A 71,492-nucleotide genomic window follows, 5' to 3' on the forward strand; every position below is an offset into this window, starting at 1 on the left:
TGAACGAGGTTTTGGGTACCTTGTTCCAAAACATGAAAGAGAGAGAGAGAGAGAGAAAGAGGAGAGGGTCAAGAACTAGTCAACTTAGCAAGATGAAGACTTCTTAACACTATCAGAATAACACTCTCCAAAAAAAACTAAAACTGGGAACGTGATTACTACACACCACCAACCCGACCAGTTTTGCTACCATCCATGGGTTTGTCTGATCTAAACTTTTAGGCAGCAAGCTATCGTCATTAGTTGTGCAACAACCGAGCCTTCTCACCGCCCGCAGCATCTCGTGATTATCACCATCATCCCCATTGGTGTCTCGGACGTAACCCCTTAACCTTAGAAGTGAAGTGACGCACCACCGGCGTTAGGTGTCCAACGGCCGCTTCTCATCACCGTCATGTCTCTCTTTCTCCCTCTCAACTTCTTCGGGTGACAATTTACATTTCTAAATAGATATTCTTACATTCATTTATTTGGTCGCATCCAACCAATTTTTTAAAAAACAAGTTGAACCTAAAATGATCAATAACATCACGAAATGAATTCATAATTCAATTTTTCCTGCTTAACATTTGCCATTTGTCACATGTTTCTTACATGCATATGTTTCAAGGTATAACATAGCATAGCTCATGAGGCTAGGGCTGGTTGCGTAAGCATGTGAAGAAAGGATGTCTGTAGTTCGATTTTCATAGGCGATACCTAAATTCAAGAGTGTACCATTGTGATCACTAATACCGATGTAATACAAAAACAGAGAGATAGGAGGAATGAGGGGAGGGGCCGTGGGTCTCTTTTTGGGATGGTAGATTGTTAACCTCACCCGAAACTCTACACACATATAAATTATGGGATTCATTAGTAGATTGGCTTTTAATTTCCAGAATTATAGTTCTATCAAGTGGTCTTTTTGATGACCCAAATGCCAATGACGAAAAAGCCATAACATTTGCACCGTCAAGAAAAACTTTTTTTTGTTAATTAAAAGAACACAAGTAAATAGTTGGCATGTTAACGTCGATGTTAAGACATTTAGGCCACCATATCGGGTCAAAAAGGCAAAAAACTCTAATCTTGTACATCAATCTGCATGTCACGCATAGGGGACACCTTAATCTTTGTGATGACATGTTTTCATTTTCCAAGGGCATTTTTGTCATTTCAATAAGCTGAACACTTTCGTTACATTCAGGGCCTGAATACTCAATCCCTCGCAGCAAATAGAAGAGGTTCAGTTAAACGCAGTTCCCTGAGCCGAATCTTCTATTGTCAACAATGATTACTTGTAAGACGCTTGATTTGAACACTTCAGGTTAAGTTGGGACTTTGAACAGTGTAGGACCAGACCAACATTGTAGATTAGAAATGAGAGGTGATGTGCCTAGGATTAACATCTTTCAGCTTAGCTTGTTCTGTTTCTATGCCCATATTTTGCAACAACCTGACTCGATCTATACACTACAAAAAACTGAGGAATGAACAACAGTCAGAAAATGTCGGTAAAACTTTATCATGCATCGGTAAAGGTTTTTCGACGTCTCTCTCGATCGTTGGTGAAGAAAGTGTCGTAAAAACCAGCACTGACATTCCAGCGCTGCGCGTAGATGTAGACTGCATGCCGCGCAATAGACAACTAGACAAGTACTATTTCCATCTCCGTTTGAAAATGAGAACCCGCCCTAATCAGTCACCCTTAAGCATTGCATAATATGGGCTCCTTTCATATAAACCAGCGGTATTTTACATGCCGAAGCCAAGCTGGGCCAGCTTGAGGTCAACTCGAGTCTTAAAAGATGTTTCAAACTCGAGTCGAGCTGGACTTCTTAAACCTGACTCGTTCTATGAGAGAGCGCATGTAGCTCAAGCTTTGCTAAGCAATGCGTTAATAAATTTTTTTTGTTTTAGAAGGCAATGCCAGTTAAAGACCTTTTAAAAGAGCCAAAGAAGGAACCAGCCACAACAACACTGTCCTATATGTGATGATATTGTGAAAGACCTTTGAGGTATCCATTTTTACCGAGTGTACCCGAGCCAAAGTGGAGAAATTTATTTTTTACTTGAACTCAGCTCATTTAACAAGTAGCTCTGCTTGATCTAAACCTTAATCAACTGCTTGTGTTATCATTGCTTACTTGCTCCCATACACGTCTTAAGCAAAAAAAAGGGGTTGGAAATTTCACAAATATAAGTTTCTAACTTTTTTTGTCATTAATTACAGCAGAAGATAAGCCAATAGACCAAGTTTGCTTCTCCTCTGGCTGAGGCTCCCTCACCTGCCCCTTTCAGCCTTTCTCTACCATGCCCTTTCCTCTACCCTAACCCTTCCTTCATCAACCCATGCTAATACCACTTTAGTCCTTGGATGCTCATGTCCAAGGCAGAGCCAGAAATTTTCTATGAGTGAAACCAAATTATAATTTCAAAATTTTAATAGAGCTGAAATATATTTTTTCAAAATTTTTATATCGGATAAATGTAATTTTCTAAAATTTACATGTAAATCTTTTTTTTTATTTTGAGCAGGGGCGAGAGGTTGCGCAAGGTAAGGGGCATCGGCCGGCCCGACATCTAAAACTCGGCCCCAGGTCCAGCCCGATTATATTAAAAAAATATTATAAAAGAATACATAAAAGTAATTAATGGTAATAAAATATTATAAGTATATATAAAAATTAATAAAAAATTAAAACAATCATTATTGGGCTCGATCCAGGCTTATCGGGTCGGCCCGGGTCACGTTTTTCTAGACCTGGGCCCAGGCCCCTGTCGGGCCAGGTACCAGGTACTCGGCGGCAACCCGGCCCGGTGCCCAGGCTTAGTGCAAGGCCCCTGCTGGCCTCCCTTGGCTCTGCCCTACTCATGTCACTTCAGTGGCTGACGTTGGTTCTCGCCCAATGCCCGTATTAGTGTTGGTCTAAGAAAAAATGAGGGGAGAGGGGATTTCTTCTTGTGTCTCCTCACCTACTGCATGTTGATCATGTAGCCCAGCTAGTAAGGTCATTTGAATGTTCTTTCACTGATTTTTCATGTTGATTCAATGGTGGAGACAATAAAAGTGAACCAGATGGCGAGCTTCCTTCAAGCGCCAAACTGAAGAAGAGGAAACCAATTAACGTGGAAGTTGGCGGTGGAGGATGACTATATTGTTGATGAGAACCAAGATCTGATGGACGAATAATTTCTTGTAAGAACTCTCCATAATAGTTAAGATGTTGTTAATGAAGAAGTGCATATTCTTGGCAATGTCTAGAAAGTTAGTTAAACCTTCATATACCACAATTTGATGGAAATTGTTTGGGTCCTTAATTTATGTACGGTGAAGATTAAATTTGAAAAGAATCGAAATTTAGTTGTATTTTTAAGGGACTGAAATGGCCTCTTAATGGAAGAAAAATATGAGTTTCCTTAAATGAGATTCTTGCCTCCTTTGAGGGGGTTTTCAGTCTCGTAAAAATACAAATAGGCTTTTATGTTTTCCAACTTAATCATCAGTGTATAATCTTCTTAAAAATCAATTCCCCCCCCCCCCCAACCACACACACACACACACACATATATATATATAGCAACAGTAGTATTTATAACATTCGCGGGTGCAGCTAACTCCCCATAAGGTAACTGTATGATTCTCTAAGGTAAAAGAGCACCTGACCAGTTAGAAACAAAAATAAATAGGAACAGAGTTCCAATAAAAGAAACCCAAGGACCATGTTCTTCTTCTCCAATTTGAGTTTTGCTCATGTCTCGAATGAATTCAAGAACATATTCAAAAAAATTCTGACCGTCGGTCGGGATAGCTTATGGATTCCGAACAGCCATAGCGGCTGAACCTAATAAGATAGCAATTACGACCCAGGAAGTTATAAGTACTTGGGCATGCACTTGGAAACCCCCTATTTGCCAATAGAAATGTTGGCCTACTTCCACACCGGATATCTCGTATAACCCCTTTAGTGTGTTGATGGAACATGGTAAAACATTCATATTACCCTTTGACAAAAATGGAACTTAAGAAGGAATTATTTTGATTCAACCATTTATACTAATTTATCTTAACCATATATTTCAGATATTAATTAATGAATTAATCACGTAATATATCCCCGGCAATGAAAATTTCTTTTTTCACATTCAGGAATAGTAAGAATAACTGATTCAATGAATCTCTGGGTTTCCGGAAGCAAAGTAATTAACTTATCTTATTATTAATCAACAACTTCTTCTACAGCTAGAACGTCCATGACAAATAGATGATACTAATTTGTTAAGAATCAATTGGATTGAAGCTATAGCGTCATCGTTGGCTGGAATTGGAATATCTGTGAGATCTGGATCACAATTTGTATCGATTAAACAAATAGTTGGAATACCCAAAGTGACACATTCTCGAAGGGTTGTATATTCTTCTTGCTGATCAATGATGATTACAATATTGGGTAACCCTGTCATATATTTGAAACCGCCCAGATATGTTTGAAAGTGAGATAATTGTCTCTTTAATATTGCTGCATCCCGTTTCGGGAGACGACTGAGTTGCCCCATCTCGTCTCTCACTCTCAAGTCCTTGAACTTCTGAAGCCTCATTTTCGTAGTGGACCAATTCATTGATATACCACCGAGCTATTTTTTATTGACATAATGACACCGAGCCCTTATTGCAGCTGATGCTACCGAATCAGCTGCCTTATCTTTCGTACCAACTATTAGGAAGTGTTTTCCTCCACTTGCTGTGTCAAAAACTAAATCACAGGCTTCTGATAAAAAACGAGCAGTTCTCGTAAGATTTGTAATATGAATACCTTTACGCTTTGTAGAGATGTAAGGTGTCATTATAGGATTCCATTTTCTAGTACCATGACCAAAATGAACCCCCGCTTCCATCATCTCTTCCAAATTGATGTTCCAATATCTTCTTGTCATTTATCCCCACACTTCCTCTAAAAAAAGAGACGAGTTACCTTGGAATAAATAATTGTTCCAATGGATCCTTCTGCCGCGGGTTAACCGTTGATGCACGGTCCAAGCTTCATTATGAATTCCTTTACCCTTGGTTTCGATATTCTCTTTATTAACAAATGACCATTATATTAGCTTAGCTAATAATGAATCCACTCCTATGAACGATTGGATTAGATCCCATAGCATAGGATGGTTGTTCTTATGTATTATGGAAACTCTTTGGCTTTGGGATGCAAGAACAAAATAATTCTCTGTGGTGGAACAGAATATCTCTCATTCCCCGCCCCCCCTCTCGAAAAAATTCTTCTTTTGTATTTCAAAAGGAATGCTGTTGTATTCCCTTTGAATGAATGGTTTGAATCCGGTACCAACGGGTATCATCCCCCCAAAACAACATTCTCTTTCAGACCTTTCAACCAAGCAATACAACCCCGGAGAGCGGCTTTTGCTAAAACTCGAGCGGTTTCTTGTAAACTAGCTTCTGATATGAAACTTTGAGTATTCAGAGATGCTCTCGTTACTCCCAACAAGACGGCTCTGTAACAAATAGCCTCTTCCAAAGCACGACCTGCTTGTTTTGCTCACAACAATCCGATTACTTCCCCGGGTGAAAAAAAAAATAGACATTCCATCTTCTGAAACCAACACTTTTGATGTTATTTGTCGTACAATAATCTCTATATGCTTTTTATGAATTTGTACCCCCTGGGATCGATAAATCTTTTGGATCTTATTAACCAAAGAAATACGACTTTGTGCTATGGTGAGTTCAGCACCAATCAGAAATCCCCAAGGAATCCCAAGAATTCCAACCTTCAACCCTTTTTTCTAGGTTCATCGATATTGAATCAATTGAACCAACATCTAACACTTGTTCAACCTTTGGAAGTCCATGAGTTATATCACCAGATCTCGATTTTTCATATATAAATGTAACTAATGTATCTCCTTCGTAAAAGATTTCTCCATAATCACCATGAACGGTTGCTCCTCGGGTTGCCAAATAGGGTTTAGCTGATCTTATTATGAAAGAGTCAAGATAAACCATTATAGCTTGACCAGATCTTATGTGTGTTCCGTGTTTGGATAGACATACATTTTCACAAATAAACTGTTTGAGGCTTTTATATATATATATATATATATATATATATATATATATATATATATATATATATATATATATATATATATATATATATATATATACCCCTTGCGATCAAGGTAATTGATCACTTAACCAACTCGCCCATAAGTCCCTGAAATGTGCTCACAATCTTCACTATGAAAATAAATTCAAAATGAAGTATTACATCTGTTATCCAAACGATAGCACATAACACAAGCAATATGTCCCTAAATCGACTTAGAAAATAGTAATAGACAAAGAGTCTAGACAATTTAGCGTGTGCTAGACAAAGAAAGACACACTATATGGCCTAGTCATGCCACATGGTAAACAATACTTCTAACATACTACATGGAAGCTAGGTAAGAGATATTAAGATATTTATTTATTGAATTCTACATGGGGAATGGATGCAAAAAGCACTTCATATAAATTAATTGGAGATGCACTTTCGCAGCTGACATGAAATAGATTCAAGCATATGCAATTTGACATCTTCTTGTTATAACATTTAGTGGCACTTCAAATAGTACCACTGCCCTTAAAATCTTTAATTTTGAAAACATGAAGCCTAACTTTGATTTTACTATCCACAAAGATTTAATAAACCTCTATCATTTGACAAAAACGTGCTCCTTAAGAATGGTATCACAAGGTAGAACACTAGCTCTAATGTTCCATGAAAATCTGCTGTAACGGGCATATTATAAAGCACTCATGTAAAGTGTTGCAGCTGCCAAATGGCTCGTAAACTCATTATTTCACTCTCTCATGGAACTGAATGAAGACGAAATTATTTTTGTTCTCCCAATGGGAGCGAACCTATGGGGCATCTATGTGGTTCATATGGACGGACCTGGGTCCAGCTACCGACAAAAGGTTGTTCGCAGGCCCATTTAGACAAGTGCCTGCAGTAGCCCATTTCAGGAATTTTTTTCTTTTAAGTGGGTAGCTAGGATTTGTATCTGGATCCATTAGAGCTAGTAATCCATTTGAAATAAGCTGGGTTGCTTTTGTGTGAAGTGTAGCAAGTCTATTTTAGAGAGGAGTTGGTGTAATGGATAGAGTGGGAATTGGTAAGTAGTCAGTAGTATATGTTTTAAATTATCGGGGCATGAACTTTTTATACCGCAAGTTGAAGTATAATGGGGTGTCACCAAAAGCAGCCTTAGTATCTATGGAGGATGAGGAAATGGTGGAGGCTTACGCTCTCGTCTTGAAGGGTAGAATGAAATAATTCTTAATCACCCCAAGAAAGGTAGCACGCCCTGGCTCATCTGGTGAGAGAGAAAGCAGTTTAGCCATGTAGTCGGGTACTGAGATGAACCAAATCTATCCAACATGTTACTCGCACGTTCGGACACCTCAAGTAAGACGCAGCATCTTCTAATTGGCCCTTGTTCTGCATTTGGTTACCAGGTCAAAAGCTACATGTGGAGGTTTGGGCCCTTAGAATTGAAAAATGTATTCCAGTTACCTAACTATCTAAATCTAAATCCATTGAGAATCTAAATTCGATTTGATATTTTAATTGGATCATGTTAATTTTTTTTTTACTGATTTTTTTTTTTTTTTAGTCTGTGGAATCTCCGATCCAAACCGGAATTTTTCTCTACATACGTCAACATGTGGCTCGTTCTCAGGTTTATCGAAGCGCGAGTCAAGTTTGAAAACGTTAACCACCGGCTCTTAATTTGTTGGACCGAACAAAGGTTTTGTTTGATTTGGATCTCGCAATAGTGAAGGAGATTAAAAGAGGGGCATCACGCACACGCCACCCATCAGGAGCGTCCCGTGAGCAGCTTTTATGCCAAACCGATGGAGAAACCAACCCGTGGGTCCCACTTCTTCTTCTCATGAAACCCCCACCTTCTCCAGCTTTGTCCCTAGCAAGAGACTAATCTCCTATGCAGGTCATGTAATATGTGGATGAAAACCAGTTCTTATAAAACTAGGTTTCTTAAAAATCAAAAAACTAGTTTGCATTGATATTTAAACATCCCCAAAATGGAGATTGGGAGGCAAAACATCTGTTTTGCTTTTGAAACACAGTTTTGGGGATGCTGGGCATTGGGCCGAGTTGGGCCAACCAAAAGCTCAACAAAGTTTGGCTCGGTATCGAGCTGGTACGAAGCCATTGTTGGGGACCCAAGCCCGGCCCACTTAGTTATCAAGTTGGTTCTAACCATCAAAGTTATACATGTTGGGTTGGTACGAAGCCATTGTTGGGGACCGAAGCCCGGCCCACTTAGTTATCAAGTTGGTTTCGACCATCAAAGTTATACATGTTGGGTACTCGGTTTGATATCCATCCATATTTGAAACCTTTAAAATTTCATATTTTAATATCTTAAAAACCCTTACCGAACTCAGAGCTTCTAAGAATGTTTTTTCTAAGGGTGCTATTAGTGACCCATGAAAGGTATCTAAGGGAGTCATATGAGATGCACCAAATATTTTTAAGGAAGTCGATTGCTTGTGTATATGCCAATGAATATATATATAGGGCTAATTAAAAAAATGTGGAGAGTGACTTTTAAGTATGTGTGTGTGGAGGGGGGGGGTCGAGTTGGGCCCCCAATATCTAACTTGAGCCAGTCCAGCCCGGCGAATTTTTTTAATCGGGGCAGCTCAAGAGTTAAAAAATAAGCCCAAACCCAACCTATCATGGGCCGAGTACCCCATTACCCATTGGGTACCGGGGCCGTTGCCCACCCTTGCGAACACACCCTTATTTTTGTGTGAAAAATAAAAAATGGGAAAGTAGGTCCAAGGAGGTGGTGTTAATGACTTGCGTTAAGCAGACAGATGTTAAATTTTACGGGCACCCTTTTTTTGGAACAATATTAAGTGTCCTAGGTCCTCGATGCAAATGTATGTGAGCTAGGGTTCTTTCTTTTCAAGACATTATTGGGAATGTGGGTATGAGTAAGGGAGCAAGTATGTAATCAATCTATCCTGATTTTGGTGCAGATACATGAAATACTGAAACTTTTTTTACCAAATGGCCCATAAATCTCATGTTTTGTATCTTTGGTTTTGTGTTTTTAGAAACATGCCAAACCAAGGGAGCATGACAGCATATATTATATATAGTTCCATGGAACGTCTTAGTGAGGTAGTAGTAAGTATGGATATCCTTTGTTTGAGATTCTTCGTTTGATAAAAATCACGACACAGTCTCTGAAACGCGAACGGCACAAAATTCCACCTACCATTCAACCCCAAGCAATTTTATTTAATATATTCCAATCAGAAACCAACTGGAAAGATGCCCCATGTGACTATTGTTTACAGCGGCTAATTACAGCTAGGGTACAAGTAACTAGCTTTCAATTAATAATAATAATGTTAAACTTCACGTCACGAATTATGGTTTGAAACATGTTGTCTTGCATGACAAAACTTTTAGTAATAAGAATAATAATAAAGAAAAACTTGATTTAGAAGTAAAAATTAGTCTTACCTGGAAACCCTAGCATGAGACAGGTTTGTCAGGCAAAAGCCCACTTTCAATGTCATCCAAACGGTGTTTCGAAGCAAACCAAGCTGTCAGCCAAACGGCCCGTTAAAATTTTCCGTTGCGAGTCAAGTGGCGTACAGATCTAGATGCCTTTTCTTCGGTATTTACTATTCCCCACGCCGCTCGGAAAGCATTTATTGGAAAAATCTTGGAGTAACCGTCAGGAAACATGCTTCTCCTCGGCCAATTTTGTACTTTTTCTTTTTTGCTACTTTACCTAACCTCTCTCTCGTTGGAGTATGATTTACCTAACGGATCTAAACCCAACTTGTTTCTACCGGCAAGTGACTTCAAAGTGCAGTGGCATATATATATATATATATATATATGTTGTAAATATATATTTATATATTAAACTGACATATTTTAAATATTTTTTATTACAATGAAGTGGGAGACACAAGCACAGACGCCAGATCAGCCAAAGCCGGCCATGACCAGCTCTAACGAGATGAGAGCCCCACCCTCTCGAACCCGCCGTGGTCGACTGACTTCACTCCTTCCTTGAAGTCAAAGCGAGTTGCAGAACAGATTGTGGCGCATCCAATGTTAAGGTTTAAATTATTTTATAAAATAAAAAAAAAATGAAAAACGACAACATTGAGGATAAAAGAAAAAGGGTACCAGAATGTGATTGGTTTCCTAATATTAGATTCCTTGGACAAGGGCGAAATACCCGCATGGATACAATAAAAATCTTTAAATAAATGTAAACATCCAAACTCCCCAATGATAGATGACAACTTTTCTTTCTTCCTTTCTTTCTTTTTTTTTCATTTTAATTGCAAGCGATTGATAGGATCAAGTACTCCCATTCTCGATCCCCCATGAGGATATTGACCAACCGCTCCCAGCACTCCCGAGGATCAAGGACCAGTTAAAAGGAAAAACTCATATTATTATTCATCTTATTCCCCAGCATGTGTCTTAGACTGTTTGGTAACAGTTGTGATTGTTTCAAATTTTTTAATCAGATTTATAAAATAATAGTAAAACATCTAACACTTTATTTATTTGGTTGAAAGGAAAAGAAGAAAAAGAAATAGAAATAGAAAACCTTTCTTTCCTTTGGATGGCTAGATGAGGGTCCAGATAAGGATGTACATGAGCCAAGTTGCTCGAGCCAAGCTGGCAAAATTGACCTCTCAGCTTGAGTCTCAAAACTCACAGCTCAAGTTGAGCTCCAGTTCACTAACTTGAGCTCGGCTCAAACTTGGCCGCAGTAAACTGAGCCAAATTTCAGTTCGAGTTTAGCCAGGCCATTTACTCAAAAATATCTTTATTTGAAAGTGAAAACAGGGGACTCCAACTTTGTGCCAGTCATAAGGTGTGCCTAACATCCTTTTTTTTCATAATTACCGTGAGTATAACCATGTGCTCAAACGAGTTTAATCAAGCCAAGCTTTACTTATCTCGACCTCAACTCATTTGTTGGAGCGAGTGAACTCGAGCCGGGCTTAGTCAAACATGACCAAGTTTAACCGGAGTTGGTTTGACTCATTAAACATCCCAAGGTTCAGATCTATAAAAAGCCCTGTTGGTGTTGAGATTGACCACTAAAATTATTTTAGTGGTCGACTCTTACAACCTTCCCATATGGTTATGGTGGCCTTATTTTTACTTTTTTTGGAAAAGTTATTTTTTTTTTTTACTTTTCATATTTGTCCATGTAGTAAGGGTCGGCCCGGGCCCGAAAACCTGGGCCTAAGCTCGACCCGATTAATTTTAAAAATATTTTTTAATATAAAATAATATATAATTATAATTACTTATTACTAATATAAATATTATATAAAAATTAATAAATAAATTATCAGACTAGATTCGGGCTTCTCGGGCTCACACGGGCCGGCCCGATAACGAGTCAGGCCGGCCTAGGTACCTTTTTTCTGGGCGGCGTCGGCTCGGCTCGGGTACATGATACTCAGCGGCTGCCCAGCCTAGCCTCGTTGGAGGAGGCGTTTGCCTTTCTAACAATAAGGTTATTTTTGTCATTTGGGTACCAAGCATTGAGTTTAATGTTGAAAACTGCCACGGATTTTTGACATTTGGGCACCCAAGCAAGCATTGAGTTTTAATGTTGAAGCCTCGAGCAATAAATCTGCCCTCACCAGACATATGGGCTCCCCCACTGGACTGACATTAATGCCCCACAGTAAGTTGTGTGTGCTGTTAGCTGCACGCGCTTAAGGAAAAAAAAAGACGACATTTTGGTAATTATTGAAAAAAGAATGTCTTTTTCAATCATTTTACTTTTTTTGTTTCTTTTTTTGTCCTCAACAAAATTTATTTTTCCAATAACCGGAGGCATGTTCCTTCGATTTGAGTCGGCCTTCTTCATTTTTGGATTACATATCCAGGTTTACAATAACCCAAGTTGTTGGTGCTGCCTACTCGACTTAAATCAGCCGATCTCTTGCCCTAACGCCACTCATTACTGGTGAAGATGTCGCCAAGAACATGAAGTGTTCCACAGGAAAGTTTCTTGTTTATGTACTTCACCTCTCTTTCTGGAACGCCTACTGCAACAACTTGATCAGTACAAGTGGTAAGATCAGAGCCAGCCAGCGGCGGAGCTATAGCTGGCATGGGCAATTGCCCACATTAACCCACAAAATTTACTTTATTTATATAGTGAAAATGTTATTAATTTTCAAATTTTTTTTTTTACATATGAATGCCCCTTCAATTTTGAAATTTAAATTTAGAGGGCCCCTCATATATAAATTTCTGTCTCCGCCACTAACCCCAGCCATGATCTAATCTACTCCGTCCCTCCATCCCTATAATTAACATGCTCCTATTAAATGCTTTTTGAACACGCAGTTTGTTATCTCCTTATCAGCTGCTCTCATCTACCTGTTGTCTCTAGTACGCGATGGTGAAGCGCATAAACGGCATTATTGGTGCCCTTTAATGTGACAATGGATGTCCGTTCATGGAACCACGGTTTCTATTTTATAAATCAAATCGGTGCACTTCAATTAATTCCAATCACAAGCTGCTATGGTATTCACGATCTTGCAACCTGATTTTAGAATTAGCAAAAAGGAAAACGATAATGCATTTTTCTTTTAAATAACATCAGTAGTGTCGAGGGACGGAGCCAAGGTAGGGTCCACATGGGCCCTGGCCCCACCTCAAAAAAATAAAAATTTACATGTAAATTTTTAAAAAATCAATTCTTCTATATAAAAACTTTAAAAAATGATATTTCGGCTTTAGTTAAAACTTAAAAACTTTAATTCGACCCCCCTCACGAAAAATTTCTGACTCCGCCCCTAGTAGCGCCCTTGAATTTTCTCTACTTTAATCCTATGCATGCAAATGAATATATATATCTCAAGTACGAGCCTCTTAGATGTTACATACCAGACCGCGAAGCTGATATCTTTTACCGCGAAACATAAAATTTCCCAGTTTAATTATCCTGCACTGTATTGAATTTCTTTTGACCTTCAACAGCTTTTCTTTAAGAGAGAGGAAAGAGAAATCAGGAGGACTTGTCTTTAAGACATTCCTTGCTGGGTGGATGGGGCTCATGTTTGAGGAGGCATCATCAGTTGGGTGCAACTAACGGCATTTCAGCTACAGATGGGAAGAGAAACTTTTCTTGAAGGCCAATCTCCCAGCTAAGGGATGTAGCAGTTGCCGGTGATGCACGAAGTAAAAGTATGCAATTATTTTGCCTTGTCTAAGGTCTGCCTTGAGTTTTTTCAGCTTTAAATTGTCTAAAGCTCAAGAAAGGAGGTGGTGATACGGAACCTGAAGCCGTTGCTTTTCCAAGAACGCTTTTCAATTGAATAATCACCCAGCAGAAGCCATTACTTTGCCGGACCCATATGCTTTCCTTTTAGTTTCTTTCCTTTGGGAGAAGGAAGCAACAAAAAAGGTGATCTAACTCAGATCTGAAATGAACTACAATATCTTTTAGTGTTTCACAAGGTAGCATGATGTTCTCTCTCTCCTTCCTCTCTCTCTCTCTCTCTCTCTCCCTCCCTCTCTCTCTCTCTCTAGCCCTTCTTTAACTATCTTGTTCCCATAAGTAACCACCTTTAAATGGGTTTCTCAGTACCACTTTGTATGAACTAGAAACATGAGCACGTGAGGCTTCAATTGAGGGATGTCTTTAATTAATAAGGAGTTGTACTTGAAAGTTTTACCTTTCTTAATTGAATCCAATGGATCTTTTTTTAGTTATGTATGCATACCCAGATTTGTACTTTGACTAATACAAGAAGCTAATCCAGCACTTTCTGGTACATTAATAGCTTGCATTTTTCTTCCAATTGTCTGTATCGGACCCTTTAATAGCTTGTATTCTCATCGAATTGTCCATACCCAGCCAAATCCAACTGGACCAGATCAAAGTATATCCAATTCAATGGCGCTCTATGTTTCGTAGGAATATAGCAGTTTTGGCATCCATTAATGACACCAAAGGACTTCATACTAAGCTTATAACATTTGTCACTTGTAAGGAAGCTTAACTGTTGCCTTAGTAAGAACCCATGAACTGAGTTTTCTCCTCGAAAATTTGGCTGTTACTATGCAACATGAGATGCTTTTCTAGGAGTGAATGCAGAAAGATGTTGAGAGTGGCCAATGATCATAGATAAGAGCACCAGTAGTACAAGTGATCCTGTGAGTAACAAGAAGACCCTTAATTTCATTGTTGGTGCTTGTACTTCATCAAACAAAAAGGGACAATTAGTGCCGAATAAGTTGGGTGTACCACCTTAGTGCATACAACAAATATGCACCAAAGGTGTTTTGGGACATTTTTGCCATTCTTGACAAAGAAATGGACATTTTAGTAATTTCTTTTCTACCTTCCATTGTTTTCTCCTTATAGAGGAGTTTACTTGCTATAGTGCTGATTAATTTCACTGCTGGTGCCTATACTTCGTCAAACAAAAAGGGACAACAAGTGTCGAATGAGTTGCATGTATCACCCTAGTGCACACAACAAATATGCACCAATAGAGTTTTGGGACATTTTCACCATTCTTGACAAAGAAATTGACATTTTAATAATTTCTTTGCTACCTTCCATTGTTAAATGTTGCTTGCATCCAGCTGCATGTTATTAGAAGTGTTAATAACTAGGCATGTGTCATGTTATAAGTGGATAGCTATAGCTAATCTATAGTCAACTTTTAGGTTGACCAAGCACATGTCATGTGTGAATGTTTTTTATATATCTTTTTTCATCAATGGTGCAGCCTAAGGACTTTGAAATCTTTCAAAGACAATTAGCAACCGATCTCACTAAGACAAAGAGGTCTTTCCCTCTTTTATTTCTGAGGGACCCTTTGACAAGTTAGACTCGGGCGAATCTAAAGCCAAATGACCATTGGAGGGCAAGTACTAGGCTATGAAAGCTCACCATACAGTTGTATATAGAAGCCACAAACAAACATGGCTGCCAACCTTGGTTGCCCACATTTATAGAGCGAACGACTTTACTCCAAACTGAACTCCTCAAAATGAGGACCATTGCATATGACCTTTTGTTTGCATGAAGGGCCCTAGAGGTCTCCCACAAGACATTTTTGGAGAACAACACTCTCTAGCGATATCAATAGCTAATATACTTAATGGTTGGTGGTACGCATCCGGATTGACACTAAGTTGATGCACAATTTCATAAGCTATGTGTTGCAAGGAAACAGATGTGGCATGATTTTGAAGTTGTCATGGCCAAAGCGCTATCATGAGTTATGAAGAAGATAGGCAAATAGGAAACTTCATGGCTCAAGATTGTGGTTGATATCTTTATTCTTTCCATAAGAGAACAAATTTGTAGTGGGCATGCTCTAATTCAAAAAGTTCGGTGAAGTCAACAACTTCGACAACATAACTATGAGGTTCACTAGAGGGGCAGCACTAGCATATTACACGAACTAGATCGAGAAGCCACTAAACGGGCTGAGTACATCATGTTTCGATTCTATTGATGGCCTTCTTTTTGTGGCTAAAGCAAGCATCATGAACTAGAGTGAATGAGGAAGAGCAGAAAGCAATATGTGGAATGAGCTAGAAATTTTAGGAACTTCTAACAGAAAATAAGGATGTGTTTGGGATCTAACAAGCTTAACACCAAACTAAACATTTCTACCATTGAATACTCATTGAACTCAGAGCCAAACCTCACAACATAAAACCTTATCTACATGCTTAGATGTTGGAACACAAGAAAGAGAAGTAACAGTTGGAAATACTATAAGTTGGGTAATGTGCCTAAACCATAGCCCTTATTCTTCACTAGTCCTGTTGATGAAAAAAAAACCTTGTCATTTATCATGTCTAGATTATTGTTCAATAGACATAGTTCCCACTAAACATAAATACCAAATTTTTGCTACCAAATAGTTGTTCAACGAACAGTTGGGCTTGGATCTTTCTCTCAGCTGAATTTATGCTAAGCATACCATCAGATCTAAGTTGTGGTGGATGACATTTCTAAGATTGCTTTTGGAATCATAATGAGTGGTACGAATTCAAAGTACTGCCATTCAAATTGGGCAACGCATCAACCAATGTTTAGGACTCGATGATCAAAATGTCCAAACCTCAGCTACTTGAGATCATGTTGATATTCTTGGTTGACATCTCAGTGTAACTGTTGTTCTTAGAACATAGGGCCAACCTAACCTTGCTATTTTCTATCCTTCACACCCATTGACTCTTTGCTAATTAAGAAAATGTGCTTTTGTGATAGATACAATGACGCATCTTGAACACATAGTATTAAAGGAAGGGTTTGCCTCTACCTCTAAAGCATTATTGACTTGTCACTTAATGACTAATAAAGCAACTCAAAATGAGTAGTTCTAGAGGGGAGGCATAACCTCAAAGAGGCTGATTTAAATTAATGCTTCTAGCTAGGAAGAGAGAGCAATTCTCACAATGGAAGGTTATCCTATGGCCTTTTTCAACAAGGCTATGTCAAGGACCTTCTAGTCTTTGTCAACTTATTAGTAGTTGTTCTTACCATGCTTAACTTGTAGACCTATATTATTGGCCATGTTTTCTTCTATAGAGTAACCATCATATCTTGGGTATTTGTGGAGCAGTGGGACTATGCCCATGTGCAACATTGGAATGAGCAAGTTAATTACATGGTACAACTTTGATATTGAATACCAACTTAGTGATGAGTGCACTATTTAGCAAACAAAAGGAAACAATGGGTTCTCCTACTCTCACCTCAAAATTCAAAATTGTTGAACAAATGCAAAAATAGCATGCTTAATGATGAAACATGCATTATATTATGCAATAGTTACAAGTGTTTCATAAGTACCCAAATTATACTTATTGGAAGTGCTACTATAACATCAAAGAAGTCTTTGTCTCTCGAAGGATTGTTGTTCAATTAAATATATCCTTCAACAGTGTTGGGTCATACCAAAGGATGGACACTTCAACAATTTCCAAACTTATAAGAACATTTGGCAGTCTTTTAATAGAATAAAAATAAAGTGCCAAGTGGAGACCTTTAAGCAAAATAGTGAGGAAGAACAAAAAACAAGCATAAGTCCATGCACACACCTAGGCACTACAATCACTATCTACTTTGAAGATGGTTAAGCAAGATGTGACCATAGATTTTGCCAAGAGAATGCCAAAAGTAAAATGGAATGAGACAAGCATTGTAGTTGTGGAGTACTAGTTCATTAATTGTTGTCATTTTGTGGTTCTCAAGTACCCTACGATGTTGAGGACACTACTAAGGTTTAGTCAACAAATTGCGTAGGTTCTCTAGTAATTTGTGAGAAATGGAGACTATAGCCCATAAGCTCTTTCTAGGTTGTATCTAAACAATGTCAAATTCTATAATAGCCTTTGGTTGCTTGTTCACATGTTTTCTATGTTGAAGGCAATGAATGATCTGCAAAGGTCTCAATATCATTTCATGTATTTGGCCTAGTTTTGTCACTAAGTGAGAATCTATTATTTATAACTTATAATTTAAGAAATGATTTTCACGCCAACATCTTTATTGAGAATATCTTTTAGAAATACATATATCAACAACATTGATTGACCATTTTTTTTCAATGTTAGCAATTAGCGTCAAATCGATATATATATATATATATATATATATATATATATATATATATATATATATATATATATATATATATAGAGAGAGAGAGAGAGAGAGAGAGAGAGAAAGGGAGAGAGAAAACAAGAACAAGAAACATACTCACAAAGACTTTTAATATGGTATGGCTTTTACCTAACATCTAATTATTCTTTAGTTTTGACTATTGCAGGTTTCATTATATGGAATGAGCTTCTACATTTGGATGGATACACTTCTTATACATTAACATATTTTTAGAAATAAATTTAGCAAGAGTATCTTTTGGCAATTACATGTACAACATTAAAAATATCTTGTACATGTTTAGGAAGCTTATCGCATGCTTATCTTTTATCTCAACTCAACCTCTAAAGCAAATATCCCTCGTAAAGAGATTAAGTTTGGCAACATGGTAGACTGTTGTCCTAGAAAGCTTTAGTTAGGATATCCTTGAATTGTTAACTGAGTATAATAAACTTAACTTGAATTTCTAACTCTCTCTCAAATGAAGTGAAAATCAATTTTTATATGTTTGGTTCGAACTTGAAAAAATGATTAGTAGTAGGATAAGTAGCTTCAAGAATATTGCACTTGATTTTTAAAGCAGAGTACACATGGATACCTTTTTTTTTAGAACTTGTTGTAGCTAATTAATTTTAGCTACCATTTCTACCATAGCATTATATTCATCTTCATATTTGACTTACCAACAATGCATTCATTGTTTGGAGGAATGCCAAGACATTAAACTTGCCCCTAAAATTGATATACCATCCCAATCAACATCGTATCACCATATAACTTGAACTCACTTTTGGTAATGTGTAGACCAAGATCAAGAGTTTTCTTGAGGTAGCAACAAATATGTTTGACATAGCTCTAATGCTCTTAGTAACTTCCCACTTTGAGAAGTTTAGTATTGTGTTAAAGATTGTAAGATATTTTAAGTACTTATAAGGGAGATTGTCAAAGTGGTTAGTTGTACTAGTTCCTAGTTATTTTCAGTACTGAAACTAAAACTTATAGGGGGCAAGTTGGGATCTATCGGACTAGGGGCCCAAGTCCAGTGTGGAAGTGGGTCAGGCCGTTTTAGTGGTATAAGAGCACGAGACCTGAGACCTTACATGCAGACGCATATGCCTTAAGGGGGAGGATTATAATGTCCCATTTTGAGAAGTTTAATCTCGTATTAAAGATTGTGAGAGATTTTTAAGGGCTTATAAAAGAGGTTGTTAAATTGAATAATTGTTATGGTTCTTAGCATTTTTTGGACTTGAATAGAAATTGGTTGGGGGTGGGTTGGGATCCATAACACTAGGGGTCCGAGTTTGCTGTGGAAGTGCAGTGAGATTGTGTATAAAATTGACAAGCTTTATTTACTACATTTGCAATTGAAGTCCTCCTAGAATGCTTTCATAAGTAAAAGAGCACTTAAATAATTGTTTGTTGTGTATTGATATGCTAGAATTAGCCACTGTACGAGTAACAATGGATTTAGTGTTCTTTATGAAGAAGCTCTTTGATATACTTAGATTGAAACAAAATCAAGTTATTTTCTATAGCATCAATCTCAACCCCTAGAAAAATAATAAATGTCACTTATGTTCTTGATAGAGAACTTGGTTGCAAAGGTCGTTTTTGACATGAGAATTGGAGCTTTTTGTCACTAAAATGTCATCAATATAAAAAAAACAAAGTCAACCATATTAATTCAAAATTAATAGGGAACAGTTAGGTTTAGAATTCCAAAATTCAAATTTCTCCATAAATTTTAACTAGTCATGCCAAGCACGTGGAGCCTATTGCAGACCATACAGTGTTTTCTTTTATTTACACTCACATTATAGGACATGCAGATCTTGAAGCCATGAGGTTGCACCATGAACACGAGTCCTTGAAGAGTTTCATAAACAAACACATTATTGACTTTATGTTGATGTACTACCCATCCACGAGTTATTGCAATAAAAAATACATGGTGGTTAAAAGTGTGTTTAACTAAAAGGTAATAAGTTTAAAAGTGGTAGACTCATTGTTGACTATACCCTTACCAGCCAAAATTTGTACCAGGCTGTAGATCTATTACCATGCCTCTTAAACTTATAGCCCATTTGCATCCCATGACATTATTGCCATGGAGGAAGAACAAGATCCAAAGTTTGAATTCTTTGTAAGGCTATCATTTTCTCCTGCATGACATTGATCCATTTGCTATTGCTCTTTGCTTGCTGGTAAGAGATTGGTTCTTTGTCTTCTTATTTTTCTTTACTTGTATAGTGAACCGTTGGGTACTTTGGGTGTTGTGGTCTCATTTTTGGACCTAGTTACCATATAGTGCATTTGTTTTGGAGCGTCTTTGACTGCTCCTCTCTAATATTATATGATATCCAAATGAAGATTTTTGTGGCTCTACATGCAATGTTTAAGTTCATGGATAATAACTTGATTAAACTAAATATCTTGAGGACCAGGTTTATAACATGAGAAAGTCCCACAAATAGGATTTGGTAGCTAAATGGTTGCATTTTTATGTCCTACTTATCTATGTCATGTCTTTTTAGGTGAGTCATTTGGTAACATCTACAACTCAAACATTCTTTCTTGGAAACAAATAATGATTTTCATGAAACACCACATGATGGAAAATGAATGCCTTCTTACTAACCGGATCATAGCACAAGCATCCCTTATGGCGAATTTCATACCTTATAAAAATGCAAGCATTAGACTTTGGGGCAAGTTTGGAAGAGATATTCATACCTAAAAATAGGTAGTAGTACACCCAAAAACACACACACACACACACACACATATATATATATATATATATATATATATATATATATATATATATATATATATATATATATATATATATATAATCCAGCTTGTTATTCAATAATAGATCATACGGTGATTTAGAATCAAGCTATGTAGAAAGAAGATGATTTACAATGTGTACCTCAGCCCTGAAAGCATCGAACTATATAAAATTTTCCCAAAGCATGTGCCTTCGTAGTAAGCCTGATCTCTATTGAGCTTCCCCCTCCCCCCCCACCCCAAAAAAAAAAAGAAAAAACATTGGCACAAATAATTTTAAAAGGAAATTCAATGATAGTTTTATAACTATCAAACGGTAAACAATGCATCTTCCTAACTAAACAACTAAAACTAGAATCAACGCTTTGTTCATGCTTAAACAAAGAAGTATGATTTAAAGACCTAAAATTCTAGAACTAGGGTGGCCAAGGCAGCAATGTCAAACCATTGCATCTTTATTATGAATTATCGCAAACATAATCTTGACGATCTAAAGAACCACCTATCAGGGCCTACACCTTCTTTTTTATCAGCATCATTAGAAGATGAAGATAGATTAGACATACACTCTTCACGCACTCAGTCCCTGATTTAGAATGTGTTTGGTTTGCATGTCTTTAAGAAAAAATTTGTGAGGGTAAATTGAAAGAAAAAATGATTATCTTTAATCAAGTTGGCCCCTGACAACAAACTTTTAGCAATACCAGGAACATGTAAAATCTATCATAATTTAAAATCCATGTCATTGTAGAGATAAAAGCATTAACAATGTTAGAAATAGGCATATTGGCACCATTGTTGGCCATGATATATTAGTTCTTTTTAGAAACCTATTTTCTTCAGCAATCATGTGATAAGAAGCGCTTATGTCTAGGTACCAAGTAACATTTGTTGTTTGTTACCCAAGAGCAATAGGCATAAAAGCCTTTGGTATATCATAGCATTGGTAGGATATATAATATTTCTTGCCACAAAAGTGGCAAACTGAAGGCTGATTTGACATATTAATTTCTTTAAAACTCTGATTACCTAGGGCATTTTGATTGGAGTTGAATTTATTCTTTTGAGAATATTACTGTCCAGCTCCACGTCACCCACCAACCATACCCACAGCCATTCTGGCCAAGAAATAGCATTTTCCACTAGTTGACTAACATGCCTATAAATATTTCAAAGTCACTTTTCATGATTTAATAATGGATCAAACAACTCGGCAAATAGGTAAATGTTTCGTAGTTGTAACTAACATTATAAAACTCTCATATTCGTTGAACAGCCGATCGAGAGAATGATCCACAAGTGTATCATCATCAACTGACTCGTTAATGGCACACGAGAAGAATCAACAATAAATTTAACACAGTTCCAATAATCTACTAGTGATTGATCCCCCTTTCACACATCTTGAAGATCCCTTTTTAATTGCAGAATTTTCATTCTCGAGCAGCATATTCTCCAATGAGTTCCATGCTTCATGAGCAGTAGAAGAATGTATAATTTTGCCAGTTGCAATGGCTTTAATCCAACCCAAAACTAACTGATCTAAACATTTCCAAGACATATATTCAAGGTTAACCATTCTATTTTCACCATCTCTAAGATATTGAGTAGAAGCCAAACAAGTTCCATCCACAAATTTGGTTAAGCCTTGACTAAACATAATCGATTCTATTTGAGATTGCCAAAGTGAATAATTTGACCTATCCAACTTCATGTAAACAAGACTTGAAAAAGTGTCCCATTGAATCTTGGGCTTAGATGAAAGAGAGGTAAAATCAAAGTTCATGGAGAAAGAAAGAGACCCTAATGACGCCATGGAAGACCATGAACAACCAGCAACACAGAGATACAAACTGAGAAATGACGATGAATTGCAAGCCAAAAGAGGCTCTGATTCCATGTAAATTCTTGAGAGTTTAACCTCGTTCAGCCTTTGGCCTACACATGCAACTCTGCATTTACTCTCTATATTTTGAATATTTCAGGTTTCATTATATAGAGTGGGCTTCCATATTTGGATGGATACTCTTGCCTATATAAAACAGATTTTTGGCAATAGATTTCGCAAGAGCATATTTGGCAATTACAAGTACAACAGTAAATTATCTTGTAGAAGTTCAGGAAGTTTATCATGAGTTTTGGAATGCTTATCTTCATCATTTATTTCCACACTTAGATTTTTTAAATAGAAAGATTACAAATTGCAACTGTATGAATCATTCCATCTAAGAGTAATCAACGAGCCAAGCCCTCAATGGGGAGTCAGGGACCCATCCCATATGTGTCAAATTTTAACCTTCAGGCCCATTAAAACCTAGGCTTAACTTAGCAAAGTACATTGTGATTTTGGATATACATTGAATTCACTGTATTTGTTTAAGATTATTATATTTAAATGAGTTAATTAATGTTAAATGTTCGTAAGGAGGATATTTATGTTCTTCAAAAATTGATAATAACAGAGTATTCTTTATGAGTTGAATCTAGTCTGAAACATTTAAATTGAATGGAGTTGGCCCAGCCCATTTTTCTGGCCAAGGGCCGCACGAGCTTTACTCAAATCCATAAAGGCATTCAGGCCTTTACAGCTTGGTTAATGGACTAGCCCGACCCAACCCAATGACCAGCTTAGTTCCATTTGCATATGGTGTTGTAGCATATATAGGCCAACTATATATCTACATATAAATTGGCCTGCTTTAAATATATATAGTACAAGTTACTTGTATAAACATGACACTGGGCTCGTAAGACTTTTTATTTTTCTAGGGCTCTTGAGTTTCTTAAATAAATATTTTTACTATTTTATAAATTTAAAACACCAACAAAGTCCAATTTACCCTGTTGGGCATGATCTCATTAAGCCTATATTAACATGACAGCACTAGCCATCTGTTTCCTAGAAACAATCTAATCAAACTTCCCTTTGATTGGTGTGACAAACCGGCAAAAAAACAATAAGCACATCAATCGAGTATACAATGAAAACAAACATATGGTACGTTAGACAAAAAGCTTCATTTTATCCGTTATATTTCTACCATGGATGTACTTTTCCCTTCTTCCATGGGAGCAACGACTGTTGCATGTGCAGCATTATACTGCTTGTTGTGACAACTTCGCTTGGCCCACTCGTCCCAACAATCCCTTCTAGGGACACGTGCTGCTAGCTACTTCAAGCTCATCTCCGATGGCGACATGAGGATAAACTCACCACTCACGGATATAAATAAAAATTAGAAATAGAAAATCTATTTGTAAAAGTCTTTTTTTTCGAATGTAAATTATTTTTCCCACTCTTTGTGACCGTTAAGAGCTTTTTTAAGAAAAAAACTGATTTTACAATCACATTCTTTAAAATAAATGAGTTTTAGGGATATAAGTATCATTTCTTTTTGAGAGGCTATTGATATGTTGAGTTTTAGGGATATAAGTATCATTTCTTTTTTGAGAGGCTATTGATATGTTGGATGAATAATAGGAGTATTTCATCGTACCATCCAACAAGAGGCTCGAAGTTCCTACCCTTTCCTTGATCCTTTCATGGTATCAAACTTACTTATGTTGTTTTAAGGTGATGTCTTCATTATGTTTTAACTTACGGTGACTCTTTTTTTTACTTCATAAGAAATTTGTATCGGTAAATTCAAAATAAAAACCTGTTCCATGTCATGTCCATTATGCAAACCCTCTCAAACCCTCTCAACGTTGAAAGGCCATCGACTATGACGGCCATTAATGTACCTTACCCAACAAATATTAAATGCCCACTAACTTAATAAGTGTGCAACTTAAGTTGTACTGATAAATATGAAAGGAAGTATGGAACAAACCAGTCTAGCTTGCCACAGGCAGATAAAAGATCATCATGGTCTGAGACGATGGTGGATAATAGATCGACCGCGGAAAAGAAAGAACGCCAAGGTTATGGGAGAGTCCCTTTTCCCTTTGTGCATCGACCCGTGAAAAGGAATGAAACCCGTGGCAGTTGTACCATCATAACTCCCCTCATTGGGAACACCCAACATCTCAGACTCTTGCATGTACGTAAGCGCAATCTTATCAGTACCTATCTTAGAGTTACATTGATTTGCTCCCCCAACACGGCGGCTGAGAACAAAGGGCCATAATTAAACGATCAACTAAAATTTTTGCTAGACTAAAATTTTTAGAGAAAGCTTTTAAAAATGAAAGCATGAATAAGTTAAACTAGAAAGAACAAACAGTAAAAAGAATTGCCTTAACTTATTTCAGAGATATCGAGGTATATACGTAATAAATATTGTAACCTCAGGAGGCCGATAATGTGAAAAAAAAAATAATTATAGTTTTCTGTGAACAACCCACCGCTCAGAAAATAACCCCGAAAAGCACCCCATTAGCCTCCTGGCATCCTAGTAAAACTGCGGGTTTCAGAGGTTATACGCAGTTTTTGGGTTTCAAAAGTCAAAAACCTCAGATGCGGCAAAGTAGACCGTGTGTTCAACTGTACCAATCACTCGAAACTAGAAAAGCTGATTTAGAATAATCTCAGTGCAGCTTTTGGATATTAAATGGTTTTTCTGTAAGAAAAAAATGGCCGTCGCCTTTCATACAGTTATGTGGTCATCGTCATGACAGTGCATGTTGGTGCTTGCTCCTGAACGCGCCCCCACTATTATTTATTTCCTGTTCCCTCAATTTTTTTTTTTTTTTGCCGGAAAGTCTGACAGTCCATTGATTAATTGCAAGTAGCCACATTGGTTGTGCTGTTTCCCGTTTTTCACCTTCTTCGGCACATTCTGGATCTCGCAAGGGGCAATATCCTGGGTGTCTCACCCTTTATGATCCAACTTTTTAACGTCCTTTCTTTCCATCTTACGGGATTTCTATTTGGAGTTGCTGCTGATTTGTTACTGCTTTTTGTTGTTACTGGTACTGCTGTTACTGCATTTAATTTTTCTGAGGCATTGGTGGGTTGTTGCAACAAAGCACGCGCAAATACAGCACGCAGATCTCCTGCTTCCTTTAACGACGAGATTTGGAGTTTCTCACGCCTATTAGATGCACTAGTTCAGCTCCTCCTCTCATAAGCAACTCTCCCGGAGCCTGCTTGCTTTCCTGCCGGCGCCGTAGTCTCAGTGACAGAGAGCAGAGAACTACTTGGAGATCACGGTGCTGATGCACTCGGGAAGTGAACTCGATTCTTTGTCTTGCTAGCAAATGCAGAGCAAATGGCAGTGCTGGAATGGAGGAATTGGCGAACTGCGCCGGCAATGTCGACGGAGAAGATCCAGATAAAGACGCTTCTGTCCTGCCAATTTTTCACAACAACAAAAAACTAAGCGTGCCGGAGAAGGGCCGCACAGAAGAGCGAGGGAAAGATGATCAAGGGAGCTAAATGGAGGAGTCACAAGAACAAGATCAAGGCCGTCTTCCGGATGCAGTTTCAGGCAACTCAGGTTCTGATAGTAAATATTTTCTTGACAGAGACTATATAACCAAATTTTGTCATGAAATTGTCCTGGTTATTTTTCTACTGGATCAAACTAGGAGAATTTTCCTCATTAGTCTTTCCTGTTCCTACAGGTGTAAGAACCGTACATTACCTTGCCTCTCTCATGCATTTGTACTAATTTATAAGTACTTTTTTCTCAATCGAATTACAGGTCCCTCCATTGGGATCGGACAGTTTGATGGTGGCGCTTGTTTCTTCAGAAACTGGAAAGACAACTGCTAAAACACAGAAGGTTCAAGTTCAGAATGGGAGCTGTCAATGGGATAATCCGGTCTATGAAACCGTAAAATTAGCAGAAGAAGAGAGAACCGGGAAATTCGACTCCAAAATCTATCAATTTGTCGTGTCAAACGTAGGCAACCAGATTTCCACCCACCAATTGATCTTGAAGCTTTAGCTTTAAAAGATGACGTAATTTTTCAAAATTTGTGACAGGGGCTCAGCAAAGGCGGGGTTCTAGGAAAAGCAGCTCTTGATTTGGCAGAGTTTGTAGATGCCCTCAAACCATGCTCTGTTTCTCTCTCGCTTGGTTCTTCTAACTCCACGATTCTGCGGGTAAGTGACGAATCTAAGCAGATCTCGTGATACATTGACATTCTAAATTTTCATACTAAGAAAGATCTGTTTTCCCTTCTTCTTTTTTTGCATTTTTTCCTTTTTTCTCATAAAAATTTGAGAAATTTTGATATTTTCAATTCTGTTAATCATTTAAAAAAAAAAGCCACCGTGCTTTCAAGACTCTATAGATTCTGGTACCACCAAATCATTGCCCTAAAAAGAACTATGCTGAATCATTTCCTTCAAGAGTGTTTCTAGATTCATTAAACATTTCTTCAGGTGGATGAATTTTTCCTTTTTTGCCCTGAAACAGTGTTGATTGAATGCTCAGAGTACTGAATTTAAACAAAAAAATTCCCCTTGAAATTTAGATGCAGATTGGCTTCTGCTCAAATATCGTCTATAACCATTTTTTCCACGCATGAAACTGCAGATCACAATTCAAAGGCTGAATGCTGATGGCGACACAAGGTAATGGGAAAATCTCTCCACTTGATCATTAGTGTATGACTTCAAATTTTCCTCAGCCAAAAAATGTCACAAGATCTCTGAGCATTAGAACTTTTAAATGCCACTCAGGGGTGACAAGAGAAGAAAAGCTACTGTAAGAACCCCAGATAGAAACAGCCTCAGTAGTTACATGGATGATGTTGATTCGAATGGAACTTCCCAGACTTCAACCTGCAACAGCAATGCTGGTAAAGTAAGACCTCTTAATCTTCTACTAGCTCTCACGGCCTGAGAAAAAGGCGTATAGATTATGTGTACAGTAAAAAGAATTGCTCTTCTATCTAGGAAAATGCACATAGAAAACCCATATCTGTTCCGGCTACAGTTGAAATGTAGTTCGATTTATATCTCGACTTTTAGACATACTGTTCGACATTTCATATTGCCATTCTAAGCACAGGATCAGCTTGCACAAGTTAACAAGGTCCCGGTATTTGTATTTTTATCTTGAAGCCACATGAACAGAGACGGCGAATTCATGCCGAGTAGTTACAAAGTTAGACTCGTAACCAGTTCATGCCAAGCATCCATTGCACCTTTACTTGGAGGAAGAGTGCTGCCTCAGAAATTTTGACAAAGATAAATTGTTTAGTTTTGACATGGACTTGGTTAGGAAGCATCCTTGTCATGGCCGGACAAGGGACCATGGCATCCATCCCTGTCTTTTCAACAGCGCTGCCAGCGGCCACTCCTCCAAACTTGAGTGTCGTTCCAGTGACGCCCAGGATATCACAAGTCCAATGAGCCAAACTCTAAGTTAGTGTTTGTTTGCCCATTATCTAAAATCTTCAGGATTTGAAAACCATTTAAGATCAGACCCCCTCCCCCTTCACTTTGATCTTAAATCCGACATTTTCTCAATGCTAAAAAACAAAATAAGGATTTTAAGTATGGATCTTAGATTTGACCTAAATTCATTAGTTTGATGAACCAAGGATTTGACGGAGGATCTTCTGTCGCATCAACAGGATCATGCAATAGGTTGCAGGCACCAAGGTGTAAAAACTAACTCACATTTATTCACCACATTTATGCACCCCGAGCTGCCATGGCCATTCAGTATATGGTCAACAAGCTACAGCAGGATGGGATCGTTTCTGATCCACTTCCAGGCATAATTTGTGCAGCCATGGCGACAGGTCATGAGACAATAATACCCTAACTGACCTTTCAGCAAGATCTTCCCAAGGCCTGGTTCCAGATTCAAGTTACTAGACCAACCAAGCCTGATGCGGAGTTGTGATTCTTATCAAACTCAACTTCGTTTACACTTTAGCAATGCTGAATCAAATTTTACATGTTGCCGTTTTCAGCTTTTAGAAGTGATCCAAGGAATTCTTCAGAATTCATTAATAACGATCCGACCTAATGTAGCTGATATCCAACTCAAACATGACACGTGAAGACACATCCAAAGCAAGAAACCTATGTAGCTCATATTTGTAGCTTCAAACTCGAATTTCGATGCCTCTTCCCATGTACAGGAATAGGCGTTTTAATTGATCTTGGAATAAATTTGCTTATGGTGCTTCTCTAATATCATTTCAACAGTCGTAGGTGGATTGGTGGGAATCATCTAACTTTAATATGAATAATGCCCAGCTGCCGAGCAGCAGAACTCAACGTTTTAAACTGAGGAATGGAGGAAAGGGGACCGACGCCTACTTTTTTTCAACAAACAGTAATTAAACCAATATCAGATCCTACTTAGTTCTGCTTTTTCCAGATCTCAAGTGTGGTGACGAAAGCAGAATTCACTCCAAAAAAGATCGAGAAAACAAAGAATACTCCTGGACCATTGGAAAGTTTGTAGACATATTGTACTCTTGCGGCCATATGTCACTCTGAATTATAAAAACGCACCTTGTAAAACATATTGAGGTCAGGAAGAATTGAATACATTTAAAAATCTTCAGTGGCACTTTATTAATGAGCTTGACATAGTGCTTGAACAATAGACCCTAAGTAACACAGACTCTTCAATAATGTTGTTGTTGACTCAAGCGCTGGTGTGGCTCAGGGATGGGTGTGATTGGGTCCACCTTAGGCCCAACAGCAAACAAAAACGTTTTCTTTTTCGTTGAATCATTGATAAATGTTTTGAGAAATCCCACACCTGCAGCCCATACCTGTGTGGCGTAGCATAGAGCTCCACAGATCAGGCTTTGATGTCAGTTCAGAAGTCATCATGGTGCAACTGCATAATGCCTTCTTACTTTTACAGCATTATCAAAGGGTTCTAACTTCAACTTCTGACTTTTGCTCAGGATACATCAGCAGCCAATGGAGCCATACAGTACAGCCCGTCTATGATAAACACTGCACCCCACATTGCTAACTGCGATAGCAATCTCAAAGTTTTTGGAAGATCTGGTGCCACCTCAGCATCATCGAGTTCAGAAAGCAGCTCAGGGCATGAGTTCTTTAATGAATGCAAGCTCGGAAGTAATGGCCACAGCCCCGCAATAAATTGTCTACCATCTCCTGTCAGCAATACAAAGTTATCAGTGAGTGAGAACAGTGAAATGGCAGAACCTAGAGAGTCTGAAGATACAATCACAGAACAGTCTCTCAATTGGATTACAAACGAGATCAGACAAAGCTCAATATACACTTCTAAAGAGATTGATTTGAACCAAAAGTTGCAGTTAGCATTAAGCTCAATTGAAACACTCAAAGACCAAATTGCTGTAATGGGAAGGCAAGCAGAGGTGACCGATCTCGAAGTTCAGACTCTAAGGAAACAGATTGTAAAGGAAAACAGAAAAGTCCAGGAATTCTCAAGGGAAATATGCAACATGAAAGAAGAGAGAGATGCACTTGAGCAGGAATATGAAGAACTCAAGGGTTTATTGGCCACAAATAACAATGAAGCTACAAATGGATTGCAACACGATGACAATGATCCTAGCTGTATCTTAGAAGAGGTCAAACAAGAACTGGCTTATGAGAGAGATCTTAATGCCAACCTCCGTTTGCAACTGAAGAAGACCCAAGACGCAAACTTTGAACTTATTCTTGCAGTTCAAGATTTAGAAAATATGTTGGACCAGAAAGATGAGGAAATCACATGTGTCTGTATTTCAAGATGCAGCACACCACCAGCTGAAGAAAGCAGCTCAGAGCTTGAATCAAGAGATGAGTTGAAGGATCATCAAAATCAAAGCTTGCAGTTCCCAAAAAACATTGAAAACGAACAGGAAAAAGAGCAACCTGCATTGGAAGTACCAAGTAAAAAGCATGATGATACAGATGACATGTCTCCCTTCGAGCAAAGCATCTCAGGATTAAAAAGTCAAACGAAAGAATGCAAAAAAGATCGTGATATCCTGGAGATGCAAATGGGACAGCTAGCTCTTGATTACGAGATTCTGAAGCAAGAAAATCATGACTTGTTATATAAGCTTGAACAGTTCCAGATACAAGAGCAACTGAAAATGCAGCATGACACCTCTGTCTCAGCAACCATCATAAACGACCTAGAAATTCATGTGGACAACCTGGAGAAAGAACTTGCCCAGCAGCAAGAAACATTTGAGGCTGCACTAGCAGCAGTCTCTCATGTGAAAGTGGAGCAGGAGCAGAGAGCAATAAGAGCAGAAGACTTGTTAAGGAAGACAAGACAAAGCAATGCTGACACTGCTGAACGACTTGTAGAAGAATTCAGAAAGCTCTCCATGCAAATGTCTGTTGCATTTGAGACAAATGAAAAATTGGCAATGCAAGCAATGTCAGAATCTAGTGATCTATTACTCAAAAAGAACCATCTTGAGGAGCTCCTAACGAAATCTAGCAAAGAACTTCAACTGGTCAAAGATCAATATGAAGAGAAATTAGGGGAGCTTTCTGGCCAGCTGGATTCAGAAAAACGAGAGATAAATCAGCAACTGTTGGAAATTGAATGTTTGACTAGGGAAGTCAAGGAAGGGAAGGAGACTTCAGAGGTCACTAGTAATGCCCTCTCAGATGAAATCCTTTCACTTAAAGCAGATATTCAAATGCTCCAATCTGAAAAGAACACCCTTGTGCAGAAGATAGAAGAAAAAGAAAATATTATAGTTGAGATGGAGAAAATGAGAATCAAAATGAATGAGAATGACGCGATTTTACAAAGAGAAGAAGCAGAGAGAAAAATCCTCCAGGAGCAGGTTCTTCTGGCAAGAGAAGAAACCAAAGAATTGCTGGAAGAATTAAATGAAATGAGGCACCTGTTGGTTGAAAAAGAAGAAATGCTTTTAATCCTACGATCAGAAAAGGAAAAGATAACAGTAGAATATAATGGATTTAAGAGTGTCCTACTTGATGACGAAGTTGAGAAAGAGAATCTAAAGAAACAAGTATCTCAACTAAGAAACGATTTGAAGAAAAAGGAACAGACAATAACCACCATTGAAAAGAAAATCAAGGACAATAGCTCAAGAGTTGTAGCACCCACTGGAAATACAAAGGCAAGCCTGCGAAACAATAAATCCATCTCTGGTCAACAACGCATTAAAGAAGTCTTCAAATTGCAAGAGAAAATCAAACTTCTTGAGGTAAATAGTGTTCCATAAAGTTATCTGAAATCATTTTCTGGCTCTTTGAACACATACAACATTGTCAATCTGGTCGTGTTGATTTACAGGAAGAGGTAAAGATAAAGGAGATCACACTTGAGAACTCAAGGACCGAGTTTGCAGAGAAGGAGAGAGATCTAAATGCCAGGATTGAAGAATTACATAAAAACACATCAAATCAAGCTCTGGATATTTCAGATAATTCTAAAGAGAACATACAGGTCAGTGATTGCAAGCCATTTACCTGCTGATATGTGTCCAATTTGCAGATCTATAAACCTTTGGGGTCCTATACACATTTCTCATAAACATGTTCTGTGTACAGAAACTAAGTAGTTGCCACAGGATCCTCAGATGCGTATTTAATTTGTTGTACTTGAAAATTTTGGAACTCCAGTTAATGCATGTTCGTAGGCCATTTATCTTGCTTTCATTGTCAACTACTGCATGCTAATGTAATGATATATGCAATAAGGTGGCAACAGTAGGCTCAGTTGAGAACGTTCAAATAAATATTAAGTTTGAAAGATCCAATTACAACTCATCTTTCCCATGTGCCCAACAACAAAGAATAGCTTGTGTAAGTTTACTCCAAACACAACTGCAACCTAAGGCCATTAAATATCTGTATGCTGTTAGTCAGTGGAAGAAGAGAGAGATAAGACAGCTGCTAAAGGGGTGGGCATTTCATTTTTGCTATTTTTCATTGTTTCAAGATGATAAAGCTGCCTTCTGGTACCCCATCCCCAAACCTCATCTGCACAAACACATTAAGGATACTATAACATAAGAAATATATGGCGATTTCCACTTCGGTTTTGCTATTTCCATTGTTTTCAAGATGATAAGGCTACTTTCCAGGGGCCTCTTTCCCAAGTCAGATTTGCACAAACACATTGAGGAAAGTGTATGATCAAAAAATATGATGACTTTTTCATCTACCTGTTCACAGTCTTGTATCATTTTTCTTTCTACAATAATATTGCTTTAGTTATATATTCCTATCTGAAACAAAATGTCTGCATCAGCTGGAATCGAACTAAAAGGTTTCAACCTTAATATTAGTCTGTAGATGAGAACAATTACTTTGTGAATTTTAAACCTAAGAACTAGAATTTTGCATCATTTGAATGCTTAAATCTAATCCTAATTTTCCCCACTTTTGTGGCTCATGTGGAGGACTGGAGCCTGATCCCAATTTAACAGGCCAGCATCTTTTCCAGTTTTTTTTTCTCGGAATAGCGGAAGCCCAATGTGGCCATCGATGTAGGAAGACCTTGGTCTTTCTAAACTATGTAAATCCTTGTGTTCTTGTGTACTTGATTATTTTCTTCTTCTTAATCTTAAGAGTGTGATCAGGCATTGTTCTTAATGGCTTATAGCCTTTCCAATTTAGATCTCTCAATGATAAACTGACATAAACATCAGTATTTTGAAAACAAGTCTAAAAGATACATGGATTACAGCTTAACGAATAACTATAATATTGCATATCAATCTCACATCTCTTGCACTGTCAATTGCTTCAGGAAAATGTCTTTGACACTGAAAGCAAAGAGAACAACGACAAGAGAAGAGATATTTCTGTCAAATCTGAAGAAGAGACAGTTGCACATTTTCAAGTAATTCATAATATCATATTTGTTAATTTTTAGCAGAATATGCAGATATCACCACGTATGTTCTTCAATACTGTAACATAAAAAGGCACTTATTGTAAAATTGAATCAACTGACAGCATATCTACTTTCAACAGGAGTCACAGCATCAATATTACAGGTTGTCAGGTAAGTTGCATGAAAAAGAGAATATGGGCACCAACGAAAATGGCATGGTAATGAAGATGGAGACTCTTGCAGACATGCTTGAACAAGCTGCCAAGGAACATGAAACAAAAAGGTAGACACTGTTTTGATAACCCTCAAAGTTCAATATTTGTCATAAGCAGCAGCCTACAAACTCTAAGATCAGGCTATGCATATTTAATGATAAATATTGATTTCTGCAGCAGCATTGCAAGCCCATGGATTGAACAGGAAATCTTCACTCAATGCACATCTGACCAAGATGGCGTCACAAAATTGATAACTGAAATAGCACAATTGAAGAAGAAAAATGCATCAATGGAGGATGAGCTAAAGGACATGCAAGAACGGTACTCAGACATAAGCCTCAAGTTTGCGGAAGTAGAAGGAGAAAGGCAACAACTTGTAATGACCATCCGTAATCTTAAAAATGCTAAAAAGAGTTAGCCCATTCACAATGTGAAGGAATTATTTCAGGTATACATATGTACAAAAGGAAATGGGTTTTGTGTATAGAGGAGGCAGTTGCTTTGATCCAGGAGATGAAAGAAGAGCAGAAGAAGTGTAGCTTCTTTTATTGTAAATCATGCTTTAATGGTAAATTAAGTACATTCCTTCATGTTCTCAATTAGGAAGTATTGGTACTGTTTGGGAAAAGAAAACAAGCAAATATGGCTTGAGTTAAGGTTATGAAGAACAAGTAGGAGAGCTTTAAACGGAATAGCTTAATATGAAAGCCGCATGTTGCAAAAAGGACATGTCATGACCACATCAAAGAAAAAAAACCTAAAATCTAGCCTGCTGGTTATATTCACTTTTATTTTGTGCTTTGCAGTGACTATTCATGACCTATTCACCACCCAGCGTATCAAGTTTGCAGCCTGATCACTGTGTTGTCATTAAAAAACCATTTAAAACCAACAAACTGGAAATACAGAAGTTTCTTACCAATTACAGTCCAAGTTCTGTCATGATCTCTTCCTCAAGCCTTGAACACCTTGTTCAATTAACTAACTTATTTGCTTTTCATTTCCATTCCTCATGAAAGACAAACTCTGCAATATATTATCGGTAACTATATAAATGAACAAAAAGATAAATTAATATCTTTAAACTGTTTACAAGGAGTTGGACATAGCATGCACCTGCTTACATCTCTTGCCGTTAGGGTCCATGATGGTACTAATCAGCAGGTCAGTTTTTGTTCCCAGATGGATAATGTGCTAGTTTAAAAACCTTACGCCATTTTGGGTTGCTCACATTCTTCTCTTTGCTGCTGCTTCCCTGGTACCTATATGAATCAAGAATTGATGGACTCTTTCTTTTTAAACTTTGTTTTTTGCTCAGAGTTTTCCCTGAATGGTTTCCACCTATGAACTTATCATGCATTTTCATCTTCAGCTTGATTCTCTTAAGGAACTCACCAGTCCAAGGAGGCCCATGTTGCAAACCAGATGATTTCAAGTAAGAATTGTCAATATAACCTGGCGAAGTTACCTCCTCTTGAAATTGTATATTTATGGAATCTCTCCTAGATTTCCATTTTTCAATGCCCTCCTGCAACATATCTTCTTCATCTTTTCTATAAAAACCTTCCATTTTTTCATTAGGATTTTGCCCACAGAATTCCTTGTTTAAACTATATTTTGAGTCCAGAAAAGAAGTCCAAATATCAGAATCAATGTCACTATCTGCAGATGCGAAACCAGCAAGTCTGGATTTGCCAAATAGAAGAGAACAATCACCATGTGTCGTTAAACTTTCAGTTCCCTTTCCAGCCCCTTCTGATTCCCATGTGGAAAATCGATTTTCTGGAGATGAAAGAAAGTTCTGTTTCAAGATGGGAAGCTTGAAATCCCTTGGCTCCTGTTTTATAACTCCGTGACAACCCTCAGTCTGGTAAAAGCCATTCCATTTCATCTGCTTTGTCCCAGAAGCACCAGGCTCCAGCTGCAAGTCTGGATGTTGAATCTCACTTGATGGGAAAGAGAATGAGTCTGGACTATTAAAGCAAACTTTGTCAGGTTTTGACGTGAACTTTCTTGGAAGCCTAGAAGTACTATCACATTTCCTTTCTTGAACAAAATGCAGGGATTCATTAGTTGGAATGTCAAACAAGTGAGCATCTCTGTTGTACTTTTGCTTTTTCCGTGGTGATTGCATTTTAAGGTAGTTGCTGTCAGAATCAAAGGCAGAAGACACTGTTGATGAACACTCAGTCACCCCAGATGTTGACTCACCAAGATCCCCAAATCTGCACAGAAAGCTGAACAGGAAAATGCTGTCTTCTGGAACATGATACTTCTGAACAGCTTGTAGTCTCTGCTCACATGACCACTCAAAAATTTCAGAGATGGTGGCCTCACAGGACAGCAGCATATGAGCTGAAAGTGGATTTATGGATGGAAAACTTGCAAGAAATGATTCTGCAAGTGTCTCTGATTCAAGCATTGCAGGGCATTGGCATTTGTTCAACTTCAAGGCATACTTAATGCAGCTAAGGACTATCTTGTCTGTTAAGTCGGAGGATCCAGAAAAGAAGAGCTGTAGATGCATGTCCAAACTAGCAGCGGCAGCATATAGGCCATCTGATGATTCCATAACAGCTGAAAGGAAACCAGCTTCTCCTTCAAAGATCTGGAATAGTTGAAACATAGTTTGTCAAAACCCTTCTAGTTCCAATGCATAAGAAAAACAAAATGGCCGATTTTTTATCAGAAACAGAAAAAGTGCCACATGATCAAGTGTCTCGAATTTTCCAAGCTGAAGGCCTGTGTATCTGTTTACATGTATTCACTGCATTTCTCTTGTTGACTTTAGGCAACCTTCGTTTAGCAATATCTTTAGCACAAGTGGCAGGACCTTATCTTCAGCACAAAGCATTCAGAAAGGTACAAGCAGAGGGCTGCTGGTTGGCTAATATGACTGACTTTTATAAATCATTTTTTCAGTAAAACTACGGTTCAAACAAGATGTTCATTCAGGTTGCTACAGGTCAAAGCAGGTTTGCTTTTTACTGGATTAAAACTCCAAGGTTATTCATAGCAAAGGAAGAGCAATGGTTTCAAAACCCAAAGCTGACATTGAATTGAACTTCGTATAGTGATTGATATTCACTTATTTACTTTCAAAGAATGTCATAGCATTCAAACAAGTGCATATGGGGATGCATTCATTATCTGAACAAAATTCTGCTCTGTCAACAAGATACTCTGCATACAGATCTGAAGCTTCTATTGTTAGAACTTTAATAGATCTGGATATAACTATAGCATAATTTTTTATGAAAAAATTGCAAAAATTACTGAAATTGTTGGAACAAAGATGAAGATTGATGATGGTGTTTCACTGGAAAGTAGAACATATAGACATGAGAACAAAGGTCAAAATTGATGATGATGATTCACTAAAAAATCCAACCACAAACAGACAAATGATTGGATCTCTCGTTTATCGTAGCATTACTATACCAGATAAAAAGTACATTTATAATGATAATATATATATATATATATATATATATATATATATATATATATATATATATATATATATATATATATATATATATATATTGTATAACCACACCCACAACACCACCTATGTGATATATATATATCTAATATATATATATATATATATACATACACTTATACATATATGAACAAAGGCATAATATATTTACACATATTCCAACGGTAACTAGTTCTTAGATTCAGACACATGACATTCACTCTAGCTGACCAAGCCTGATGCATACTCAGCTTCCGCTTTGATTATTCATGGTTGATCATGCTTGTTAACTGGTGCACCTCAAGTTAAAACAAACTTCTAATCTGTACTCTCAGTTATTAACATTCAGCACATTTTTCTGCCCAGCTGCAGGGCGGCGTGGGGGGGAGGGGGTGGTGTGATGGATAAATCCCGTCTGAGAAAAGTATAAGAAAAGTAAGCTGCCATAGTTCATATTCTTGTTCCATCAAAAGTAGAAGCAGAACAAGTAGGCAAGTAGATAAAAGATACATATGAAGGAAATTATGTGTCAAAAGAAACATGATTAATTCACCTCCTAGAAGAATAAAATGTCTAACCAGTATGCAGTCACTAAAACGGAAGCTAAGTGACATTAGAAGATTGGTTGCGATACTCTCCACACACAATGGCATGGAGGGAGGGATGACTTCAGGAAAACTCGACATGACTCTTTTAGCATCAAACCACAGTAGGCAAGTAGAAGAGCTAAAGATGAGGTCCACTGGCAGATGCATCTCTCTTTCCACAACTTGAATTCCATCCTTCTCCATAGCAAGTATCTTCTGGTATGAGCTTCTTCTAGACATTAGCAACTCATGACTGAACTTCTGTGTGTTTGTAATGACAACTATACTGGGAAATAAAGGGCTCGATGAATCAGTAAAGTCAGGGTCCCTTGGAAGTGGCACATTTGGATTATCTTGAAGAATAATTCCTGCCCCAACTTTAACAGTAAGCGCCACATTTGCTAATTTGTAATCCTCCTCCAAGGTGGGATCAAAATTTAGAAGATTGTCCAACTCCTGATTATTGAGACCTACCATCTGAGGCAATGGTTGATAACTCTCCTCCTGGGACACAATGAGCACACAGAGACAAAAGTTTGCTTAGTAGAACGCCATCAGCAGGATGAACAGTCAGGCATGACCATTCAATGAAATGAAAATCATCAACCAGGAAAGAGAAACATCAGCATAACCTATGTACAATTGTATTCTTTGACAGTCAAAATTTGATCACGATACAGTAGCAGATAAAAATAGATCAACCAGCATCTGTAGTGCTTCAAAACTGTTACCATTGACAATTCAAGATGCTGGAAGATGTTGAAGCCTTCAGAAGTAACAGTGGAGACATCCAGATCCTCCAAATTTATTTTCAGGAAATGAACATGGTGCATTCCAATAGCCCGCTGAGAAATGTTTGTCACACTAGAGAAGCCATACTGTCCTCCATACTCCAGAACAGTGCTGAACAAGTTGAATGGGAAGAAGGTAGAAAGATGCCTTACAATAGCAGCAAAGAAGGAAATGTTTATGATGAATGACAAAAAGTATAGGTGAGCAAAATCAGACTTATGACACAGTTAGCATCTTACATGGGCAAAAATGAACAGAAATCAATTATTTCCATGTAAGCAATCAAACAGATTTTTATACTATTGTAACATCAAAGGTCTAAAGCTTTTGCTTCTAGAACAAGTTCGTACATGTCCAAAAGAAATGAGTCTGTTTCTCTATCATTAAGCATGTAGACCAAAGAAAATTTAAATATCTCATCCATAGCATGCTGATAATATAGTAATCTTATTGCAACGTTATCATGGGACTTTTCTTCATTAATAAAAAAAGTTTTCAACATGTTCACTTTTCCTCGTCTCCAATTGTGCACACCTTCTCAATTTCCAAAATTCAACAGAAAACTACTCATGTAGTGAGCTTTTGGTTCATAGAGATTTAGCTGAAAATAGTACAACACAATGCCTTGATCACATGCCATTAGTCACTTTATTTTCCAATCTATTTTGTAGGTGAGATAGCATATTGAAGTTCCTCGTGCTGTGGACTGTATAGGACACCAATTCCCCATGCAAGTGAAAATGAAGAATGGTAGGACTGAAATCATAAATTATATGAAATAAATTTCATCAAGCCTACCTAAGAATAGATATGACAACCAAAAATTAGTGGCAAGTTCAATGCAGACAATTTATAACGTAGAAGAAGGCAACAGTTATCATCTGATACATGTGGCATGACATCGAATTCACATTACTCCGTTGCAGAAGTGCCAAGTCTAGCCAAGTGTCCAGTGGGATAGTTCCTAATGTTAAGTCATAAGTGTTTAAAGTCAGCAGCAAATTGCACTTGAAATATTAGATAATATTATGAAGAAATAGCAATACTTACTCTCTGGATATTATCAGGCAATCCGTCTCCAACAAAACCTCATTGATGCATCCCACCACATCCACTTGGTAAGACAATGAACTTTTGAATCTTAGTTCTTGAAATGATATTCTCAGACCAGCCAGCTTCCTAGTCAAAGGCCACCAAAAAGCTCTTTCTGCCACAATCAGTATTTTACTACTTTGAGAAGGGCATGCCTGCAGTATTTCCTCAATGACAGATAAGGCAGGATGAAACTCAATTACATCTTTCTCTGCTTTATGATATGCATCTTCAACTAAGGATTTAAGACAGGCTAATCTGTTTCCTAAACTTCTAAATCTCTGCAAAAAGTTTCTCATATAGAAATAGCATGTGTGGATGCCCAAGAAACACACATAATATGCCATCTGCTTCAGAGTATATAACACAATCAAATGCATAACGCCTTCATCTTGACACGCCAAAGCTGATTCAGTTAAATTTGTAAGCAGCTTCATAAGCTTCTTCTTTCGAAGCCTGTGCACATCAGCATCACCAGTTGTGCAGCTACTCTGCAACTCTTTCTCGTTTCCTAAGGTTGATATATAGCTTCCATAGATTTTGTTCACAATATTCAGGATAACATCAGAAAGGTGTATCACATGAGTCTCAAAATTCTTTTCATGAACAATCATGCCTGAAGAACTGCATGACTTACTGAAATTTGCAGAGGATGAAACCATGTGAATTCTTTCTTCAACGGTTTTGTTATGCACTCCATCTTGATAATTTTTTGTGGCAATTCCTTTTTGTGCATCACTTGCTAGTGTCGTAGATTCCAGCAACACAGAGACTTTTTCTGAGTTCTTGTGAGCAATGGTTTCACCATCTGGAAGCATTCCAATGCCCTCTTTTCTGGATAGTGGATTGGGGATGGTTTCACATGCTTCCTTTAATTGGTGCAATACTGACTTACTCAAAGAATTATCAAAAAGCATTATATTAATGAGCACATCATCCTTTAGAGACTCACTTGTAGATGGCATCTCACAGGAAGTTATGATGTCTAATTTGTTTCTGCAGAGACAACAACCCAAATGACTGCATTCATTTTCTTGTGAAACATGCCAATCTAGATATATCTGATCACTTGCGGAAGAAAAACATAGCTTCATATCACAGAAAATGGCCTCAACAATTTTTGAGATTGATATTATGTCGTTATCTTCTAGAAGAGGAACTGGCAATGACTTGATCATATCATCTGCCTGAGCTAGCTCAGGGGCAACAATAGCTTCATAGAAGCTTCCAATTGAGGACAAATCTGCTAATAGAGGCACTGAAAATTCATTGTCAATAGGTACTATAGAGCTATCATAAAACATGATCAGGTCCATGCCAAATATATCAAGAACCCAAACCTCATCGAACACAAAGTTATGTACTGATGGTACATGAGAACTGTTCAATGTCTTTAAAAGCAAACAGGTATCAGATATAATCTCTGTATGTGACTCTATTCCTGATGGCTGAAGCTCCAAATCTAGAATGCGTAGATGTAGGGCACAAGCTGGAAGACTATCCAGTGTGCGAACATTGAAAGAGGATTGGTACACACAGTGGGCTTGCTCTAAACCATTGTCTTCCAAGAGGTGGAGTCTGATATCTGTAACAAGAAAATGAAATGCCTCTGCCATGGAATGACTACACACGAGTGGACCAATCTCACAGGCTTCAAAGAGAGATACTTTTGGCAAAAATAGTTGTTTTTCTTTCCTCTCGTAACCAGCAGCTTCACAAAAATGAAAACTTTTTTTGTCTTCAACATGATTGAGGTTCATGGCATCCACAAGATCAATTTGTCCAACAAGCTCCTTAAGATATGAGCTAGCAGCTCCAGATATACTATCAAAAGCATCCTGCAGAAGGAAAAGTATGGAATAAATTAATATCCTATATCGACACAAAATTATCAGATAGTATAAATAATATCATATAAGCTAATATAAGCAATTCTAATAGAAAATTTCCTAGAGCACTAGCATGATAACAGTAAGAGGAAAGTAAATTACATTTGAGTTGCACCTGGTAGCTCTTTGATAAAAGGAGCCTGAAACATATACTGGATTTAACTGCAAAAAGTATTAAACAAAATCGAGATTTAGCAAAAGGCCGGGGTCTACTCAATAGTGTGCTGCACCAATAAAACCAAACATGCCAGCTTCCGATCTTCCTTCAAGCGTTAGTAGCTTAAGCACAGCATAAATTTTCACTCTTCCAATGCAAGTAAACCAGCATTACATTAGTAGCTAGGTTTTAAAAAAGCTAGTGGAGACTAATTAGGACTAGTCAGTCCAAGTCAAATACATATATTCCCATATTTTCAGAATATTATCCATTTTCATATCTTAAGGCATGTCATTTTTTTCATTTTGTTCCTTCTATGTTTTCAAAATGTTCATCTATTTGTTTGCAAGAAAGATGTAAAATAAAACTATTTATCTCATAACTTATTCTTTCATTCGTTATATTTTTCAAACTTTAAATCATCCCAGCTTTCCCTGTATTTTCCTAAGAAAATCTCAAACGTTCAGAAGATTCCCAAAGTTTGTAAAGAAATTGCTGAGAACAATATTGGCATTATATATGTATGTATGTATGCGTGTGTGTGTGTATGTAATCCTATGAAAGCCAAATTCATGCAACTTAGACTTGAATTGGTTAACAATAGAGTCATGCTTGAGCCAAACTTATATGATTGACCTTGAGTTACTTGACCTCTTGTGCAGGCTTATCATTATGATGACTCAGCAAAATCCTTAAAGTAATATCAGATAAAATTCCTAGATGTAAATTATATGTTCACTAACTTTCTATCTTGTCATCTTCAAACGCATTGTGCAACAATGCTTTCAATTTGCAAGCTGTATTCATTTCAGTTTGTGGCTTCCCAATGCTCACCCAGAAACAAGATTTAGCAAATGTAAACAGTGTTAATCCTTGACTACTTTCTAAATATGCCTGAAAGCAGATAACCAATGAATCGTGTCCTCAGAAGAGCATAAACCATTTATTTTGGCTTCTAAAAATAGCCTAAACTTAATTGAACCCTCAAAAATATTGACCAGTTCTTACCTAAGGTATCACTTATGCCAGAAATGCTTCTGCCTTGAATGAATAGAAACATCACACTCAATAATAATCATGCCCATAATAAACAACAGAAATGGCAATAACATCGTAGAGTTGTGGAAGTTACAGCAAAGGGTGAGATCGTGTCACTTAATTTCTTCTAGAAAAATTTTGACAAATAACCATTAGTATGATGAAAAGTTGGTAATAAGGACAGGCACTTCAGAAGAACGGTTAATAACTATAGAAACAGATATCCATTAAAACTTAACATACTTGAAAGGCATAGCCAGCGTACAAGTGATAAATGAAGTTTGCCATATGTGAAACGCATAATCAGATTTCTCAGAGAACAATGTATACATTCTTATTGGTATATTTGGTGAACTTCTGACATGCTAAAGTAAATCAAAAGGTAGCAGAAGCAAGATGGGGACTCAACTGTAAACCTTCCAACGTGCAGATGATAAATGCAGTCTATAATAAGAAAAATAGCGTATAAACATTTTCAGCCTAGAACCATTAAGGGTTGGTTATTCCAGATATGCTGCTTAATTATACATCATACAAGCACCTAGAAAATTGTTGGACTTTATTAGTTGGGATGAGAATTTAGGACTGGTAATGACAACCGTAGTTGGAAATATTAGCACAATAAAACAGATGAACTTGAATAATCACAAATGCCATGTTCGGGAATTTCTCCACAAGGTTTTTGTAGGTAATTTTCTGAATTTTGTTTTTCCCAGTAAACCTTGGAAATTCAAAAAATTGAAAAGTATACAAACAATAAAAAAAAAATTACAAAAATTACGGGCCTTCAACTAATTGTCTTACAAAAAATAGTGACAATGATTTCAATGGGTTTTAAATTTAAAAAAAAAAATAGAAATATCACTTACAGTACATAACTACATATAAAAATGATTAAAGAGGGAGAAAACATCATGACATTTATTTTTTGGCGATGTTTTGAAAATGTCAGAATATTTTCCTCGGAAAAAAAAAATCTTTTTTTTTGGCAATAATATTGATGTATATCTCAAACTATCACTGATATTTGTTACTATGATCTGGACATAATTTTCATGAAGAACTTGCCAATCACTCTTTTAGGTGATATAGAAACTCACTGTAGAAGAGCTGATTTCTGGTTCCTCAAATAAGTGTCCTTTAAATATTATTGTCTTCCGCGCCGAGCTAACCGACTCATGTTCGTCCTTCTGTAATAAAATTGCCAAAAAAATGGGAAAAAAAATCAAACAAATAATAGCCTTCTGGAATGTCCATCTTCCACTGTAACAGTTGAATTTCCATTCCTACATATTCAACCTCATTTGCTTCATATTTTCCATCCTGCTGTTGCTCATTGAAGTTGTTGGTCTCACTCTGACAAAAGCAACGATAATTGTAATGATAAAATAAGTGGAAAATAGAATAAAATTATAACAAGACAAAAATAAGCAATTAAGTAGCAGAAAGTTTTACCGGACGATTTTCAATTTCCAGCATTAAGGAACTTGTCTTCACATATTTGCGGTCCTTTGCAATATATGTGAACTTTTCGCCCCTCAGAAAGGAGAAGGATGACTATTGCAGGACGAAAATTTGAAACACGAGCACTAGCTCAAGCATAAGATGGATAGAAATGTGGAATTGTTTTCAGTTTTTTTTTTATTATTAAAAAAAAAAAAAAAGAGAGAGAAGAAGAAGAGTCGTGGCCACCGATTTATCGATCAGAAAAATTTATCCTCTCCAACCCTTTTCGTTTTTACTATGATGAAAACGAGACATCGGTAAGAGGGAATTGAATCACCGTAAACTACTACAAGAATTCGTAAAATGATAAATGAACAAGAAGAGACGGTTTTAGCTCAACTCTTCCAAGTTGATTTTTCGTTGCATTTTTATTCTCCGATGTTAAACATGAACGTGCTCCCCTTGGGATAGACATTAACAAAAGTTAGCATTTTAACAAAACTAAGAGAATGCACAAAAATCGTAATATTATCGAGTTTCTTAGAGTTTTGTATGAATTTCCTCGTAAGTAACTTTACTTGCAATGCAAGTATCATTCTTCTTATAATTGACATTCCTATTGCAAATAGACAGGATAAGAACCTGGTCTGACTGAAACTCTCCGGCTCCTAACTGATCGTCATATAATCTGGGAACGGCAGCAGAGACGAAACAGGATAGCGCGTTCTCGAAGCAGAGGGGGTCTAGGTCTGACGGAACTGTGAGAACGAGGTCCGCATAACAAACTTCTCCTTCAGGAAGCTGATCGGAAGTGCATGGCTCTGGAATCGATAGTGCGAGGAAGTCGAGGTCATCGATGCCTACATCCCTCGGCGGATGGCAGAAGTAGTCGACGTTAAGGAAGCGCGATCGCATGCTACCTCTCTCTCTTTCTCCCTCTCACTCTTGTGCAGGGAAGCACGATCTAATACAGCCTAAAAATTTCTTACAACTTCAAGCGGTGGGTCGGATTATGTATTCCCGCCCCTCCCTGTGTTTAGCGCCAGAGTTTGGTTGGTGCCTGAAATGACCAAAACACCCATAGAAAAATGAGAAATCCTCAACCCTTGTGGTGTGTAAGGTACGACGACATAGGTACCTAGGTATCACAATATTTTAAAACTTAAAAATATATATTTTTAAATTTAACTTGTGCTTTGATTTTGATTTTGATTTTTTTTTTATTTCACTTCCACCTATTTTTTTCTTATTTTAAAATTTTGAGAATTTTTTATGGATTATTATCTATAATGCATATATTTACATGTACATTATGTCATATCTTATACTAGCTTCTTTTTAAAATTGTCTTGTGCCCATATGACTTAGCTTGTTAGGGGTCCAATGATATCACTCTTGTCTAACTCTGCAAAGTTGTTGAAAGACGTAAATGCCCACATCAATAAAGTTGAACAGCTTCCTTCAAAGTTGAAACTCGTAGGAGTGTTTGGTAATAATAACAATTTGTTACTGTTGCACAAATTTATTTCAATGAAACCCTCTGATCTTGAGGCAAATCTATGAAACACAGTATTTTAATATTTTATAAATTTTTTCCAATGATACATGAAATGACAACAAATTGTTCTCGTTACAAAATAATCACTTATGAGGTGTTTTGCAACCAAAAAAATACTACCTTGAACACTAACCTAACACATGTTGTTGCCAAATGGCAGTATAACATAGAGGCTTCGTGTTCCTTTTAAGTTGTTAAAGCCAGTAAAGTCCTCTATCTGACAATTGTTGGGAATTCAAAAAGACTACTGTGGGCATCTATAGCCTTGAATGAAGTTGGTGTCAATATTGAGTTATTTTTAAATATTTTTTGTTTTAACCACCTTTTAGAAAATAATCAAACTTGTCTTAAATAAATTTCTTAGATAGTGTTTGGGTGACACACTCAAAAGTAATTTAAAATTTTGATTTTTTTAATTAGTTCTAATAAATTGGTTTTTTATGTTATTCAAACGTGCCTGAAATGGCATTGGAATGAAAACCATTTTATACATACAAAAATTGTTTGTTTTAGTGTGCCATCCAAATGCCCTCACCTCTTAAAATTGCACTTTAAGACGATAACTATACCTTTCAGAGGGACGTTTCATGGTGTTTTCTAAGCAATACTCCCTTTCATTGAGCTATAAGCATTTTTACATCCATCTCATTTTCTTAAGAAGTTTTTTAGATAAGGTTGGGCATCGGACTGGGCCAACTTCAAGGCTTGACAAAGCCGGGCTTGGGCTAGCCTAAAGCTTTCGCTGGCAGCTCAAGCCTGACCCAGGGCAGGGCCCAAACTGTCAACTTCAAAAACTTTCGTGGCACCCGATTCCATATCTACCCTTATTTGAAACCATTAACATTTATTTTTAATATCTTAGAAACACTCGGCAATATACTAAAAGTATTTAACGTTTATTTTTAATATCTTAGAAACACTCGGCAATATACTAAAAGTATTTAGGAGAGTCATTAGCGACACATGAGGGAGCCATCAGCGACACATCAAAAGTTTGTATGCCAGCATCATGTCAATATATATATATATATATATATATATATATATATATATATATATATATATATATAGAGAGAGAGAGAGAGAGAGAGAGAGAGAGAGTTCAGGCCCTGGACTCTCGGGCCAACTCAGCCCTAAGAAGATTTTTTTTGTTTTGAATCCTCGATATGGATTGAATGTCAAATAGTCAGCTCAAGCAGGGCCATCACCAGCGGGTACCCACCTCATTGTCTACCCTTGTTTCTAGGTGGTGGACTGCTCTCCTTTTTTTTACGTTGCTCGGCAAATTGCCAGTTAAGGTACAAATCTTCCAGGTGTATATTAGTTTAGCTGGAGTTCCTTGCAGTTGCAGGTTTGATGTCTTTCATTTTCAATGTGATTTTTGCTAGTTTAGGGTGTGTATTTTTAGGTTCCAGTCATTGTTTTAAAGTCTATCAAAGATTAGACTTTAATTATCACAGTTTTTAGTGATTTATTTTAGTTTTTTGAGTATGTGGGGGCTGACATCTCCCTCACAGGGGACAGCAGCCATTTGCTAGTAAATTGGGGTATGTTTGGCTCAAGTCTACTAAACAAAGGATACACCTAACCTCACTTTGCGAATATAAATGTAAAACACGTGAAACAACCAAACACTTCAACTAAAACCAGTACTACGCCCTTTGTGCCTAACGAAGCAAAGACACTTTATGTGGCAAGTCTTCTTGCTTGATCAAGCCTCTTAACTATCTCGGAAACACATTAAATTCTGTGGCTATCTTGGGTTCGTTCAATCATGTGTTGATCTCTCTCTCTCTCTCTCTCTCTCTCTCTCTCTCTCTCTCTCTCTCTCTCTCTCTATATATATATATATATATATATATATATATATATATATATATATATATATATATATATATATATATCAAACATTCTAATAATAATAAAAAGAAGAAGAAAAAAAAAAGATCTACACCTGCCATTCTATAACTGGACCATCGAGTAGCCAACTTCTCCTGGGACCGAAATGTACGCACCTCTGCTTCTATGAGTTCTATCGCTATCGGTCTGACATGGAAGAAGGTTGGGTAAGGAAGAAACGGGAGGGAAGGTTTCGTCATTTGTGATAAAGACTTGGAGATTTTAGCGAAAGAACGGGAAGATTTTTGTGCGAAGCGCTCAATCCCGCGTTTTCATCTTTATCGCTTCACCAGAAAGGCGGATAGACGTCACAAGCGAAGCGGCTTCCATATTCTGCGTTTCCCATTCTAACCCTTACCGCCTTCACCATCCGCTCCACCACTCCCTCCCACAGGCACGCGCGCGCTCACAAGAGGGGGAGTTGCAGTGAGTCGTTAGAAACTGTGATTTCTCTTCGCAGAGTATTGCATCAGAAACCCCAGCCACAGAGAGAGAGAAAGAGAGAGAGAGAGAGAGTGTGTGTGTTTCTGAAACCCTAGTTTTGTGCTAAAAAACTCTGCTACTATACGGGGATGGGGATACCTTCAGAGTCCTAGTTCCTTTTTTTTTTTTTTTCCTTTTGTGTGTGTGAGAGAGAGGGGGGAGAGAGAGAGAGAGAGAGAGAGAGAGAGAGAGATGGCGGTGTCGATGGAGAGGTCCCTGGAAGCATGGGAGGAGGTGCAGAGGCAGGGGCAGGACATAGCGGACAGATTCAACTCCATGGCGCAGGGTTTCACCTGCCTCCTCAACTCGCACATCAAGCCCACCGCTTTTCCTTGGCCTCCCATGCCCCAGACGGAGGCTCCCAACCTGGGGTTTCCAAAGGGTTACTCCGGCGGCGACGGGGTTTCGGCGATCTTCGACATCGGCAACAGGTTGGGGCGCGCCGGAGCGGAGTTCGGCGCCTACGTGGGCGGCATGGTCGAGCACTTCTTCCACCAGCTGCCGCCCCTGCCGCAGCTCCGGCCAGAGGAGAAGGTCGAGATCCTGGGGATGAGGCCGGAGCAGGGCGGTGGTAGTCCCATCAGCGGATTACTTGAATTCGAGAGGGAGGAAGAGGGGAAAGACCACGGCGGATGGAGAGAATTCGGCCGAAGTGACTCATCGTTTTCCGGTATGGAGATGGGAAATCTGTCGATTCCGGAAGCGGAGGAGTCGGTAGAGGAAGAAGTTTTTGGCCTCAGCGTGAGGTCTTCTTCTACAGGGCGCTTTGCCAGATCTCAGGTCTGCTTCTTATTAATCTGTATTGCTATTGGGGCTAAGCAGTACGCACATGCATATTCTGCTCAGAATTGTTACTTCCATATCTTTTGGCATTATACTGAACTGGAGTGTTTTTTTTTTTTGGTTTATGGTTGATAACAACCCGATAAATCAGTTTGACTGTCCTTTTTCTTCCTTTTTCTGTATGTTCTTGTGATTGGTGTATAGATATGTAACACGTCGATTCTTATTCAAGTGCATAATTTTTTGATTTCGTTATGCTATCATGTTTTCTGGAACTAGAGAAGCTAAGTTAATGATTTACAAGTGTTTGCTAATTCAATTCAATTGCGATCCAGAAGTCAGTATCAGTGCATAATTTATTGACTTTGTTATGCCTTCACGTCAGCTGGAATTACAGAAGCTAGATTGATGGTTATGAATCTTGCCAAATTTAATTCAATCACAAATTTGGCCTTTCCTTTTCTTCTTTGGATTTTATTGCTACTCATAAAGATGCATACTAGATGTTTTTAGAATGCTATTTTATGACGTTTTGGTTACTAGTTGTGCTTTTGTAGGTATCACCATGTAAGTTCTAAATCTGCAAGAGAAGATAGATAAATAGGGGAAGGTCACGGGCCATAGGATTGTCTCTTGGTACCAACAAGAGGTCAAGGGCAACATTACTTAATTAGCTTCAACAAATCAGATATGTTTCTCAAGGAAAATAGAAGAAAAACAATATTGGATGGGCTGGTAAGAAATGGTAGGAACAAGCCATGACTTGTCCACGCTAAATTCATGCAGATCCTAATCAGGTTTGTGCAAAGCAGCAAGCTGGAACTTCTTGCATCCTGAACATTAGGGTGCATACTGCGTGGGGAGGACAGAACTGATCTGAACTTCCATCATACTGTCCATTAAGTGGACCTACCCAGCAGCTCTACGTGTATATATTATATCATTAACAATTCTTCAGTTTTGCATGTAACTGCTATGTTTATAGGATATAAATGCAGATTGATATTTCATCTGGCACATCTGTTTACGTAAGCTTCTCCTGAACATAGGATGGTTTTAATTGATGGGATCTGATAAACAAAAATATTGGACAATGTTGTGAAAATTGGTGAGACCCATATTGATCTGTCAGCCTTCGTGCAATGTCTGGAACCATGTCAATTTGTTTAGTGAACGTCCAGCACAAAACTGAAGGTAACCATATAAGATTGAGGAAAGGCCAAATATGAGACATGTTCTGGTAAGATTACAAATTTACATGAGTAGGTTCCCTTCAGGTTGCCTTTCTGATACTCTTCATATTTTTTTTTTGTCTTTAGTTTTTGTTTTTTGTCTGTGGTTTCTTGATGTTTCAAATATTATATTTTGTTTTGCTATGTTTTTCATTATTATATGAAAAGATATTCACTAGCCCTATGGCTTGTTCTGGAACCAGGGAAGTGTAAATATTACATCCACGTATGATAGTAGGACCAATGGTATTGAAAGTTCTGTCATTGCAAGGGGTGACTTGTGGAGGGTGGAGGCATCTCATGGGAGTTCCACATCTGGACATGATAGTTCCCCTCTCTTTCTTGTTCAACTTGGACCTGTTCTTTTTGTTCGTGATACAACATTGCTCCTGCCAGTTCATTTGTCAAAGCAACACTTGCTTTGGTATGGTTTTGACAGGAAGGTATGGTTAGATCTGTACAGTGTGCAAAGTATCTTTAAATAGTTTTCCTCAAAGAAAAAATGAACCTGTTGAGCTTTTTGTTGTACTTTTGTGATTGAACTGCTGGTGAGTGTTGGACTTGTCACTCTGATTCCAAAAATTTCTCAAAAATAGAAATATTATTGGAAAACTGTTAACCACATATGTTTGATATTGACAAAATCCTTTCCTCGTTAGCGGCAAATATATATCACCATATCATTCTTACTAAACAGCGAGAATGCTATGCAAATTCCCTAGCAATTTTTTTTTGTTTGCATAATATCCATATGTAAGTGTAATCTAAGAGAGATAGCTGTGCATTCTGGTGCTATATGTAGATGTTCAAGGTTTGAAAATAGTCCATTTGACAAATACTTGAAAGTTTTTTTTTCCATTATAGAGTCATAGACTGATTTTTTTTTTCAGTTTTGCAGCTCTATGAGAAAAGAAATAGTCCATTGTTACCACTATGAAATTCTTTGTGTCTATTGTCTAACATCTTATTTTCAAATTTTAGGCTTAGCTATTAATCCTTTCATTGAAGTTTACTTCCTTTAGATACTGTGGACATATTTTTAGTCAAATATGACATCCAGAGTAGCCATTTCTTTGCTTGACAGAAATTTGTAATGCTCTCTTAGTCTACTCATAGCTTGTTAATGATCTCTTGCTCAAAACAGTTGGTGATGCCGCTTGTTGACCTTAGTGAGTCTGTGACATTGGTATACTTTGTCCTTCGTACCATACCATGATTTGTACAGAGTTTTGAAGTATAAAATCATATCATGAAGATAATGATGTAACCAAACCATTTTGTGTTTGATAATTTGTACAAAAGTATATGATTCTAAAACTAAATCGTCATTATATTTGTGGAGTTACGGCAGATAGTATGCTGCAATCAAGCAACTAGTAGGGAGACCCTATTTCTTGAACTTTGCTGAACACAACTATTCCACAATATCGTTCTCTGTCTTTAGCCCTCCTGGTAGAATATGTGTTTTGTAACTTGTTACATCAATTCTTTTATAATTTGGAGGAGGAAATTGTTTGTAAATGGTTTCATCATATTTTGGTTGAACTGGCATAAATATTATTTTCCTTTCTCTTTCCCTTTCTTGCCATAACTTCCACCTATTCTGATAACCGTGTGCTTACAGAATGGTGTGCACTCAATCTGCCCAGCCTTATGGTCAAAGCAGAGAAGATGGCTGTTGATGTCAATGATTTGTCTCAACCCCTTGGCTTGTGTAAGTGTGAAATGAAATATGGCATCATTACATTATTCTGAAGGAGATTATGAAGCCTTTTCTGTGGCTTAAGCTTTTCGCATTTCTTAGTGATTTATGTTTGATCTTGCCCAACAGTAACAAGATTTTTCACTATTCCAATTGTTGCTTTCTTTTGATGGTTGTTGCTTGAAATTTATGCTTTAATAACATAACTGCTGCAGTTACTTGTTGTATATGTATGTGTTAGTTGTTTTTAGCAAATCCACTAATGAAGATGAAATTGGCATTCTTGATATTATGATTTGTATGACAAATATAAACTCAACAGCATACTCTGTGTATTTCACTGTGTCTTTTATGATCCATTTGCATGGCACTAAAAACACGTCAACCAACTTGATTTAGCTTAAAAGAAAGGTATTTGAAACTAGTTTTTATGCTAAACTTAGGTCTCTAACATGGGTTTTAGCTACCTTTTTTTTTTGCGTGAGCACTTTTCATGTTTGTGCTGCCTTGTTGAATGCAATATTGTGCATATAAGTTAGAGGGCCTCAACTACCTAGTTTCCTGTTTCTAACGAGGGTTCAGAAGAATGCTGTGGTTTCCTGTTCCTAATGAGGACTCACAAGAACTCTGTGAAGTTTTGAGAATAACAAGGCAAATAACTTATGCCCTGTTAAAATATTGAAGAAATAGACGATGATGATGAAAAAGTAGAAAAGGAGGTCCTAAGAAATGGAAGCAGCCAGCTTCTTTTTCTTCCCTCCTCTTTCTCTCTTGGTAAGGAGTCCACTGTTTGGGTTGATAGTCATGATTCCCCTTTTGCAACTTTGAAAACTATGTTTTGAGAGTTAGTGATCAGACACATGATAGAAGTATATGTTTATGGACTAACCTGCTATACTTCACTGAAAATTGCATTTTATCACTGAACATGTAATGCCCAAGGGAGAGAATCTGTTAGTGTATGTTAATCCATCAGTTTCTGGACTCTATACTGTTCAAGCCGGATCTGCAAGATATGGAAAATTTCCTTTTCAGGCCTACTAATTAACTTTTAAAAACAGGTAGACCTTCTTTTTCCAGAGGGCTGCACATTTTCCGCAGCTACTATTAGTATGGGAAGAGGAAAATGCCCTCGTAACTTTCATAGTGAATAACGTACCCACGTGAATAAATTATAACGTAATGTTACCTATCAACTCCTTCAGATTTTTTCTTTTTTTCTAGATTTCTGTTGTTTCTTGACTCTTCTCTGTGGTGTTGTGCTAGACTTCATTGTAGCTATTGGTCTTTGACATATTGCTTCCCAAGTTTCTTGCCAGAGCTTGTTGCGTTGATTGAGTGAATGTTGTTAAATGAATTTGTTGGATGACTATTATTTGTTGAATGACTTATGCATAGCATTTCCTGCTGCTGCAACTTGTTTGTTTAGGTGTAAGCATGAACCAATTTGAGTGTTGATCTGACATGGATTTCTTTCTCCAGTCATTTATGGATTTGCAGTTCCCTAACGGACAGCTTACTTATGTTGCTGGTGAGGGATTGACTGCCAGTGCTTTCTTACCCATCTTTGGTGGTCTGCTACAAGCACAAGGTCGCCTTCCAGGGGAAACAAGGGTTAGCTTCTCTTGCAAGGTTAGAGATTCATGGCACATTCTAAATCTTGTAGTTTCTGTTCATGGGCAAGGCATTTTTCAGGCTTAAGCATTTCATTTTTCTCTCACCCTGATGAACTCCTCAGGCAGAAGTACCAATGGCTGTCAGGCCTAACTTATATCTTTTAACCTCATGCTGTTTGACATCCAATGATTGATTTGGGATTTGCCTTTCCCTTTTCATTCAATTTAAGTCTACGATGTTTTCATTTTGTATTTGGGCTTCCAGAACAAGCGAGGCACACGCTTTACATCTACCGTTCAATGGCCAGATAAGTCTCTATCTCTTGGAGTAATGCAAGCATTGGCATGGCAAAGGTCAGGTCTCATGGTTAGGCCTACTGTCCAGTTCAGGTATCTTACTTGTGCCATTAAACTGAATAGACAAGCAACAAGTGAGAGAACTTTGTCTTGATGAATGCTTGTGTAACTGCATTTTTTTTTCAATGTTTGTTATGTCCTCAAACTAACTTCCTGACTAATAGTAGAGAATATGGTGAAGAGTTTCTATCATAGTGGTTCTTGTGTCACATATACAAAAGTTTCTAAACTTGAAAATCTCTTGGCTGAAACTCTTTTAGTTCCAAGAATTATACTCTTAAAAAAATGATTTACTGGTTCTTGTGTCACATATACAAAAGTTTCTAAACTTGAACATCTCATGGCTGAAACTCTTTTAGTTCCAAGAATTATACTCTGAAAAAAATGATTTCCCCAGTAAACAAGACAATATATATAAAAAAAGTGAAGAATACAAGGAGACTAGATCTTGCTATGGAATTTTAGAAGGCAACTTTGCAAAGCACTGCCGACTAAAGCACAAAAGAATTTAAAATGAACTAGCTTTTCTTCCCAAGCTGATCCTCACTTCTATGAAGATTGTTGACCCTGCATATGCCTTTACCTTTTAATGGCTAAGAGACATGCACCTGCTGCAGTTTTTGCAAGTAACTTGGTTCAGCAAATTGTCCTGTTCTTTTCTCCATAAAAGACGTTTTTTGTTTCATGAAAATTGAGGGTGTCGGTTTCCTTTGGAACCGTTTTTGTGACTTGGTGGGTCTTCCACGAAAACGCTTTTTGTCATGCAAGTTGGGAGGCCTTTGTCTTCCATATGAGTAAAATGAACAATTCCTCATGATTTGAGCTGGTGGTCAGTGTGTGCACTTGTTCGTGTGTATTTAACCACCTTGTATTGCCCAAGGAAAACCTTCAAAAGCTATTTAATTGAAGCTTGATTTGTCTTTATCGTATAAATTATGCATCAGAAATTGGAATGTAAAGACTGAAGTTTGACACTAGTTCACTTGCTTGTGCAGTGTCTCGCCTACTTTTGGAGGAAGTAATCCTGGACTAAGGGCTGAACTTATACATTCTGTGAGGGAGAAATTAAACCTGATATGTGGCTATGCTTGCACAACGCAGCCTTCCGCATTTGCATCAATAGCAGTAAGTCTGCACAGCATGGACACCTAGGGCTATTAATTAAGTAGAATCAAACATTTCTTTAGGTTTGACCATTTTGCCAAAAGTGGAAACGTGACATTGTTTTGTTCCTTTATTCCTTTTGGTGATCTCTTGGCATATTGCTCATTTCATCGTGGCTCCATGTGTCTGCTTGCTTTGTGAAGCTTGGCAGATCAAAATGGAATGGACATGCAGGAAATGCTGGAGTAGTGTTGAGTATGGAAGTTCCTACTACGAATCATGGAAGAGCTGCTTTCTCTATCCAGTTGAATTCTGGTCTGGAGTTCTGATGAGTTCCACTCTCGTTTTTGTACAGCAACCTTATAACAAGTGTATATATGCCCATCAAATAGTTTATCAATCAGAGATGCATACCAACGTTATGGAATAGAGCGTTTTGATATTTCATTCTAATGTATTGTATGTATTGTGAAGGAAAGCTTTACAAACAATGCGGTATCACGTGTTTGTAATAGCAAAGTTATGATTCTTTTTCTCTTGTTTCATGTTTTACACCTGTGTTGAACTTTCCATATTCTCTTCTTTGCCTACGAAAGATATCTTTCTTATAGGTATAGCTTAAAGCCTGCACTCTGAGTTTTGAACTCTACACAGTGATCCAGAGGCTCCGATAATAAGGCTGGCGCGAGTTGATGAAGATAATTTTCGTGTGCTAGCACTGGCGATGTGTCACTGGGAAGTTGGTGCTCACTATGGTAAAGGTTAGGATGTTTAGTAAGAGTTCTTGGCGAACCAGGCGCCGAACATCTAAGCCGTTAGGGCGACAAGGTTTCTATCTGGAACCAGTGAGGTTATTTGAACTCAAGATAGGGAGGTGTTCAGGTACAGTGAGTGAAAGAGAAAGAAGTTGGGGCGGTGGGGGTGTATGTTGGGGGCTCAAACATGCGTCCGCTTAAAGCACACAAATACCTTTCAATCCAAATCTAACTTAAACCACACAACCTTTCAATCCAAATCCAACTTAAACCACACAACCTTTCAATCCAAATCCAACTTAAACCACACAAATACCTTTCAATCCAAATCCAACATCTCTCCATTTCAATAGGAGAATAGCCCGTGTTAGCGTCGGCCAACAGCCACTCACGCACACTTAGAAGTCCAGCTTCTAAAAAGGATTGTGTTGTGTACTAGGGTTTTTAATTCTGTTTAACATATTTATTTATATATATATATATATATATATATATATATATATATATATATATAGCGTTTCCCCTTATGCCAATTGAATATGTTTCACTAATCTTGGTAACTAAAAAAAAAAAAAAACAGCACGGGCAACGAGAGATGCCTGTGGTTTGCAAGGGGTGGGGAGAGGCTGTGGCCTCCCCTTCACCGCTCCGGCGATGCCCGGCGAGGCAGAACCATTAGCAATGACTGGCGAGGCGTCGCCGGAGCAATGGAGGGGGAGGCAGTCGCTGCCCTGACTCACAACCCAGATCTAAAACAAGAATAATGAAAATAATGAGATAAACTGGGCAGTGGCTCGGTTCAGGTTTAGCCTTAACAACTTATCCCCCCCTCCAGCAACACCTTGTCCTCAAGGCGTGAAATCTTGAAACTTCTTTTTGATATCTTCCGCCAGTTCCCATGTTGCAGGGATATCATCATTTTGAATCCATTGAATTAGCCACTCCTCCCCTCTCTTTCTTTATTTTTTATCCTTCTGGTCCCTAGTCGTCTGTAGGGACACATGGAAGGTTGTCCCTCAAGGATTGGAACTGTATTCGCTTGTTCTTTTGCAATAGAAGCTGGCAAGGTTTTAGCTTGAAGACATGAAAAACTAGGTGTATTGCGCTGCCCTCTGGGAACTGTAGTTCGTAAGCAAGTGCCCCCACGCTCCACTGTATTTGGTAGGGCTCATTGTAGCGTGGGGCAAGCTTGTTATATTCCTTGGGCAGGCAGAACCCTGCTCCCTGTGCTGGTCTGTGCAAATATACCCAATCACCAACCTTATATTGGTATTCCTTATGTTTGCGATTGTATTGTAACACCATCCGGTTACAGGTAGCTCCCAAATGTTGTTTTAAGTCTTTCAACACAGTGTCCCGATACCTAAGTTGTAGATCGACTTCTTCCTCTCTTGCTGATCCTGGTTGGTACTTTCTGATGTACGGAGGAGGTCTCCTATAGTTTGCCTTAAATGGAGATATCACTCATGAAGAGTACCAATGGGTGGTGTATGCCAATTCCGCCCAAGAGAGGTAATCAGCCCAAGTCATTGCCCTGCAAAACAACGCAAGTAAGTTTCTGAACACCTATTAACTATTTCTGTTTGCACATTAGTTTTCAGATGGTACGCAGTTCTCATTTGCAACTTAGTACCCTGTAGCTGAAAATACTCCTTCCAAAATGCACTCAAAAAAGTGGATTGCGATCACTTGTGATAGATTGTGGCATGCCATGAAACCATCCCACATATTCTTGAAAGGTTTTGATTACTGATTTAGTTGTGTGGGGATGACACAATGACACAAAATGCGTGTATTTTGACAGGCGCTCTACCATCACCATGATCATTGATTTTCCTTGCAAGAGCGGAAGCCCTTCAACAGAGATCGCAGAAAGATCTTCCCAAATCTGCTCTGGAATGGGCAAGGGTTGCAGCAGCCCAACCTGCTTCATCGTCTCATACTTATTGTGTTGCACACATCGTAGCTCTTTATGTATTCTCGATTGGCCCTTTTCATGCCATACCAAAAGAAGGTGGGATGAATCCTGCGATAGGTCCCTTCAGCCGTTTCATGGACTGATGAATTCTCATTATGGAATGGTCTATGAGGGCAGCAGATAGGTCTGTTTCTGGATAAATAAATATGCTCCTATTGCAAGTAAAGGGGCTTTCCATTCATATCCATACATTTTGGGAGGTGAAGATCGCAGTTGATCCCTGATGCGTTCGAAGGAGAATTTTGATGAGACGCCCGAATTCGATCTCACAGATCCATCTGGACCCTCGACAATGTGAGTAGGGTGGTGTTTGTTTGCTATTCAACAACCCGTGATAGGCCATCAACCGCACAGTTCTCTTTTTCTTTGCGAAACTGCACATCAAAATCAAAACTCATTAACTTTCAATCCATCGTTGGAGTATCGGCGAGGGTGTGCGTTGTTGAAGATAGAATTTCAAGCTGTTGTGGTGTGTCAACACTGTGAACTTTTGTCTTAGCAAATAATGTCAACACTTCATAATTACCATAACAATGGCCATCAGTTCTCTCTCATATGCCGATTTGGCACTGAGGGATGCTCCCATTGCTTTACTAAAGAAGGCAATTGGGTGTTTATTCTGACTTAACACTGCTCGTACTCCGACGTTTGATACATCAGATTCCACTGCAAATGTTAGTTAAAAATTAGGCTTCCTTCAGCTTAGTGAAGACTCTTCTCTGCTTTTTCGTTCCACACAAACTGCATTTTCTTCGTGAACATAGTAAGGGGTAGTGCTATGATCCCATAGTCTTGCACAAACTTGCAGTAATACCATGCAAGCCCCAAAAATGCCCTAAGCTCCCTCATGGTCTTAGGTTGTCCCTAGCCATGCACTGCCGCGACCTTATCTTCTTCCATCCTCACCTATCCCCTGCTAATCATGTGCCCTAGATAAGAAACTTGTGAAGCGCCAAAGATACACTTTATTCTTCTCCTTCAGCTGGTTTTCTTGTAGTACTGATAAGGCGATGCACATGTGCTGAAAGTATATTCCTTTCTTCATACTATACATAATATGCCGTCAAAAAACACCAAAACAAATCTGCGTAAACAGGGATGAAACATGTCATTCATGACATATTGAAATGTTGCGGGGGTGCTGGTCAACCCGAAGCGCATGACCATTAATTCATAGTGCCTGTCAAGTGTAAGAAATATAGGTTTGGGCATGTCCTCCAACACCACTCTTATCTGATGGTACCATGAGCATCAATCCAATTTTGAGAAATAAACACATTCTTGGAGCTCACCCAAGAAGTCATCTATAACAGGAATCATATAGCAGTCACTCATGGTTACTGCATTTAGTGCTTGATAATCCTTGCAGAAGCACCAATTACCATCATTTTTCTTCAACAATAAGGCTGGGGAAGTGAACAGACTGTAACTGAGCTGAATAATGCACATCCCCAACATCCCCTGCACCATGCCCTTTAGAGCCTCATGCTGCACCTGGCTATTCCGATAGGGCCGCTGTTTGATGGCTGTTGTGCCTACCTGCAACATAATTCAGTGGTCGATAGTCCTGCTAGGTGGTAGTCTTCTTGGAAACGAAAACACCTCATGATATTCAAGCATTAGCTGCATTAGTTTCTCCCTATCAATTTCTGCCAGTTGCAACCAGCTGTTGAGCTTGTTGGGAGATTCTATAACAGCCGACAGTAGTAAGAAGAAGGCCAAAGTCATCCTTATGAGTTTTCAGCGCTGATTCTTCGGTCATGGTTTTCTCACGGTTGCCTCTAACGTGAACTGCTTCTAGTTATTGTCCCTAAAGTGCATTTTCATTTCAACAAAATTCCACACAACCTCTCCAAGACCTCTCAATCATTGGATTCTCAATACTAAGTCAGCCCCAGCCATGACCAATGTATACAATTCAATGGAAAAACAGTTGCCCTGAATGTCCAGTATCTCGTAACGACACCTCCCTTTACATTTAAGTATGCTCCCATTGTCCACGACCATGTTCAAAGTGCTGACCAAAAGTGGAATTGAATGCCCGAGATATTACTGACATCCATAAGAGAGTTTTTAGTAGTACCGGTGAACCAGATGGCTGCGGTGAGGGAATCTGGGACGGAGGAATCAAATACTGGTTGAGTCTCTACCTCACAACCTAACGCCTTGGCTGATTTTTTTTCAGATGAAATTTTCGGTGGATCCAGTATCCACCAACATGCTTACTTTATTGCCTCTCAAACAACCTTCTACGTGTATAAGTTGAGGTGCCTCATCGCTAGCCAGAGTTGAAATCTTTGGTAATCCCTTTGTTGTGACCTCTGACGGGCAGCCCTTTCCCTCGACTGGTTCAAAATCATCATCTAGAGGTTTGTTCTCTTCCACTCAAAACATGTGTAGCCGTTTGCAAGCATGCCCAGGTGGCCACGGTTGGTCACAATGAAAGCTTATTCTTTGTCATCTTTTATCTTTAATCTGCTCAAGGATTAGGCGCCAGACAAATGGTTTGGAGGTCGTTGCCTTCGCGGCTGGAGCAAGGTGGTTAGAGTTTTCCAGCTCAGAAGGTCCTCTAAAAGTGTCTATGTTCTCCTGCTATCTGCAGCCTAATGCGTGGAGATGCATATGCTTCTCTTCGACAGTCCTTGCCATCTCAAACATTCAGTCAAGTTCCTCAACTTCAGCTCCTAGACCTCAATCCGAAGCTCCTCCCTCAGACCTTCGACAGAAGCCCCAATCAGAGCTTCTACTGGCCATCCCTTCACCATGTTTTTCACGCTCTTAAACCTCTCTTGATATTCCATTACTAAACCCGTCCATCTTATTTTTGAGAGCTCAACATTCTAATCCAAGTATGTAGAAGGTCCAAAGCGAGCAGCCTCTACCAAGGTCTCCTACTTAAGCTTCCTTGATGGGCCAACATCCATCAATATCACCAGATGGCAGCCTCCTTAAGGTGCACCGTAGCGTGGTTCTTCTCCAATTATGCCACGACATTCAAAGAACTGCCCAGCCTTAAACACCCAAGCTCTCAATGGATCATCACCAGAAAATTTGGGAAATTCCATTTTTACTGGTTTCCAAGCTACTTCTATGGGGGTCGATGATCTACTTGGATCCCTCTTATGCCTATCTTTAGATTTTGTCCGCTCAGAGCTAGGGGTTCATAGGTTACCTTGTTGGAGAAATTCCCTCAACAATGTCACCAAGGCTTGCTGCTTTGCTAGCTCGACGTTGAGCCTCGCGTCGACTCTTTCCATCTGTTGTTCCATTCGTTGGAGTCTCCCGTCGAAAGCCCCCAATGCCTCCTCCATTCTCACGCAGTTGTTCTCTGCTGCCGCCATGGCCCCTCTGGCTATAATTTTGTCTCCCATGGAGTCCCTTCGATCATCTTAACCTGTGGCATTGACAGGCTTTGATACCCTCAGCTAACAACCACTCACGCGATCTTCATAACCATAAGATTCGTACTAAAACCAATTTTAAAATATCAAGTAGCATCTATGCAAAACTCATAAAATTAAACATAACAATCCTAAACTAATAAAAGATGCATCTTTGTTAGTCATGTAATCTACCACGGAATGACTACTGTAATGATCACATATCAAGTCTCGCATGTGACCATCTAACTGAAATAACATGCAACCATATGTAACTTAGAGCATAAGTACATATTCTCTTCAACAGCGTACATTCACTTTTACAATCACTCTCTCTAAATCATCTAAAACGAAATAAAAATTCCTTAAAATTAACATAATCAACTATTTTAAAAATAATATGAACCGTGCTCAAGTCAGCTAAGTTTCCTTGCCTTGGCTGTTGAACTAACTGCTTTGCTCTGGAGTTCTAAATAAAGGAATTTCATGTATAATCCACATTCAAACATTACACAGATAGGCATCAATATCTCTGCTACTGATAAGCTCAAATGGATAACATACATTTTTGTTTGTCAGATTTAGTTATCAGCTTGTAGCCCTTTATAGGACTACCGATTTGATTTTACACGCATGCGGTAAGCATCTGGAGACTATGAAGATTGACTACAAGCATACATGGCAAATATGTGCTCTAGATCTAGCTGTTAAATAGATATGGAGCTAGTAAATCGCTAAGGGGTACTAATTATAAAATTTAAAATTTTGAGGAGCACCAATAGGTAAAAGAGAAAAATTATGCTCCAATATGTAAAAGAAAAAAAATGATCTGAAATATCATTATCAATATATATATATATATATATATATTTATTTATTTATTTATACACTTTGTCTGCGTGGGCAGTTGCTCACACCTGCCATCGCCCTTGCTGCAAATTGGACATGCATGGTGAAACGGTACATCGTAGTACTGCCACTAAGAAGAGATCGGAAGTCGAGAAAGATCAATCATGCAAACTCCAAAGAATTGTCATTTTTTTAGGGAGGTGGACCTCCAGAAATGACATTAGTAATTGTGTGGGGGTGGGAGAGGGTGCACCAAAAACCCTGGGGCTGTTTGGATTGCTTCATTCCAAAATCAGGTTTTGGGCGACTTTCAGGAAAGCTCAGTTTTGACAAAATACAGTTTTATAAACCAGTTAGGTCATTCCAAAAACCAGGTTTCGGATGTGTCGTCCAAACAGAAAAATCAAAGTTCTCTTTTCTTTTTTTTTTTTTCTTGGAAATTTTACCATGAAAAGAGCTCCCTCTCCATCAAATACAGCCCCAAAAACTGTAGCTGATGGAGGTGATTCTGCACCAATGAATTTTTTACAGCCTGAACAGACTTGGCTTATTAGTTTTCTAGATGAGCAGCTGCTAAAACACTGGGTAGCAAGGGGCAAGGGAGGAGCCAAGGGGGGCCCACATGGGCCCTGGTTCTACTCATTTTTTTTTTCAAAAAAATTTACATGTACATTTTAGAAAAATTTATTTTTCTCATATAAAAATTTTGAAAAATGATATTTTGACCTGTGTCAAAATTTAGAAACTTTAATTCACTTCCCTCCTCCTTCCAAATGAAAAATTTATGGCTCCGCCCTTGGCAAGGAAGGTCATTGGGCTTTTGGATTGAAAATAGATTACTTGTTTTTAACGCTGCTAAATTGATCTGATTATAATAACGGGAATGGAAGCTGAGCTGCTTTCTTTAGTAGGGGGAAGATATCCCAAGAAGGCTTAAGCTCCTCCCTCTTTTTCCATATTTTCATAATCCAAGCTGCTGCTTTAGGATCTTGGTGGGGAGCCAAACACTTATCAACTAACCTGAGCTTTACTTGGTAGCTAACCATCCAACAATATCTGAAACTCATGAATGCCATTTATTCATAAGGAAAGAGCTCTCTCTCCCTTTCTCACAGTCGAGCACTCGAATCTTCAAAGCTTCCATTCATCAGTGCATGTTTAGTTATACTTACATATGATTTTATTGAATAAAATTGTTGAATCGATAAAAGGGCTAAAAGAGTTACCAATGTTCATTGCAAAAAACGGAAACCCAATTCGGGAGCACTTCATTCGATTTGACTCATCAACTTTCATTATGTTCAAAGGAACCAGGCTTAAGGTTACAAGATAGATAAATTCTGCCCCAAAAGAGGGATGCTTTAAAACATTACAAATTTGGTAGTTTTAGATGTATTCTTGCAAATTTTCTAATATTTTGTTATTGGATCTAATTCCAAAATAGAGGAGCAAACTACAAAGCCAGTTCAACTGTGGACTTAAAAATTACCTTCCTAAGACCCGTAGTTAGTTCAGTTCTACTCTCGAGGGTCTGGTACAACAGATAGAACATGGGTTGATACGCAGTCAATATCTGTTTTGACCTTTAATAATGTTAATTTTCTGTACTTTAAAAGAGAGAACATGAATATGTATTCCGTGACCATAAAACAAGCATGAAGGAAAAGTAAAATGCTGAGTCGGGCTGTCTGCAGGTACTCGGTAGGGCCTTATAATTTTTTAAATATTTATTTTATTTATATATATATATTAAATATTTTATTATTATAATTAATTATATTTATATATTATTTCATATTAAAAAATATTTTTTAATTTAATCAAACCTTTGAACTCGGATTTTAATGATCAAGCCAAACTTAAACCCAGCTGGCAGACCCAATGTCCAGTAGAACTCGAGTGGTTAAACTCTTACTCATCCGCATAATTAGTCTATACCAACCCGACTGTGGGGCTCACAGTAATCGCAGGGAAGCAAAGGCAGCAAGGCGTATCACGTGTCTCTCAATCAATCATGGCATTTGCAGTTACAAATATCAAGGGTGCTATGACAGTGGCGACAGTACCCGTACGGTTAAGACCATGGATAATTTCTTCTCGCTCAGTTGGCGCTATCTACTGCAGCAGATATTTTTGCAGGTCAGTCCCAAGCAATGAAGACGAAAGCATAAAGTATCTGCTATCTCTTGGTCTGGGTCCCGCTTCGCCACCTGCTCTTGTAAAGATCCTGAAAATCTGGGCTAGATTTTTAGCAGTGCCGATCTTGAATCCACTCACTTAAGAAGAGAAACCCAGTACTTCTTTGTAGGTGCTATCAGGAGGGTATCCTGTTTATCTCCGCAACTATAACTTTACGTTGATTTGGTTGGCAACTGGGCAGAAATTTTTAGATGGACAACCAGATAGTGCAGAGGAGGATGTCCATGATTGCTTGCCACCTTGGTGGGAGTGAAGAAGTGAAGGGGAATCATCTCTTCCCCATGGTAAATTCTGGACTCATGGCTCTCCTGGTCTTCGTTTGGTTGTCATGTTGTTGGTTATAGATTCTTTTTCCAGCTTCGAAAGCAAGAAAGGATATTGGTTTGGAGATGCTGTTTTTTCTTGCCACATATCTGGTTTTCGTCTGCTTGATTTGATTAGTGTGGTTACTAGTTTATTATATGGAGAAAGTTCTGCAGATTTCCTTTTACTTTTTCTTTCCTCTTTGTGAAATTTCCGATTGATTTGATTTTCTTTAATCAGTCTTTATTTGTCGTTCAATATTTGAAGGCTGTGTTTTGGGCAGTTCTTAATGAGTTTGATTGCTTTTTTTTTTTCCTCTTCCTTTGAGAATTTTACTGATCCTTCAGAGATTCTTATCATCTGACCACTTGGTCATTGTCGGCTGTGCTGTTTTGCTATCTGTGCTATGCTACGCTTTGTTTGTTGACCTATTTCTAGAGAATCTACTGGAATTTAAAAACTTCAGGAGTATGTCCTATCCTATGGAATTGGTGGCTTCTACGATTGAGTTCAAGAGAGGCAACTTTACTCCTCCGGTATGAAACATATTTCGGTTTTTGAAGGAAAATCAATATTACATCGCCATACTTGGAAATTTTATGTTATAGTTCGCAATAATAATAAGAGCTATCCTCTAAATTTCCAGCATATATGTTTAATTTTCATTGTTTATTTTCATTTCTTATAGAAGCTAGTAACAGATCCTTTTTATGTTTTCATCAAAAGATGCTAGTAAAATGCTTTCTTTGTTTATCCTTTTCACTTTGTCTAATTTTTCATGTGTCTGACATTTTTCTCAAGATTTTTCCTAAGCAAATCACTTTTTGAACTTCACAAAAAAATTGGGGAAATCCTCAGATGAGACGGAAATGCCTTGAACTACATGTGTAGCTTGGCTAAAGCTACTGATGAAGCTGCAATACTTTTGTTTGAAAAATTGGTGATGGGATGAATTTGTTGTCTTTCTTGCTCTTCCGGGTAAGTGGTCTAGGGGATGGTTCATGTTGGGGCACCTTGTATTAGTTTTGTAGTATGTTTGGACTCCATTCATAGCAGATGATTCATTTGAGTAGTGCAAGTGATAAAAAGTAGTTTTTCAAGCCTTTAAAAGTGTTTGGATCCCAGTAGTTTGTAAGGTTCTGTTCTGATGCTGCTGACCTTTGCACCTGATTTTCTATTTGTGCCTTGAAACAACATATTGTTGACACAGATCTGTCAAAATTTTATCATCAAATGTGGTTTTCTGCCACAGTGATTGTTAACTATGAGTATATGCTTTAGCATTTTGGGGAATTGTCAGGTTGTTGGCAGGAGGGGAGGGTGGTGGGGGTGCAGCGGGGTTGTTAAGCAGTCTTGGAATTTACACAAATATATTAGGGAAACTGAACCTGATGAACTTATATTTACTTAAATATGAATGTGGCAATGTAATGCCAAACATATTATTGAAGTGGGCACTGGAATTCTAAATTGTATAAGATATTGTGTGATGAAGCACAAAAAGCAGGATGGCATGTTGATTGTCATGCATTTATTCTACTATGTTCTTATGATAATTAAGTCAAGCATGACAGTGAATCTTCGCTTGGTTCTGCTTGCCTATAATTTAAATTAGTATGTACTATTTAAGCAACAAAGTTTCAGAATTCACAATAATGGCTTTGCAAATATGGAGAAAGATCCCATCATCATATGCGTATTGCGGATGTAATTGTCACGAGATGACGAGAAAAGAACATGTCAGAACAATTTGAATAGATGTCCACTCTTTTCTTCATACTTTCATTTCTTGAATTTGTTTTGTTTCTTGATTGAGTATACATCGACATGTGGCATGCTGGTTTTATAGTGGCAAAAATAGTTTTTCTGTTGCTTTTTTAGGAATTATGAAAGGATCATTTAAATGTGCCTTCTCATGCATGTCAGTGGAGAAGAACATAGAAATTTAAGAAACGCACATGTATTGTGTGATTAATTTCTTTGATCTTTCCCAGACAGTGGTCATGTAATGGTCTTATAAAAATACTGATTTTGGTTTCTTCTTGCTGTCCTAGAACTGCAGTGGCACAATCAGCTCTGTTACGCAGAGGAGGGATAACAGAGTGCTCTTTGCACGCCAAGGGTCAGCATTTCAAGCTTGCTTTATGCGTCAAGTTTCAAACAAAGAGGTTTCCATTTTGTCCTGATTTTTGAGTGCTATGAAAAGAACATTCATAAGATGGAATTTTGCAGCATTTTTAAGTTCAAAATTTGGTTAATGTTAATTCACATCAACAGGATAATTGTTGTGAGCCACCTGCATTTGCTAGACCAGTTCAGAAGTCTGCTTATTTTCCAAAATTCATAGAGTGCCAAACTATTGACAACTTTGATTCAGTTGCATCTGAGCCTCCTAGATTTTCAAGGCCTGCAACTGCTTTAAGTAAGATCTGTGAATTTGTAGTCGAAGAGAAACAACCTACCACAAAACAAACTGATAATATTTGTGGTACGTATATCTATTCCTAATCCTATGTTTTTTGGTTGTGTTCTTTTGGTATTAATCCTTAATATATTGGTCATCTGCTCAATAATATTTGTGGTACGTATATCTATTCCTAATCCTATGTTTTTTGGTTGTGTTCTTTTGGTATTAATCCTTAATATATTGGTCATCTGCTTAATAATCCTGCAGTATTTCAAGAATCTTTTATCTTTATCCATAGTCCCAATTGTACAAGTCAAGCTCTGCAGCAGAGTTTCTGCAGTTGTTCCAATTTTTATTCTCATGGAACTAAATTTGGTTGTTCGTATTTGTTCATAGGCTAGTCATATGTTAGTACCATGGCTTATACCTAAAAAAAAAAAAAAAAAAATTAAACGCAACTAACAATTTTTTTTGTCAATTTCAAGTGTTTTCATGTGTTTGGGGAGCTTTTTTTCACATTAAATGTGCTCTGCGGTTGCAAAAATGCTTAATGCCTCATACAACAGCATCATTTCAGAGCTTCAACCTAGCATTTCATTTCTTTCTGTTGACTCCTCCGATCTCTGACACAGCTCAGGAATGGTCACCGCGAATGGATGTTGCAGAATGTGCATCTCATTATACTGTTACAGTAGAACTTCCTGGTGTCACTAGTAAGAACATAAGAGTTGAAATGGATGAGAAAAAGTATGACTTTCTTTGGCTTATATTGACTTAATGGAATTTGATAACTTTTCATTTTAAAAGTTTAATCTGCAAATCTTTTCTTTGTCTAGCTTGGTGGTGTCTGGGAGACGCTTGAACATATGGGGTCTCGGTGGCAGTAGGGATCCAACAGTTACATATCACAGGAAGGAAATTTCTCAGGGTCCATACCAGATTGTCTGGGTTCTTCCCAACAATGTGAATAAGGACCATGTTTCTGCAGAGTTTGTGTAAGTTTCCTACATAAATTTTCGTCCTAATCCTTCTTTGCTCTTCCTGTTTAAATCTTAACTTGAATAGCAAGTTATAATACTGTCAATGCAAGAATCCTTATCTGAAATTTACCTTGCAAAAGTGCCTATGAAAATGTCCACATATGGAGTTATATGCTTGACAAGATTATTTCAGGATGAACTACTGAATTCCATTCTAACCTTTTCAGTATTCTTTTACCACAATAGTTGGACGGTGCGGGTAAATCATGTAGCTGTCCTAGACAGTGACAAATTATAGGCTTGTGGAGAAAGTATCTAGAGGCCTCATTATTGAAAAAAATGTTACTGAAGTACATGAGCTGACAGGTTCTTACACAGGTTTTCTTGTTTAGGATGTTTAGAGATACCAATGTAGTTAGTATCAATAGAAGATTTTGTTGAAAAAAAAAGTATTTGCAGAATGATATGTTTCACGTAGAGCATGTCTGTTGCTTATCATTTTCTGGTATTTAGCAGGTAAGCCATGTAAGCCCTTGAATCTAGTCACTGGATTAGGATAGTGACATGTTCTTGGCTTTGAGAAGCTGAGGCTAGTAGCTAATGCAAAAATATGTCAAAAGAGTAGCTCTATGCAAGATCCGTTTTGTAGCTCTAGTAAAGCAATATTGCACTTGGAATCTTAGAGCATTGAAATTGATGGGAAATTCCTAGAAAGATTCATGTCATGTGTTGGAAAAGCTATAAGACAACCACAATTTTCAATTGTAAATAAAGTGACCAGAAAGTCTGATCATTGTGCCATATTTTTGACACTAGAGATCAGATTTCTGTTCACCCACCGACTAGGAAGAAAGAGGAAGAAGAAGAACACGGAGAGAGAGATACATGAGAAAGAGATGGAGAGAAAGGAGAGAACAAGGGTTCCAAGTGGCATCCAGGCCTCCAGAGATGTGGATGGCTCTGATACTATGTTGAAACGTGTTAGAGAAAAAAACAAAATCTATTTCATTAACCCTTAATCTGTACTTAACTAGAGGTTAGTGAGAAATTGCAGAGAGGTCCACCTTATAACAGCTTTAATCAAGAAATATTAAAAACTTTGTTAAATTGCAACTAACTACCGAAAATAATAAATATTCCTCTCAACATTAACACTAGACTATTTTGAAATTTCATTTAAGTTTTTGTACAAAAAATAGAAGAAAACCATTATAGATATCATAACTTTTTTTTTTGGATTTTTTAAATTATTGAATTTTTCTGAGGAAAACAAACTTCACTATTCACCCAAGAAAAACCTCTCCAATAAAGTTCTGAGAATAATATCCATGAGAGTGATTTAATTTTTTTTTTTTTTAGGATTTGTGGATACAACAGGTTTCTGCTTTATAGATCTGAGATTTTTGTTGCACTCATGAATGTAGGTACAAGAAATGCAATAAGGCTGCTTTTGACCAGCTCGGTTCTAAGATCTGTGGTTGATCTGAGATTCCTGCAAGTTTGAAAAATGTGGATCTCAGATCAGTGTCATATCTCTATCCACTGTTTTCTATGTAAAAGAGATTTGGAAATTGTGCATCTTAAATGTCTGAACATTTAATTTTTCTCAGCGCAAATATCTCCTCCAAGTGTTTGGTGAACCTTCTCTACTTCAGGAGTACTGAACCTAGACTATCACACATCATGTGACGGATTTTTTTTTTTTAAAAAATAAAACAGTAGAACAACTGATGAACTGAGGGCATATTATCCTTCAACCATTGTCATACATTTTTTGCACTGTTTTCTTTGTCATACTTTGCATGCATGTGTAGAATCACCAAGTGGACGTGTCTACTCATAACATGTCGAACTTTACAGTTTCTGTCAGCATTTGCAGTGACATGCCTTTTCTTCATAAAGTTTATCGATTTTGCTCTATTGATCTATAACTTCCTTTATTAGAGCACATAATGGTTAATGTTAGTGAATATGCTTCTGGTAGTGTTGACTATTCAGCAGCCAGGTCTGTTTGATATAAGAGCAATCAAATTGTCTTCAAAATCTATTTAGCTGCTTAAGCCATCTACATATTTATTGTATTGCATCATTAGCATTTAAACTAAGTGGAACTCAGTTCTAGTTTGAGCTTTGGTGGTTGCAATCTTGCTCTATTTCTTCCGGCTTCAACTTCTTGTTCCACACTAATTTTGTTATGACTATTTCTGTATATGTTTGTGGTTACAGAGATGGATTCCTGCGGATCATGCTACCTAAAGTATGAAAATGTGCAAGATGGACCGATAGAGACATCTTCATGCATATATGTAAAATTCACTATGGAGAATAGCTTCATGTAAAACTCTACTATACGTGGAAGTTACATTGATAAAATGTGTTTTCTCGTAAAACTTTTTTTATATGTATATGACAATAGTAAAATGATTACTATGATTAGCAGAAGTGGAATTTCAAACAAATGTTAAAGAGCACCTTTGGGTTATTAATGAACATAATCTGCAGATAGATGGTATTGATTGGCTACTGTGGTTTAGGAAATCAATTCCCAGAAGTTTCTGCTTCCACATGATTGTGTATGAAAGAAATTCTCTAAATGTCTGCCTCATGTTTTGTATTCTTTGTGTTGCACCAATATGTTTAGCATGGCTCCTACGATTGGTGTGGAGTCATGACACTTAGATTCTTCTTTGGCCTTGTAACCAAAGGTTGGCTTGTCTTGTCTTAGACATATAATGAGCTCTTTACATTTAACTGTTAGCAAAGGTTGGCTAGCGAAGCTTCAATTGGCTTCCTTTAATAAGATTGCAATTTTTATATTTTTGTTTTTCTTTTTTGGCAATATCGAGTTAGGCAGATTTCTCTACTAAAATTATGCCAAGAAACGAGACTTAAGGGATGTAGCATAGGTGGTTGGGCATGCGGTTTGTTGAAAGCACGTCATCGGTTCGATTCCATGGGTGCTACTGCCCTAGCACTGCACTGCAAACTGTGGGTTCATGATAATCTTTGATGGATGTACTATACCTCACTTAGGTTCTCGATACAACACATGACCTCAAGGATAGGAGGAGTGGAAGGCCTTTGTGCCTCTTTTCTTATACAACACATGACCTCAGGTATAGGAGTGGGAGGCCTTTGTGCCTCTTTTCTCGGCAATGGTTTGTTAACCTTTTGCTCACCCGAAATTAACAATAATATAAAAACTACATAGTATAAACTTTAATATATGGAACACATAAACTTCAATTGGCTTGGACATTGGAGTGGGCATAATATGATTGTGAGAAAAGAGTTGGTTGTTTCCTAATGATAAATGTTAAGATATGAAAAAGGTTGGTTATAAGAAATTCAAGAAGGATAACCTTCTGCTAGAGCTATTATGTTAATGTATGTGAGGAATGACTTGATTACAGTTTTATAAGAAGACTCAATTGCAAGATACATATTTAAGCTCTTGCTAGGAAGCACTTGCAATGTTATTAGGACGATATCCTTCATGTATAAAATAAAGAAAAACAATTATAGGTTTTGATATTACTCTTCCTGCTGCATCTAAGTTCTTTAGCAATTATATATTAACATCTTACCCATTGGGTATGATGTTAATAATTGCTAAGAACTTAAAAGCAATATTAAAACTTTGGAAATATCTAAAATTAGATATTTTTGTACACGATCAAAATGAAAGTTTGCCTAGACTCTACAGCTTACAGAAGTATCACAAAAAGGATACCACAACCCTTCCGTTCACAAAACAGCAGGTGAGGATTATTGATCGCTAAATGATGAGTAGCTTCAACAGAAAGGGGAATATCTGCCAACAAAAAATAGGTCGAATATGTGGCCAGATCTTATCAAGTGGCAGACCAACAGGTCTAAAACCTCTGAGCAAAGCCTCAAATTGATTACACCATAAGTGATTGTTGCACCCGATAAGAGTG

General features: G+C 37.8%; 4 protein-coding genes and 1 long non-coding RNA gene across 7 annotated transcripts; 4 read left to right on the forward strand and 1 right to left on the reverse strand.

Annotated features, from left to right (window-relative positions):
* Positions 1 to 25,288: 25,288 nt before the first annotated feature.
* On the forward strand, positions 25,289 to 34,080 carry LOC116260741 (uncharacterized). Of its 3 annotated transcripts, none has more exons than XM_031639191.2 (10): positions 25,289 to 25,967; positions 26,175 to 26,375; positions 26,459 to 26,578; positions 27,015 to 27,052; positions 27,161 to 27,284; positions 29,359 to 31,626; positions 31,716 to 31,868; positions 33,177 to 33,269; positions 33,404 to 33,546; positions 33,659 to 34,080. In XM_031639191.2, the coding sequence occupies exons 1-10, from the start codon at positions 25,890 to 25,892 to the stop codon at positions 33,897 to 33,899; spliced, it is 3,459 nt and encodes a 1,152-aa protein (XP_031495051.1). In that variant the 5' UTR covers positions 25,289 to 25,889; the 3' UTR covers positions 33,900 to 34,080. The 3 variants fall into 3 exon arrangements, with proteins under 3 accessions (XP_031495051.1, XP_031495052.1, XP_031495050.1); XM_031639190.2 differs by having other exon boundaries at positions 25,291 to 25,967; positions 33,656 to 34,080; XM_031639192.2 differs by lacking the exon at positions 33,177 to 33,269 and having other exon boundaries at positions 25,290 to 25,967; positions 33,656 to 34,080.
* Positions 29,436 to 44,918, reverse strand: LOC116260242 (protein SHORTAGE IN CHIASMATA 1 homolog). Its single transcript, XM_050079617.1, has 10 exons — positions 44,609 to 44,918; positions 43,820 to 43,876; positions 43,621 to 43,710; positions 41,428 to 41,487; positions 39,395 to 41,274; positions 38,284 to 38,455; positions 37,544 to 38,056; positions 34,598 to 36,089; positions 34,401 to 34,507; positions 29,436 to 29,575 (listed from the first exon to the last, which is right to left on the reverse strand). The coding sequence occupies exons 1-8, from the start codon at positions 44,879 to 44,881 to the stop codon at positions 34,647 to 34,649; spliced, it is 4,488 nt and encodes a 1,495-aa protein (XP_049935574.1). The 5' UTR covers positions 44,882 to 44,918; the 3' UTR covers positions 29,436 to 29,575; positions 34,401 to 34,507; positions 34,598 to 34,646.
* Positions 44,919 to 47,528: 2,610 nt separating this feature from the next.
* Positions 47,529 to 55,238, forward strand: LOC116260822 (uncharacterized). The gene is made up of 7 exons (XM_031639333.2): positions 47,529 to 48,686; positions 50,125 to 50,364; positions 51,546 to 51,635; positions 53,106 to 53,255; positions 53,505 to 53,629; positions 54,592 to 54,721; positions 54,904 to 55,238. Exons 1-7 carry the CDS (start codon positions 48,099 to 48,101, stop codon positions 55,027 to 55,029), a joined length of 1,449 nt encoding a protein of 482 aa, XP_031495193.1. The 5' UTR covers positions 47,529 to 48,098; the 3' UTR covers positions 55,030 to 55,238.
* A 743-nt stretch (positions 55,239 to 55,981) lies between these two features.
* LOC126410347 (uncharacterized) lies at positions 55,982 to 57,614 on the forward strand. The gene is made up of 2 exons (XR_007574167.1): positions 55,982 to 57,005; positions 57,260 to 57,614. It is a non-coding gene; the product is annotated as an uncharacterized LOC126410347 (long non-coding RNA).
* Positions 57,615 to 63,736: 6,122 nt separating this feature from the next.
* On the forward strand, positions 63,737 to 70,074 carry LOC116260829 (heat shock protein 16). The gene is made up of 6 exons (XM_031639344.2): positions 63,737 to 64,145; positions 66,219 to 66,332; positions 66,442 to 66,652; positions 67,204 to 67,318; positions 67,408 to 67,566; positions 69,778 to 70,074. Exons 1-6 carry the CDS (start codon positions 64,053 to 64,055, stop codon positions 69,812 to 69,814), a joined length of 729 nt encoding a protein of 242 aa, XP_031495204.1. The 5' UTR covers positions 63,737 to 64,052; the 3' UTR covers positions 69,815 to 70,074.
* Positions 70,075 to 71,492: the final 1,418 nt, after the last annotated feature.

Source organism: Nymphaea colorata, chromosome 9, assembly GCF_008831285.2.
Source record: "Nymphaea colorata isolate Beijing-Zhang1983 chromosome 9, ASM883128v2, whole genome shotgun sequence".
In the NCBI taxonomy this organism is placed as follows: domain Eukaryota; kingdom Viridiplantae; phylum Streptophyta; class Magnoliopsida; order Nymphaeales; family Nymphaeaceae; genus Nymphaea; species Nymphaea colorata.

What these genes read in the sequence shown, in the direction of transcription:
- LOC116260741 (XM_031639190.2), top strand. Translation starts at nt 25,890, where the DNA reads ATGATCAAGGGAGCTAAATGGAGGAGTCACAAGAACAAGATCAAGGCC. An exon ending in ATCAATTTGTCGTGTCAAAC is followed by an intron (nt 26,376 to 26,458) that starts GTAGGCAACCAG and finishes AATTTGTGACAG; the next exon opens with GGGCTCAGCAAAGGCGGGGT. An exon ending in GCAACAGCAATGCTGGTAAA is followed by an intron (nt 27,285 to 29,358) that starts GTAAGACCTCTT and finishes ACTTTTGCTCAG; the next exon opens with GATACATCAGCAGCCAATGG.
- LOC116260242 (XM_050079617.1), bottom strand. Translation starts at nt 44,881, where the DNA reads ATGCGATCGCGCTTCCTTAACGTCGACTACTTCTGCCATCCGCCGAGG. An exon ending in CTACCAGGTGCAACTCAAAT is followed by an intron (nt 41,275 to 41,427) that starts GTAATTTACTTT and finishes TTCCTTCTGCAG; the next exon opens with GATGCTTTTGATAGTATATC. An exon ending in GTTTTAGTGACTGCATACTG is followed by an intron (nt 36,090 to 37,543) that starts GTTAGACATTTT and finishes CAACTATTCCAG; the next exon opens with ATCTTTGAAGGAGAAGCTGG.
- LOC116260822 (XM_031639333.2), top strand. Translation starts at nt 48,099, where the DNA reads ATGGCGGTGTCGATGGAGAGGTCCCTGGAAGCATGGGAGGAGGTGCAG. An exon ending in GGTATGGTTTTGACAGGAAG is followed by an intron (nt 50,365 to 51,545) that starts GTATGGTTAGAT and finishes GTGTGCTTACAG; the next exon opens with AATGGTGTGCACTCAATCTG. An exon ending in GTCTCAACCCCTTGGCTTGT is followed by an intron (nt 51,636 to 53,105) that starts GTAAGTGTGAAA and finishes TTCTTTCTCCAG; the next exon opens with TCATTTATGGATTTGCAGTT.
- LOC116260829 (XM_031639344.2), top strand. Translation starts at nt 64,053, where the DNA reads ATGGACAACCAGATAGTGCAGAGGAGGATGTCCATGATTGCTTGCCAC. An exon ending in GTCAAGTTTCAAACAAAGAG is followed by an intron (nt 66,333 to 66,441) that starts GTTTCCATTTTG and finishes TCACATCAACAG; the next exon opens with GATAATTGTTGTGAGCCACC. An exon ending in ACAAACTGATAATATTTGTG is followed by an intron (nt 66,653 to 67,203) that starts GTACGTATATCT and finishes TCTCTGACACAG; the next exon opens with CTCAGGAATGGTCACCGCGA.